The 69,483-nt window shown below is 53.7% G+C and overlaps 10 protein-coding genes across 10 annotated transcripts; 7 read left to right on the top strand and 3 right to left on the bottom strand.

Annotated features, from left to right (window-relative positions):
- Positions 1-23,385: 23,385 nt before the first annotated feature.
- On the bottom strand, positions 23,386-24,685 carry BBK36DRAFT_1171968 (hypothetical protein; the record flags this gene model as incomplete). The annotated part of the gene is made up of 3 exons (XM_024895652.1): positions 23,386-23,997; positions 24,078-24,456; positions 24,609-24,685. 3 exons carry the CDS (start codon positions 24,683-24,685, stop codon positions 23,386-23,388), a joined length of 1,068 nt encoding a protein of 355 aa, XP_024746488.1.
- A 3,191-nt stretch (positions 24,686-27,876) lies between these two features.
- BBK36DRAFT_7775 (hypothetical protein) lies at positions 27,877-29,542 on the top strand (the record flags this gene model as incomplete). The annotated part of the gene is made up of 8 exons (XM_024898550.1): positions 27,877-28,083; positions 28,182-28,218; positions 28,317-28,384; positions 28,458-28,704; positions 28,813-29,007; positions 29,081-29,143; positions 29,232-29,353; positions 29,396-29,542. 8 exons carry the CDS (start codon positions 27,877-27,879, stop codon positions 29,540-29,542), a joined length of 1,086 nt encoding a protein of 361 aa, XP_024746487.1.
- A 3,053-nt stretch (positions 29,543-32,595) lies between these two features.
- On the top strand, positions 32,596-35,697 carry BBK36DRAFT_1127695 (OPT-domain-containing protein; the record flags this gene model as incomplete). Its single annotated transcript, XM_024891541.1, has 3 exons — positions 32,596-32,706; positions 33,119-35,437; positions 35,494-35,697. The coding sequence occupies 3 exons, from the start codon at positions 32,596-32,598 to the stop codon at positions 35,695-35,697; spliced, it is 2,634 nt and encodes an 877-aa protein (XP_024746486.1).
- A 1,123-nt stretch (positions 35,698-36,820) lies between these two features.
- BBK36DRAFT_1127670 (mitochondrial ribosomal protein 10) lies at positions 36,821-37,214 on the top strand (the record flags this gene model as incomplete). Its single annotated transcript, XM_024891539.1, has 2 exons — positions 36,821-36,932; positions 37,048-37,214. 2 exons carry the CDS (start codon positions 36,821-36,823, stop codon positions 37,212-37,214), a joined length of 279 nt encoding a protein of 92 aa, XP_024746485.1.
- Positions 37,215-39,182: 1,968 nt separating this feature from the next.
- Positions 39,183-42,585, bottom strand: BBK36DRAFT_59863 (guanine-nucleotide dissociation stimulator; the record flags this gene model as incomplete). The annotated part of the gene is made up of 7 exons (XM_024898334.1): positions 39,183-39,536; positions 39,654-40,041; positions 40,126-40,867; positions 40,933-41,119; positions 41,183-41,425; positions 41,478-42,023; positions 42,100-42,585. 7 exons carry the CDS (start codon positions 42,583-42,585, stop codon positions 39,183-39,185), a joined length of 2,946 nt encoding a protein of 981 aa, XP_024746484.1.
- A 6,203-nt stretch (positions 42,586-48,788) lies between these two features.
- Positions 48,789-51,593, top strand: BBK36DRAFT_1127288 (WD40 repeat-like protein; the record flags this gene model as incomplete). The annotated part of the gene is made up of 1 exon (XM_024891481.1): positions 48,789-51,593. The coding sequence occupies one exon, from the start codon at positions 48,789-48,791 to the stop codon at positions 51,591-51,593; it is 2,805 nt and encodes a 934-aa protein (XP_024746483.1).
- Positions 51,594-52,231: 638 nt separating this feature from the next.
- Positions 52,232-52,873, bottom strand: BBK36DRAFT_1127647 (hypothetical protein; the record flags this gene model as incomplete). Its single annotated transcript, XM_024891533.1, has 1 exon — positions 52,232-52,873. The coding sequence occupies one exon, from the start codon at positions 52,871-52,873 to the stop codon at positions 52,232-52,234; it is 642 nt and encodes a 213-aa protein (XP_024746482.1).
- A 1,532-nt stretch (positions 52,874-54,405) lies between these two features.
- Positions 54,406-58,408, top strand: BBK36DRAFT_1127524 (hypothetical protein; the record flags this gene model as incomplete). The annotated part of the gene is made up of 3 exons (XM_024891517.1): positions 54,406-54,458; positions 54,708-55,045; positions 55,137-58,408. 3 exons carry the CDS (start codon positions 54,406-54,408, stop codon positions 58,406-58,408), a joined length of 3,663 nt encoding a protein of 1,220 aa, XP_024746481.1.
- Positions 58,409-59,097: 689 nt separating this feature from the next.
- Positions 59,098-60,216, top strand: BBK36DRAFT_1127131 (Clavaminate synthase-like protein; the record flags this gene model as incomplete). Its single annotated transcript, XM_024891466.1, has 1 exon — positions 59,098-60,216. The coding sequence occupies one exon, from the start codon at positions 59,098-59,100 to the stop codon at positions 60,214-60,216; it is 1,119 nt and encodes a 372-aa protein (XP_024746480.1).
- A 6,763-nt stretch (positions 60,217-66,979) lies between these two features.
- Positions 66,980-67,303, top strand: BBK36DRAFT_1127698 (hypothetical protein; the record flags this gene model as incomplete). The annotated part of the gene is made up of 1 exon (XM_024891542.1): positions 66,980-67,303. The coding sequence occupies one exon, from the start codon at positions 66,980-66,982 to the stop codon at positions 67,301-67,303; it is 324 nt and encodes a 107-aa protein (XP_024746479.1).
- Positions 67,304-69,483: the final 2,180 nt, after the last annotated feature.

Genomic DNA, 69,483 nt, shown 5'->3' with positions numbered 1-69,483 from the left:
AAGTGCAGGATACACAGGTTACAACTGCTCGGCCGATGCTGGTTGCGCTGGGCACAGCATTGCCTTGCCTTGTCTTGCGATACGGCGTGCTGTCAGCAGTGCAAGCTCTGCACTCCATACTGGTGGGCTTTTCGATGCTCAGCCTTATGGAGACCCAGCAGCGCCAGGTCTCAATTCCGCGGTTGACGACCGCCGCTTTTAATCGCCATATTCGTCAAGAGGATGGAAGGGTGGGCCAACCTTTGTCAGGTATGCCGCTTCCCCGCCAAAACAGGGCTTGACAAGCAGCGGACGTGACTTCTACATTTGGTATCCAAGCTCGATGTTATGGTGTTGCAGAGCGAAATGAAGTCACCGTCAATGACTCTCTGCCGCTGGTGTGAGGATGCAAGAGGAGGGGCGTGTCAGGTCAAAGCCTGTCTTTGGCAGTGGTGGAAGCACAAGACACGCCCTGGAGATCTGTCTCTGCTATGTAGCCATCCCTCGCTGCCCGCGAGCCCACGTTAGCGGCCTGAATTTCCGGCGAACTCGCTCCATCGCCTGCATGAGTCGGGGCACCAAGGTTCGAAAGAAAAGGGGTTGACGGATTCTTCCGCTTTCGTCTCGTACAGGTACTGTACACACAGAGCCTGTTGCTTTTCGACCATAGCAGCGGCCCACTCAACTGCGCCTTGTGAATTGGTACTCCGTACAAGTCTGAAGTTTCGAGTGTCGGAATCGGTTTCGCGACACACACACACCCACGCCCTGGTTCCGGCCAGTGCCTTGTGGTTGGTCAGAGAGTTGCGACGGTGCCGATGCGGCAGCTAAGCCTCAACAAGCCGTCTTTGTTCTACACACCTCGAAGCAGCATCGCTGGCCGTTCGACGCCCGCTGTCGTATGCCCAGGCTCCATACCATATCCACGGGCAATTTCAAACAAGACTACAGCTCACGTCAAAAGGTGAAGAAGCATAATTTGCCCTCCCGGCAGCTGGCACAGGGTAGGGGGACAAGCCTCAGTATCTGGCGACGTCCCGACCAAGCTCGGAGAACGGCCAACATCGCTACGGAAGATGAAGCAATACGACAAACGGCGATTACTGCTATTAGAGAGGAGGAAGATACATATTCGACATTGTACTTTGTAGCAGCTGCAGATCATTATTCCGCGATATTCGGCAAACCCCAAACGGGATCTGGCAAGCTTCTGCACGGTGAGTAGCCCATCTCATAGGGCACGTCTCGTCAACCGAGGTTTCCGGCTAGTGGCCCGTCTCTAGCTCACATCATCAATTCACGGCGAAAGTCTCCGAGCACCAAAAGAGCCTCCCCAACACAAGCGCTTACAGAACACGAGTAGAAACGAGACCCTCCTCTGCGATGAATGCTGCTGTTGCCGGATCTTCCAGAAGCCTGCAGTCCATCCAGCGTGGGCGGAGATGGGAAAGATTAGCGTGGTATTCGGAGAAGGTTAACCTTGCATCGAGAGAGGGTGGTCCGCAAGGCTGAAGTATCGACGTTTGATTTATTAGCATCGCTGCTATGTGAACCAGGCCAGGTGGTCCGGTACTGCCAATAACACTAGTAATGGTGATTTTCCTCGGCCATCTGTTCCAAGGTCTCGAGTCTTCGGGCGAAGGGAGACGGGAGTTTCCTTCCTGCGGTGGAAGCGTGTGGAGAGCTCTTGAGTCAAGCCGAGGCGATGCATCATATTATCTCCGAGGGCGACCTTGGAGGTGGACTCGACAGCATACTCTCTCACCCTTCTCTGAGATGCAGCTTGGCAGATGGTTTGAAAGGGGCCATTACGAACCGGCGTGTCGGGCAATCATGCACTACGCCGTCATTGAAGACGCGCAATGCACCCAAGGGCATGGTTGGCAAGGTTGGGTTCACTTAGACCATGTACGTTGAGCACAAAGTGCATACAAATCCCTGAAGCCCAAAGAATGTGGCGCGAACCATTCGTTCTGCGCTTCTCCACTTCCAGAAACGCAGTTGCGCCTCCTGTGTCACAGCCGTGGTCCGTAGGGCTGGAAGTCCGGCAAGGGGCGTGGCCCCTCGTTCTGGCAAGAATAAGGATCAACGGACAGCAACGAGCCGGCCTGAGTTGATGAGCCGGGTTGTTTCTCTTTCGTCTCAATGCAGGGACCACGGATTCGTATCTGTACTGGTAAACGAGTGAACGCCTCGTTTTGCTGCTCGCACGCCTAGTCAGTGCGTCGCTGATGGGGATCAACAACGCCCGCAGGAAGATAATCACGACGGCGGGCTAGTCTTGGAAAGCACGGCGTGTCTTACACGAGGAAGCCGAAGATATCAAGACAAAGCCATACAAGAGAGAAACAACATGAGGGTTTGGGAGGTCGCCGACCAGGATGTCGTCAAGGTCCCCGTAGCCCGGGTCCACAAAGACTCAGGAACCAAATTGCTGTCGACAAAGTTCGACGGGGCCGAAGGGGGAAAACCGGGGCTGTTGGACGACGAGCTCCATCCTCGATGTCAACGGCTGCCTCTTATTCGCTTGTTCGTATGCATGTACGGACCGAACACAAGCCAAAGGAGGGTCCCGGGCCTCCGGCGACCGAATGGAAAGCCGTTGCCACTTTGCTGCGCGCCGTCCCAACTGCCGGCACCGCGAGGAAGGTCTCACAGTTGGTTCATTCGGAAACACCTTACACGTCCTACTCCCACCACGAACCAAGATGGCGGGATGGAAGCTTGGAAGCTTATGGGAGGCATCTCGAAGACGCCGCAGCACGTTGATCTTGGGCCGATAGGGCAGGCCACGCGCGCGGCAACGTCAAGAAGGTTCTTTGTGCTCGTCATGAAAGCAGCCCGACGGCAGTCTTAGTGATGAGGTCAGCAGCGGCAAACGCACACATACATCACCAGCGTCCACGATCTGACTATGAGGCGTGAGCCAAACAACAACTCGTCTGCAGACAAACATGAGAAAAGCACCCCTAAATCTCTCTCGACGTTCAAGACAATATCAGAGCCCGATGACGAATGGCTGGCTATGTTACTCCATCGCATCTTGGACGCCCGCGGCACGCAAAGGTGTGCCTACAAACGGGAACCACATCTGCACTGCAGTGGCAATCACTTCACCCAAGCCAGCGGGAAAAGGATGACAGCATGGCCCGGTTATCTTGCAAATTTCGAGAGATGGCCTAGGCGCCATATGGTCTAGCAGGCGGCGCTAGAAGCATTCTAGACGGCGGTCTGACGAGATGCTCCCAAGGACTGGACGACTAGGCCAACACGGGCAAGCTGGGAGAAGCATGGGTACGAAGGCGAGATGGATGGGACAGGTGGGAAGAGTGGGAAGAAGGGTAACAATGCCGATATGAAGTTTGGGGTTCCCCACATACGAGGTGCTATGGATCGCTCGCGCCGCGAGAATGCTGGTAAGCTGGCCCCAAAGAGAAGGGGGGGTTGGCCCCAAAGGTCTTCCATGGGCCCGTTACTAATAAGGCTTCAGGTGGGCGGCGGAAGGGAGCGTGCAGGGATGGATGATGCACTTGGTTGAAGCAAAAAAAGAGTGGCAAGCCCCCAAGCGGTCCGGGATAAGCGGGGGCAACGGGACGGAGAGTGCATCTCCAAGCGTGCCTCTGCCCCGATCGCTTAGCCGTGGCCTGTTGCAGATATATGCAGAGTCCCAGGGCATTGGAGCGCATGTGGGTGCAAATCTTCTGGAGATGCAACGCTGGACCGTGTCTGTTCCTTTGACACGAAGATCGCCTTGCGCTCTACGATACGGACTCTGTACATACATAGATACTGTATGCGAGATGGGAACACCCCTGAAGATCTCGTCTGGCCGTCTGCTGCCCTTATGTCGGTCCTACTGCGGGCGGGCGAAACGACTTGAGACACGACGACGGCAATCGACGCCGATGTCAGATATGATGGCATAACACGTCGGTAGAGTACTCGCACACCGTCCGTCGGCCCACGGTCGTACCACTGGCGAACCACCACGACTGCATACATTTGTTGAGTGAAGGCTTTTGGGCGGCAAGTAGCTGTTACTGTATGCACACGTCCAGGCGCGGGCGCAGGGATTACCATTGCGGTAAGAATGCCACTGGTCAGATTACGGGTGCCTTTTCTTCACGACGCTTTTGAAAGAGTTTGGCTCCGGCAGCGCATCTCCCTGGCGGTGGCCCTCGCAGCAGCTTTTCTTTGGCTGGGAACTCCTAGCTGATAGCAAAAGGGGAATTCTGTTTGCCATGTGTCCGCGGGATATTAGTCAATCTCCGGGCTGAACCAAGCCTTGGAGGCCAACGAGGCCCATGGCATTGTGGGCATTGATGATGCACTACAAAGGCCGGTGGCTATGTTGGGTTTGCACTGCTTTAGTTTCAGTTCGACGACCTCAGAGGCGTGCGTGGCTTGGAGCCGTTGCGTGGCGGACTAGTGAGTTTCTGGGAGGCTGCCCTGGTTGCGTCGCAATCAAGCAATCAAAATCACCTTTGCTCCGAGATGAGCTGTACTCGTATCGGCAGGGCTGAACAAGGCATCACTGATGACACGCTGGGTAGGGAGCATTTGCCACGGCGGCAGCGCTTGACTCGCAGCAAACGGGAACGCGGACAAAGTTGCTTCGATAGCCCAACAAGCTACCATCCCTGGGCTGCATTACCACCCGCTGTGTGTGCGGCCTGCCTGGCTTGGGGATGGATTTGCGTTACGGCAGAGCAGACGGCAGTCAACGACTGGCTGGCGGAGAAAGAGGCCCAAACCAGCATGAGCAGCATGCCCCAAACGGCATAACGTGGGCGGATTGTCCCAGAGTTGCCGCCATCGCGCTGACTAGCAGAAGCCGAGCTGAAAGTTCGAAATCTCGAGATTGACGCAGAATATTGGCCGATTATGCGCGCGCACTACGGAACACACCCCGTGCGGCCCCAAACTATCGACAAGGAGGAAGGCGGTCGCCCGCAGGTGAAGCGCTCACAAGGCACGCACGCAGCGCAACAAAGGGGGAGTGAAGGAAAGGAAAAGGGCCAACGTTCAGCTGGGCGTTTTGGCAGGATGAGAGGATGGCATTGGCGCAGGAGATGCCGGTCATGTGGTCACTTGTATCGCCCATTCATGTGTCAGTTCGCTTGTCTTTTCCTCCTCTTCCTTCTCCCTGGCTGACCTTGTTGGCGGCTCGTTGTTCGATCTTGTCCCAATACAATCCCAATAGTTCAGCTGGCTCGACACTAATGACCCATTGCCGAGAGACAGGCGCGGGGCAGCAGAGCCGAGATAGGCGGACAGGAGACAATGAGGGAGAAAGTCTCGGGCCCGAGGTGAGGGACGCAGCTTGTTGATAGGTCACCTTACCAACCGCTTCCCTGGTCTCAGCCCCTCCAACGATCACAGGCCTAGCCGGATGGAGCAGGATTCTCTTGCTCGTCCTCACAATAGGCCGTGCTGTGAGGGTATGGTCGAATTGCTTCACCCGATCGAGTTAAGGCAGCCCTGCTGTAGGGCTTTGACCGCTGAAGACTTTTGGGGTCATATCTTCAGAGTGCGGAGGGCATGTACTTGGAGCTAGCTCCTCTACTACCTTCCTACGCAGACAAAGTCTCTCGTGCTAGGCAGCTTTCTGTGCCCCGGCTAACTCGAGCTGGGACAGGCAGCTTGTTCGTCGTTCCCTCCTATTGGACCTTGGGGCGTGCGTGAGGGACAGGCAAGACAGGCCCAGTTGATTGGCTGACAGTAGCCGCAGAAAGATGTCCCCCCAATTCCCCCAACGCCAGGGCCGGGGTTTGCAGGGGGGGGCGTTCTCTCCCAATCAATTGTCTTTTTTCTTCCTTTTCCGTCTGGTCCCGTCGTCTCGTCCTCCTGTCTTCTTGGCTGGCTGGGGGCCCAGCAGCCACAGGGCTGAAAGGAGCGGCCCTCACAAGGCATGTAGCTGAAGAATGTGACCGTCATTGGCATTTCGCATTTTCTTACCGGTCTGCAGATGGATTTGTTTTACGAAAGGCCTTCGATAGGCCCAGCCCTGTTCTGCTTGTTCCGCTGATTGCTTGCAGTCTCATGAAAGGGCCAAGCGGGGGTATGGGCATATTCTCAGCAGCCGACGGATCGGATATTCAATTCGATGGATGCCAGCATCCGCTCTCCTATGCTGGTTACTGTATTGCACAGACAGCCAACTACATAAGCACGAGCTTGTTGGCGGAGATCCGATCAGTGTCAGCATTTAGCTTTGCTGTGCCGTGGGCTATTGCACCACTGCGTCTGCTGCCTTGCGCTGATAACTGGCCCTTTAGAGCTTGTCGATGGCCTCGTCTCCCCCCAGCTCCTCGACTTATTCAGCAGCATGGGTTTGACATACACGCCCCTCTTTTTGGCGCGGTTTTGATCGGCCGAAGAGAGCCAAGGATGCCTTTGCGTTCGGCCGATAGCAAACCATGGCCGCCTACCTGGTATTCAACCCATGTATGGCATTCCGGGATGATGTCTGCGTTGATGACTTGATGTCACTGCTGCAGGTAGAAGCCCAGGGCATGGGGAGGGGGCCCAGGAGAGATATTGCACGGCACTGTGTTGCTTCCCTGAGCAGAAGTACGAGGAAGAAGATAGGCACGACGAAAGGGGAGAGAGGATGAAATGAAGGAGACAGAGGTGAAAGTCATCGACCGGTATGAAGAAGGACGTTAAGTCTCTCCCTTATTCCCGGTGCAAGGGGGAGTGCAGGCGGCCGCACCCTGGAACCACATACTTGACGCGATGGAAGCTGAAGGTTGTTCCTTCAATCCTTCGAGTACCCGGCACATTCTCTCCGATGCGGTGGACGAAGGATTCATCCTACTTTTCCCCGCCCGCCGTTTTATTTGCTATAAGGGGGAATTAGAAACTGGCGGATCTGCTGCTGCAGCTGTGAAGCTGGCCAGATGCGGAATACTTTGCGCCTCTGGGGGCGACGGGCGGGTTGAGCGCGTGTTATACTTAAGATGGAACACTAACCGTTGATGCAGATGGCTGGTCTGGCGCTCCACGATACCCTTCCGTGATCCTCTTGACTTGTGGTTCACAAGATGTCTCACCATTACTGACTTACTTCAATACCCTACTGCTGGCAACTACTGGAGCATGGTAAGCTTCAACGGAACGGCGTTCATCTGTAAGTCAGGGGTCCCCATCGTGCTCTCTCATCTTTCAGATGCTGCAAGCGGTAACTGTAGGACTTTGGTTTGTCTCGTCCTCGATATACGGTGTGGCTCTGATACGTGGGGGACACAAAGAAGTACGTACAGACTCGTGCGAGTACGGACGGGCGTGCAGGAGACGAAGGATTTCGGCGCCGAGAGCCAAGATGATACGGCCGGCGCTGAAGACGACAACGTGAGCCAGAAACTAATAAGTTTGTCACCGGACTGGCTGCACTGGAATGAGGTACCGTGGTGTACTTTCGTACTTGCTTGCAACTATTCCAAATTGTGGCCAAGGCATGCGCGAACTTGGTGATGAGGTCTACGAGTAGTTTGATGGTGGTCTACTGTGGAGGTGGACCTCATCCGTATTTCTCATCTCTTTGTCATCTCGAAAAGCACGGATGCTCGGCAGCCCTATCTACAGATCTTGTAGTCCTGCTGGTTGGCAATAGGCTATTGGGAAACCTCCCCTTGCGGCGAGAGGCCGCAAAAAGATGCTCGTGTTATATTATACGGGCGTTGCGGCGCGGACTTGTCCAAGTTACTCCAAAGTGCCGGAGCCCGAAAGACCGGAACAGTGGGACCAGTAACACGGAACTTGTAATATCACTCCTGATAATTACAGCGAGGTTGAATTACAAATTATTGACTCATAATCTGGCTACTTTTGGCGATGCCTATTGATCCGGATATCCACGAAGGACACTTTGTCCATGGCATGTGGACAAGGAAGGTACGTAAGAGTAGAGTAAGAGTTGGGTAAGAGGTGAGAGGCGTGTTGTGTTGTTTTACTTATTTTGGACACTTCTTGCTTACATGTATGTACATATGCTGATGCAGTGTAGCGCGCCCTGGTCGAGCTCACGACTCAGGCGGATATGAGACATAGGGAGGACTACGAAAAGAGAGGCAGGGAGACGAGAAAGACGAAGGAGAGAAACGTAACGGCTCGCCTTTGGGTGTGAATTTCCATGTATTACATACTCGCCGGATGGTGACCGAGCCAAAGAGTACATACCGAACAGGAATATGGAGTATATGCATCTTACATGGGAGAGGGGGGAAAGTCCGTGGCGGAAAAGTTCCCGATGCTACTGAAAGTGGTATTTCCGCAGACTTGTACTACAGAAAAGAATGAAGATAATGCAGGGTAGGTGAGCGAAGAATGGGGACCGGGCGGAGCTCCGTATGTAGGGCTGTTTTGTTTGTGGAGTTTGCTATCTGTTGTTGTTGTTGTTGTTGTTGTTACTACTAGTAGCAGTAATACGGTAGGGATGAAGGTTGTTTTTTCTACAAGGACCGAGTTCGTGCGTGCTTACTTTACTTTCCCATACGCTTGGACGCTGCGAGGGAATGAATTCGTACATACATTCAAGTCATCCGGACCTCGAGGCATCCGCCCCGCTGTGAGATTCCGGCCGACTGTGTTGGGGTTAGTTTTCAAATTGGGGCATATGTTTATTGGCGATCTCGATTTCTGTTACTGTTTCTGGATATTGCTTTACATGCTGTCAGTTTGACTCAGATTGTCGGGTGGGGGAAGGGGACTGGGCGAGAACGGCGTTTTGGGTGAATGATTTTGATGATATTTGTAATGTTATCTAGCAAATAGAGCATGCAAATTCAGTTGAGTTGAGTTGAGTTAAGGCATATCGTCGCGCGCGTCTGCTTCCAAATTGTGTGACTTGGCTAATTTGTGCTGCTGCTACTAGAAGCTCTAGGCGATAGGATAGCGTTGAGTCAAAAACTTACACGATAGACTCGGCGTACAAGGGCAAACACGGAGACAACCCAACTCATGAATGCTTTACTAAGGATTCGCAATCACTTACTTCACCGTACATCTGGTTATTTTGTCACTACAATAGGGTTGGAAGTATTGAACGGTAATACGGCTTGGGTACGGGCACCACCAAATCACGATCAACGCCCTTTCGCTCTTTTTGTCTCCGAGCGGCCTCGGAATGTAGTTGGTGGGGGCTAAACTGACGTTCAAGGGAAGGGTAGAGGGTAATACTGGAACAAGAGGCGATTCGGCAAGCCCTCCCGGTCTGTGCCATGTGTCCCACCTCCCGATATGGGTACTCGTACGAAAGCACCGGGGACGGAGTTCTTCGCGACATATAAACGATAGTACATGCAAGACCGCCTGTCTAGAACCATGTCCTTATTACCTACAACTACAAAGAGTCCTGGGGCTTCAACTCAACTTGGAGTTGCAGACTACTTGGGCTGTGAGTAGTCTCCACAAAGGTGCTCCGTACTATTTCCAGGAATTTATAACCAGCACGCCCTTCTCTTTCTCCTAGGCATCAACAGAAAAGCGAGGGGTTCCACAGGGCTTGAGGGGGATCCTGCGAGATTGAATTATCGTGGGCTGAAAAACAAGCCTCTCGCATCAAGCGCGGCGAAGTGGCTAAACGGTTCAAGTCCCTGAGAAACTACTGCTATTCCCGGGCATACGTGTATACAGGCCCAGTTCCTTGCAGCGGCTTGCCAAAGACGTTAGTATCTGCGATGGGGAGTGCGTTGAAAAGGAAGAGGGAGGATTAGCATAACAGAGAACAAGAGCCATCACTTGTTCCTATGATTCCGCGACTACTACACGGGTAAAGGAGATGGAGTAGTTCCTGTCTGTTTGGCCCACGCATGTATAACCGGTATGCGGCAGCGCCAAGGCAGATGGGCAAATAGGGGAGCCTCCGCGGGTACTGCCCCGGGACCGACCGTCTGGGAAGGGCAACTTCGAGCTGCGCCCCGGGCCCGTATTTGCATCGTCTTTACGGGAGGGGCATCCATAAGGCGTGGCGACGACTTGATTGTATTTCCGGGTCCACCACGGAGGTAGTCCTTGGTTGTGATGACGAGCACATACGGAAGTTGAACGAGGGAGCTTGAAGAGGGTGTATGAATTGCACATCGTAATGTTTTCTTCAGATTCGTTCCATTCTACATACCCGTACCCTTAGCTTGAGCCCGAGAGGATGGAGTCGGAGGATGATACGATGCACTACGGAACGGGAGCCGGCATCCGAACGAGTAAGCCGGGGACGTTATTCAATTTTCAATGACTCAAGGACGTTGTCCGTGGCGCCTGGGGCTGAACCGCTGGACTGGCGCCAGGCGGAGAGCTGAGGTTCTTAGTGCAGCAGGGCCAAGCTTAGGCGATTGAATATCCTGTTTCTCTATCAAGGATTGCTTGCTTTTACTATGAATGATGTTTGTCTCACTTGCATCTTGCGGAATTGCTGACGATGTGGATGCAAAGCACTACAACTAATACGACTCTGGAGGTGCAGTTTCTGCCTTGGGAGGGGCGATAAAGCGATAGGGTTGAATGAGATCGGCCAACTGATGTTGGTGACATAATGTATAGCCAGGAATTGTATCCAGGGCCATGGAACAACCCCCCTATTCCTCAGCCCTGGGCTTTGTCTTTCTGATCCCATACGTCTGCCCTGTACAGGCCAGGCTCAAGATGGGGTCCGGATATTAGTCCTAGATCCAGGCCAACAGAAAAGATTGGCACACCAAATGAAGTTGGTTGTAAACTCCACATGCCCATTGACCGTATAAGCAGTGACATATACGGGTTGCTTTAGGTACCTTGGCAACATTGGCAAATTGGAATGATTGGTGTTTTTGACTGGTTCGCCGATCAAGGGAAGATGCAAGGCGCCATTCGCCCTTTCGCCTCTTCCCAGTCCCGCGGGTCTTCGTTGTGCCCTCCTCTTGGCCGGGGCGTTACATTGGTGTTTTGCCCTGGTGTGAAGTGGCAACGGCGTTCCTGTTATTTTTAGTTTTGCTCAACTAGGCATTAGGTGCTTCGTAGTATTACTGCGAATTGTATACTATCCGACTACTTAATTATACCAAAGTGATACGAGAAGGCAATTCCATTTACCACTTGATACCAGTTACAGGGAAGCTTCGCCACGAGGCTAAGGTTGCTTCAGTTCATCGGGGCGACATGGTTCTACATGGACGGAAACCCGGAGCACAAGAATCGCCCACGAATGTACGCGTACGCAGCTGAGCAGCCAGCTATTACATCCTGAGAATAGATACTTCGTAATACCACTAGAACAGGGCTCGGCGAGCTAGCTAGATTGGGGGTCCACGGTAGGGCTGCTTGGGCTGCTTCGGATTACTCTCGACTTGCCGTGCTTGCAAGGCTTTGGGGGTGTATGCCAGCCTTACGACTACTATCCTCATCATGGGTCATCGTGGGCTCCAACCTTATGCCGGAATGGGGGGGTGTTGACGATGAGAAGCACATGGAGTTTGTGTGCCCTGCGGCTGAGAGTAGCCAGCCGGATGGTCGGTATAAGAGGGGCTGGAAGGGGGGGCGTGTAGTTGTGACAAAAGTGCTCGTAGGCAATAATTCCTTTTCTCGGGAAATGGGGGTACGCGGCAGTGGCATCGTATGATGAGTATTCTTCTTACCTGATGAAGCTTGCGAACAAGCCTCGTCAAACGCACAGCTCGCTTGGTTGATTTCATGAGAAGTAACGTCGTCCCTTGTCTTAGACGGGGAAAAACCCGACACTACGGAGTGCCACCCACTGCGGGAAATGGGGGGAAGGAATGTAAGAGAGAGCGCGCAGGGCACGGCAAGGGACCATGACGAACGAAGCGAAAAGAAAGTAATAAGCCAAAGGAAAGAAGAGAAGGGAAAAGCCAAAAAGCGAAGCCCAGAAGATGGGGCTGTAAGAAGTAGCGCCATCGTAGATCGGGATGGCTGAATCTCCAACACCTGATTCGTGAGCTTTACGAGTGGGATGCGTTGATTCGCAGGATTCCCTTCTCTGGCTTTTTCCTCCTGCGCCCACCCCTCCTCTAACTATGCTCTTGGTGGCCCTCAAGCTCTCTCTCTCTCGCACACTCTTCTTTCTCACCACCCCAGATAGCCTCGCGCTTTCGCGCTCTCGCGGCCTCGGGTCCCCTTTTTTCTCACGGGAAGAAAGTTAAGTCGGAGCTTACCCGGAATTGCATCCGCAGAGCACGCGATTTGACACTGCTTATTCCCTTTGTTGACGATGAACCGAACGATGATTGATGATTTGACAGTCTGATGGCTTCATACCGGTGACCATCTGGGGAAATCTGGAGCACGGTAGGGCCAGAGGTGCCGATGCATCCACGCTCGTCGTTGGTTCAGAAGACCCCCATGCTCGTCATCGTTCATGAGGTGAAGCGTCTCCCGCCCTGTCAGCATACATGCTGTATGTCTCAAACTTCGAATACAACAGTTCCGTGTATTCATGTACGAAGTGGTGAGAACTGCAAGGGAAGGAGAAAAATAACGTTGCCGCAAGGGGGGGGAGGGGTGAGTAGAACAGTGTACTACGCCGTAGGGCGAGGGCTTTTGTCTTTTGGGGGCTATTGACCGTTTTGCTTGGCATGTCCATGTCTCAATCTCAGCCATGTGCTTTGGCTTATCACATGGGGTGATTAGTACTCTGTTCTGGTTCCCCAGGAATACCGAGTAAGTATAAGACGACGACCGTATCGGAGAAATTCTCACGCGGTGCGGCCAAGCATGATTCCATGTGGTAATACATCCCAGGCCCAAGCCAGCGTACCTTATCCCGTCTTCGGACATTGCAATCATACTTGCTGCAGCACTCCGTGCCTTGCCTGGTACTGTAATGTGCGAGTGCCGGGTCGTACAGGCAGTGTCGATGTGATGTGTAAAGCAGAATCACAGGCACTGCCACCTCCCAAGGGCTGTTTTTCTTCTTCTTCTTGTAACTCCCGCCTGCCCATCGAAACAGCCAACCGACCGCCCAACCAACAGAATCATGCGCTAGGAGCCTTCCCGCATGGAGTGTGCGCCGGCTCGGAGACTCAACAGAGGCCGATGTCAGTTGCCTTGCAGCTCTAGTACTGGTAACGCGCGATCCTTCAGGGCAGCAATTTGCGAGGCCCGGCTGTCGTCATGGTAGGGCTTGTCACCACCACCTTCGGAAAGCCATGAACCACCATGAACTGACAGAACAGGTGCCTTCTGTTAGCTGGCGGTAAGACACGCTGTCAGCGATACGTTCGTACAAGCAAGAACAACATATGATGAAGTAATGAATATGTAATACCCCTCCCTTTTCTTGCTCTTCAACTCCCGGCTACGAAGACCACCACCAGCTGCTACAAGACAAATCTCAAACTGCAAAGACAAAAACACCAACATGGTAACTCGTACACCTTTGGGAGGAAAAAGAGAGAGCGGGGCAAGCCGCTCATCTCCACTCCCAGGGCACGCCATGTGCCGCCACCTTCCCGTCCGCCATGGAGGAACCGGTACGTGTACGGCCCTCCTGGGTACCCCGTCGAGGGCAGCGCGCCTTGCAGGTACCTGCTGATCTCTTCTGAGCTGTGTATCTGCGGAGTATCACCGCGTCATCAGTGTGGGAGACAAGAGAGTCATGAACTTGCCGTGCTTTAGGTAAGCCGGGAGGCAGATGGCTGGAGCTTGATTGGGCAAGAGTTCCCAGAATAGGGCAGTGACAATAATAGTCCGAGATGCTCTTACATACTGAACTTTATTATATCGTCTCTTTCTTCCATCACCTTGGAATAGAATCAGCAGAGCCTTTCAAACAAGCAGCAGCATCGGTACTTGCAAGTACTCGCACGCGTGCGTCCGACTGAGGCATATGCATAAAGAGTGGCGTCCCTTCAGCCCAATGAGGCCCCCATGTCTCTGCCATCGCTCCATGTACGAAAAGTACTCCTGCTGCAGCTTGTGCTGCCTGTAAGAGCATGCCGCGCCTTTGCTGTTTGGCTATCGCCACGCCTTCCCGGTTCTGGGGTCGGCCGACTGGTTCCCTCCCGTAAGCTACCGTGTACGTGCAGGTACTGCAGCCGGTACTTGAAGGTACTCTATTCGTGGAGTAACTGGCAGTAGCTGAGCCTGTAGTCATCAAGTAGTTCACTTGTAGCTAGCTGTAAGCCGCCCGGACGGTTGCGAGACGGGTACGTGGGTAGACGCCGGTCTCAGGCGGCGATAGGGTCGGTGCTTTGGGTTCGGCCGCACGCACCGCCCAGGCGCATTTTCGTTGACCCGTTGTCTGGGTGTCTCTGGGCGGCCGAGGTAACGGAACGAGGCCCTACTCGTTCTTCGGACCGTGAGCAACAGGTAAGGGGGGCGTGTGTGTCTTGTCTCCCGCGAGCGTACGAGTCAAGTTGTTGCTTTGGATACATGTTACCCAGAGGAGGAAGACAATGTGATGCTGCCAAAGGCAGCCTTGACACATTCTCCCATCTGTCATGCCTGGACGAAGGGAGAGACACACAGACAGAGAGAGTGGGTTTGGGTTGCGAGATAATGCGGGCATCGCAAAAAGTGGACATGGAACATGGCTTCGAGTCATGGGGATGATCAGACGGACGGCCAAGTCACATCAAACCCACACCAGCAATCAAGGGCCTGATGAACAAACATTACGGCTGCTTGTCGCTCAAAATTGACACTGGACAAGGCGCAAGGCGTGTTGGTCTGGGAGGGCCAGAGGACCGCATTTCCCTTGTGGAAGAGCCGATGGGATGCAGATGGATGGACGGGTCACTGCATGTTACTGCCACGACGGCAACTCCCATTGTGAACACTGTTGTGTATTAACTGTCTGTACCAACGGCTTTACCAACATCAATCCATCTGGCAGCATCGGTATCAATCAGTCTCTTTGCTCACTCGGCAGATGGGATGATGCCAAATGTGTGATCCAAAGGGGACATTGCACGGGTATCGGTACCTTTAGTGTCAATATAGCTCTGCGCGCTATTGCAGTAGCGGTACCTCTCTCTTCCAGTCCAATCACAAGGCGTGACTGACAGCCCCGCAAACGTCATCCACGCCCCTTTCCAAATGGAAGCTTTCCAGAACCATTCCAGACAATTCCCCCTTTCGGACAGTTCTTCACCTGGTGGGATATGCAGCTTGAAGCTCCCCCATGAGCAATGTCCAAGCTCAAGCATCAGTTGAGAGGTAAACTACTCGTCTGTTACCTTACGAATTTGCGTCTTCAGTCTCATTCTCGTCGCCAGAGCTGTAATAGTCGTGTTCTCGGAGGTGAGACTGCCGGTATGCAAATCGTGGAGCTTCGATGACAAGGCGAGTGAGATCTTCCATGCCCTCCTACCCCACGGCGGCCCCCTTTTGGAAGGCGATTACATGAAATCTCATCTTCGAGAGACCGGAGATATCACCGGCGGTGGATGTCGGGTGAGTAGTGATCGGGAGAGGGGGTTGCGGTAGGATGCGTTGTAAGGCAACTATGAGTTGGTTCAAACCATCTGTTCTGACCGTGATCTGCATGAATCCCACCGACAGAATAGAGTCGTCTAACACAAACCACACCCAACGGCGATCGAAACCAAAGGATGAACACAGAATCAAGAGGCTGACTGTTTAGTAATAGGAGCTTGACAGCAGAAGGTCCTGGGACTTCTGCAAGGGTGTTCATCCACCTTCCTCCTCCGTCTCTGGAACGATCGTCGATCTCGCAACACATCAGAGTTGCAATTTTCAAGGGGGGCGTGAAAGGCCATATGGCCTCATTCTCTGGCCGCACCAAGATAAGCCGAGAAATCCCAGGCTGAGTTCGGTAAATGCTCAGGAACCCCTTCTCTCCACCAGACCACCACCGGCAACTGCCCAAGCGGGCGACTTCAGAATAAGCATCAAGTCATGAGCTCGGAGAAATTCTTTCCAGATGGCCCGTGTGATACATGGAGGATTACAAGTCTTTCCCTTTGTGATGTCCTCTCTTAGCGAGGGGGATTCTGACTTGCTTGCCGTGGGGGTGATGGTATCTACCGAGAATATCACGCCGCTTAGATGATGGAATGTCAACATTATGAACGCCGAGTGCCTTTTCCTTCGGCTGTCCAACTAGTACATGCTACTACTCTGACTACAGCAATTCCCATCATGCCCACTCGCAATGGGAACAATCCCGCTCTGGGGATGCTTCCTTCTCCATCTCGCAGTAGCTTACTGATGTCAGGCAGAGCAAGATAGAGTTGCCTCCTGATTCAGATTGCGGTACTGAAGACGGGACAGAAAAAGAAGCCTTTTCACAAAGTTAAACGCACACCGGGAGCTCCGTTGTGACAAAGCCGGAGCTCTGCCGGAGGTGCCGGGCCCTGAGCGGGAGCCAAAGTTCGGTGCTGCATGGCGAGATCCGGCCTCTCACGGCGTCATCGGGAATCCCGGCCAAAATACCACAAGAAAGCGAAGGGGTCAAGTCACTCGCCCACCGGACTTTTGACGGACTTTTATTTACTCCTCTTTCCTCATGCTTTTTTTGGGCTTATCTTTTGTTTAATCCGATTTTTCCTTCTGTGGGTAAACAAGAGAGGGCTAGGCCTTCTTACATACACCTGCGCGTTGCTGGCCCACGACGTAAGCACTACAGCATCCATCGAATGACATTTGGCCAGCAGCAACTTCTGTCCCTTTTCAGGGTCTGTTGACCTGCAGGCCTTTGCGGTAACGGACGGGATGCAGGGCTGTTGACCAGCAAAGCCCGTCAGCCGGTGACAGTGGGGGTTTTGCGACTGGATTTGCATGCACGAGGATGGCAGCCTGAAGCGAAGGAATTGTAGGGAGCAAAGTGTATAGCAGTAGTCTCTTTGATGAAGGCCCTAAGTTACTCGCAAGCATTCCCGTTTCCGTTTCGTTTCGTCTTGTCTTGTGTTTTGACTTTGCAAGTCGAAGCACCGCCGGCAGTCGAGGAGACTTTTGTGAGATCTGATTCCTGAATACAATGACTCTTATCATTAAATCACGCATCTTATGCTTCTCGTGCCAATGTTCTAGAAGCAGAACAAAACGCTCTCTCGATCTCCAATTTTCTCAATTTCATAGGGCGTAGTTTTATTGCAGGTATGTGAAACTTCAACGTAGGGGTACACTCATTGATCCAATATTCAGACGCCTTGTATTGTTGTCGTTCACGCGGAGAGCATCTAGTTCATCTTCATCACATTCCATCACATCGCCAACCCCAACCAGACGAACCTTGTGCTTGCACGTCATTGAGTTTGCTTTTCCTTCTCATCTTCTACCGGCAAAGGCCAACACCACACCTCGCCATACGGCCCTTTTGCGGACCAGATCTCGCTGAGCGGGAAGCCAGCGTAATCCAGCAGCCTTCTGCAAGACACATTCTCACTGGTCCAAATACGAAACAGACAACTCATCCAAAGAGGAAACAGCAGCATGCCGCCGTCAGCGAAAACGTCTGCATGGTAACGCAACAGCTCGGCAGCCATAGGCCCAGAGGACGGCTCAGTGACAGGAAGCTTTCTTGGCTCTTTTCTTGTTCTTCCCGAGGCTCTTCTTCTGTGCGGACCCTATTTCCCGTCTCCTCTCTCTCGGCCAGCCTTACGCACCTTAAGCTTTCGGGGGATGATGACGGGGTTTGCCGCCACGTTTGCGTTGCCATGTGCCATGTGCCACGTTTTTCTATGCCCATGTGCCGTAACTCTCCCACCGGCTCTCCCACTCTCTCTCGGTATTTTGATCTGTTTTCCTTTTTGGCCTTGATTGCTTTTTCTGGAACTTGGAACGCCCTGCTAATGAATCGGCGATGCCAGGCTGTATACGGTCTTATGCGTTTGCCGTTCTAGGCAACTCTCGATCAGCACCGCGTGGAGCACGTACAGCCTCAGCCTCAACGCTATTAATAATGCCCAGCTGGGGGCCGCTGCCGTACCGTCCAGTTCCTCCGATGCCCGTCACCATGACCCGATGGGAAAGGCAAGAGAACGCCCGTCGAGGAACTGGGGCCAAGAAAAGAGACGTGACTCTTTACCCATCGTCGTCTCGGCATTGCTATGCTCAGCTTATGGTGTTGTCACCAGCTGCCGCAAGAATCTGCGCAAGCATGAAGGCCCGGTATGTCACTCGTCGAAACAAGCTGTGTTACTAAGAGACCCAGCTTGTCAACTCCCGAGAGGCATTGCCGTAAGCGGTCCGGAGTTGTGTACGACTCAGTTGTCCCAGGTCTTGGCTGACTACTGCCTCGCTCTTCGCGTTGTATGGGGTTGGAGTCGACCACCTTGGGACTTGTTCAACTGGAGTTGCTGCAATAGTCCACGTCAAGCACGGGGATAAGCCTGTAAACACAGCTGTCAGTTTCCAACTTCTGGACATGGATTGTATTACAAGTAAGCACGGGGAAGAAGTCTCCAGCATCAGTGCAGCCTGACACTCTTCTGTTTGAACCCTAGTTTTAAAACAACATCGGCGAAAGCAACAAGCATATGTGCTGTAGTCACAAAGCAATAGGCTACCAACACGGGCAAATTGTTCTGACGGAAACCCGGATTAGGAATCAATGACATCTAGATCATCTCTGCTGACAATCGGAGGGCGGCGAACACCCCCCTCCCACTTACCATCCAGTTTCCCACACTCTCCCTTCCTTTTCATCTTCCCGCATTTTAGGCATCATGCCTGACACACGGCCGACACATCATACTTACTCGCGCACCCGGGGCATGGTATGTATGTAAGCCTTTGTCCGTGGGTCGAAACGAAACCTTCTAGAAGCTCCCGAGTGACATTCCGTGATCCGCGAGGAACGACTTATACGCAAGGACCTACCGGAAGCAGTAAATGCCCATCCGGAGCGTCCGTTAGTTTGGTCTTGTTTTGTTTGTGCTTGAGCGGATCTCATCTTGTCTCGAATCTTGACAAGCAAGCACACGCCCATGGATTCTTGTTTGAAGAGGTAACCTCACGTCATCTTCGTCGTCAAGGCGTGTTAGACGACTAAGCTCCCTTATTCAGCAGGTTCGCGTTGGACAGTCCGTACTCTGCTGTGAGTTTCATATTAATGAGTTTCATAATTGCCAAACAACCCCCGCAATCTTCTTTTCTTAGTATCGGTGCCTTTTCCTGTCTGGGCTGAGAGACCCGATCACACGAAGGAACAGCACCGACAAAAGGCCACAGGGAAGATGTGATATAGGGCTGAAGTTGGCCGACGATTGTGACAGGGCAAGGCTGTGTTGGTCGTCCCCCCCTTTTCTCCAATTTGTCACCAGAATGCAGCACTAAACGGGGACAAAATACATCGACAGGTCCCCCTTCCCGTCTTCCTCGTACTGTACTTCTCCTCCCCATGTCCTCCTCTGTCCTATTTCTTATTGCCCCAGTATGTCGATATAGAAACACTAGGACCAAAGCAGCCACAGGGCAGAAAAAGGCTTTGCCTCTGCCGCTTCCTCTAGTTCACGTCTAGCTGTATCTTTAGCAACATTTAACATCACGGCCAGTCCATGCACGATGACGGGTTTTCCCTCGGCCGGTTCGGCCGAGCCACGCCAACCCGGAGGGATGGACCGATCTGGTCGAAGCCTCCGAGATGGCGTTTCTTCGTCTCGAGTCTGTGCTCTTGCTTTGTATACTGCCTGTTTCTTGACGCTGACAATTGATCTCCCGTTCCCATTCGACAGGGCAGCGTGTCAGTTATTGGAGGGGGTGGCGTATGTATTGGCAGCTGTTCTGCTCTTGTCGTCTTCCTCCTCCCTCTTCCACACTCACCCCCCTCCGTTTAGAATGCGAGATGCCGTGCTACTCGTGTGTTGAACTAGGCGACATGCGCACTTTGCATTGCATCGTTGGGGAGTAGGAATAGTACAAGAAGTAGCGAAGCAGCGACACTCGTTCATATTGAAGCTCCAACGCTCCTCTCTATGACGGGATTACTTGGCGACAAAATGGGGGTTGCTTCATGCTTCACCGAGATGGATCGATAGACGTCTGACAGGCGGGCTCTCACATAACTGAATTCATGAAAGACATCGACATTCAAAGTGTGATCCCGCAAGATGAGCAAAAGAGGAACGGTACAAGGGGGTGGGTGTGTCCAAAGCAGTGGTGTGACGCGTTGTCAGCTGTGCTGAAGAAGAATCGAGCAGGGTTTGGCCTGCTTTCCTTTGGCTTTTCCGTCCACATCCCGCCTATCTTCCCCCAAAGAAAGTAGGAGGATCTTGGTGAACCGTCTGGGAAGATGAGCAGAACCGGGGAAAGAAAAAAAAAAGCCTCGATGCCAGCCTTTTTCCCGTGGCTTGCACTGCCCTGAACAAGCAGGTCTTTGCTTTGAGCAAGCAGTTCGGTGTTTGGCAGATTGCGCGATGTGTTATGCCGGTTGAACTGCGCTCCTCTCCATCCCACGACAGGCATACTTGTACTCGAGTCTCTTCCGAGCCGGTTGGGGTCCTTTTTATTTTTTCTTCATGCATGTAAAGTAGGTAGCATCGCATATAAGCGAATATTGGGGGCCCTCGAAGTCGGAACCTACACACACAAGCCTGCCCCTTCGTGCCACTTCTTTGCGAGCCTTTCGTCTGTGCGGTAGCACATCTGCAGGAGCAAGGATGAGGCTTTACAGTACGACCTCTTGCAGTTCCCCGATGAAGTCGGAAGCGCGTGATAGTGGTTGACGGCCTTGCATCTCTCCACTTGCTCTCTTGGTTCTCTGGGGCCCCAATCCAACGCCAATGCAATGTCACGATAACGGCATCGAGAAAGAGTTCGACAAATGCCACTGGAGTGGCTTGCCGGAGAGCGGGAAGGATTGTTCTTGGCATGGGCTGGGTTTCTACTCCCGATGGGGGGCCGGCAAATTGATGCCCGATTCGCCGTAATTGGTGATATCTTTCTGCTTCTCATCTCGTTGCTGGCCACCGCTCATTACACATGCATATATCTCGACACCCTCAGACTTGTCTTCAACGGGGAGAGACGCTTCTCGTGAGGCGGTCCGATGCATGTCCATGAACTGCCTGGGCCGAGTAGTATTGAATACTACTTTGCAACTGTCGGCTTTCGGGTCTGGGAAAGCCGGGGCAACTAATTATATGCATACTGCGTGAGAGGGTGCTGTGTGTGTCCAGCGACGCAGAACTTTCGTAATGGTATCTGACTGCATTTTCCGCGTGGGGCTTGCATGAATACTGCAGTCTCTCTGTTTGCTGTAGATGTTGTTCAACTGCGCTTCTGCGAAGTGTTATTGTAAAGCCATGGAGTTTGCATCTATACTCCGGACGCTCTGTACAGCAAGGGGCACACAGCATGCCAGCTCGTGAATCATGAGCATCGCTGCTTGCGCCCTTCTCAGCAGTTATAAGGCTTGGGTTCATTCAGGACAATCAGGTGGTTTTGGATGATGATGATGATAGCAGGCGTTCACTATGCTTTGAATAGTCTGTGGTGTAATTTGAAAGCCCATGTATCTGCCATGCGACGACAGATCCTGCTTCTCCATGCTTAACCTACATGAAGCCTGTCGTGTATGTGTGCAGGTAATTGCATTGTAAGTCATGTACGTAATAAAGGTGTGTTGTGTATACATCAAGTGCCTTGATCATGAAAGACTGAATGAACAACGTTCTTCCCAATTGTGCTAAAACAGGGGCAAAGATGAAGACAACGCTTTTTTGGCCTCTTATAGCCGACATATGGCAAGATTATGGCTACTGACTCCTGATCTTTTCCAATCAAACCCCGTACTTCACTCATCTCGGCCGAACGACCTCTTAAGGTCCATGGCCGGATGCCCATGCCAGTTCAAATCGAGATCTCGATCTCGGACCGTCTTGCCAGAAGTGATTTCCGATGTATCATATATCACGATCTCTGTGAATTAGGAATTAGTCACCAAAAAGGTCATCTGAACTCCGAGCCGGACAAGTTCCATTGCTCCAAGAGTAGCCTCAACAGGTCATCGTACTCCGAGCTACTATGTATAGCCTTTCTAAAATTGGTTCACTCGGAGTTGGCATGACTCTGCCAAGAGCCTTACAATGGAATCGAATTACATGTTAGTCAGTCCAACGACATGATTGAAAATAGCTGTTGGCTTGATTCCAGGAGATCAGCTTCCGAGCCGGTAGAATGCGGCGCAAGTCAGTTCAGTATCGCGACTTACATCCGTTGAGATAAATATAGACATGACCGAGGATGTAACATGCAGAGAGGTCCGACAACATTGATCATGTATAGCAAGCTTTAGAGCGTAATTGGGGTTTTAGGATCGTGCTCGTTGTGGTCATATAGTTGCTGGCGTAGATGTGCTGTCTCGATAGCATCGAGACATCTCCCAGAACTGCTTGACCGAAGAAGTATTCAGCAGAGATCTGACCGTTCAACTCACTCAACGAAAAGCTCACTTCCACATGGAGATCTGCTTTAAGTTTTGTACCAGAAACGCAGTAAAGTGTGTTGCTTTCAACATTACACGGCCGACTTGCTAAAGCTTGTCGAAAGCATCCCAACTCTCATTCCTCCTGCTTCAACGCCGTATATTGGGCCCAGACAGTTCGCCATGGGAAATTAAAAGGGCATATAAGTGATACTCGCTCGACGCTTGATATCACCTGCGTTTGACATCGACTACAGATCTTTCATAGAGTCTCCATTTCTGAAGTTGCTGGGGCCGGTGCAAAGAGTCTTCGACTATCAAATCAGCGAAGCATTTGTTGGCCAACAAAATCGCAATTCTCGAAGTGTAGGCAGAGAGAGTTGATGAAGACTCAATGTCTTCCCACTGCCCAGATCACCAATCGACATGTCGCCGCACTATATTGCTACGGAAAGGGGTATGTTTTGCCAGGAACTGAAAGGTGTCGTGTACACCTTCACCTGGAGTACAAGTTCCGTCATTAGCATCATCTACTAGATAACAATAAAGGGCCAGCCGAGCTTGACTTGTTGTGATGTTGGCCTTTTTAGCGCACGGAATATGGTGTATTAGAAGGGTTAATTATCTTCTTTTACCATTGAGTACAACTATTCTATGAAATCTCCATTCCTGGAGTTTCTGGTCTCAATGCGAAGGGTCTTCGATTATCCATTCCTCAGAGCGACTGGCAACGAATGAAACACCTGAGCGACATGCGATCGTCAGAGTGCAAGCATGTAGAGTTGTTGAAGGCTCTAACAGTTATTCGCTATTAGGATCACCAATCAAGATGCTACCGCAATGCATTGTCATCAAGTGCATGCCTCTCGCACAAAAATCCATGTACATTACCTCCTAGAGAAGAATTTCATCATTGGCTTCACTTACCGCTCGATAACAAAGAACCAGACGGGCGTAGACTGTTATATCGAGCTTTGTAGCTTACGACAAATGGCGTAAGTGACTGTCTATGAAGTTATATAACTCTAATTGAAGCGTAAGAAGAAGGGCCCAGGCATCACATTATACTCTCTTCATCTTCACCTTCAAGCAAGAGTGCAGTTGCCCTTCAAGGGATTCTTCTGGTACTGCGCAACGGCAGCATCCTTGACAGAGTAATCAATGAGCTGTCCCGTGCCCGGAACCAAAGCAGCCGTAAAGTTGAAATCCGCAGGGGTACTGAAGCCGCCAAACTGGAGCCTGATCTGGACATCGTTCATAATGCCCGTCTGGCTGACGGTGAAGTCATTGAGCGGCGGCGAAACCTCTCCAGACAACGTGTTGACAGCAGAAGCATACTCCTGCGCGGCAACATCCTGCGAGACACCAAGCTGCTTCACGAGGGCCTGGACGGAGCACGCCTTGTTCTTGGGGTTGAGCAGGAACTTGTTGGCGGCGTACATGGAGGTCATGAAGCGGGTCAGGAGGGCGGTTTCCGATGTGCTCGCCAGGGACGACTCTCGGATGGTGAAGGCGCTCGAGGTGACGGGGGCAACGACGTCCGAGATGCGGGCGAGGATGGTGGGGGCTTGGCCTGAAGGGAGGTTTTGGCCCTCGACGGTGAAGGGATAGGTGAGGATGGTGGCGTAGACGGCGGTTCCGTTGGGGAGAACCTCGTTGACGAGAGCTGAGTATCGCTGGGGAGTTCCACCGACGGTCTGTAAGGTTACCGATTAGCTATATGCCGTTGAGGATAGTGTTGCCTCCCTTGACCATCTCCAATTCTCTTTCAACTCACCATGAAGTAGTAATCATTGTTAGCCAGCGTCAAGCCGTTAGTTGCCAGAACATCCTGCAGCAGATATGCATATCCGCTCAGCGGTGAATCGACAATAATTGGCTTCCCCCTCAGCTGGTCGATGCTGGTGATGGACGGAATTGACGCAAGCACAAGATCTGGCCCTTGATCCAACTGGCCAAGTACAGTCACCTCCTGGTTCTGGTTGAAGCGGTAGTTGAGCGCATTGTCCACCGTCGCCGTCAGGATGTCATATTCGCCGCTGAGGATGGACGCGAAGGCGGCGGTGCTGTTGGGGACCTGGTTGTAGACAACGTTGAGGCTATTTTCGGTGAAGAAGCCGAGCTGGTTAGCGACTGAGTAGGTGGCCGTGGCCAAGCTGAGGAGTGTGAGACTTGTTAGTGGACAGACGTTAAGGACGGGTGCTGGTACGGCTATAGAGATGGAGGGAGATGAGAAACATAAATGCGGGAAGACGAAGAGGAATAACAGCATCATGGGAGCTCCGCGGCGGAAAGAAACAAGACTCACAAGGCGCCATATTGAACCGTGTCGAGAGCTTGAGCGCAAGCCGCGAGGCCAGCCAGCACGAGAGAACGCGACTGCATTGTTCCACCTCAGAAGGACCCGAAGGAAAAGTGGAAGAGAAGTTGTTTCTCTGGGACCTCTTGTCCGTCTACTTTTCCATCGATCCAGGCTTCATTGCGAAGGGATGGTGCTTGGTGACGCAGATATATGTCGCGATTCCTCTCTTCCCAGTATCCACAATCTACTTGCGACGGCTCATCTTGCAGTTCGGGATAATTGAATTCGATTCCCATGTCCTTCTCGTCATACTAATCCATGTGAAGTAAAGTATTGGCAGGACAAGCATGCGGGGAATGCAGTTGATATTGCTGCTAAGGATTGACCAGCAGCTGTGAGGAGCCGCTCGAATTAAACTAGGGAACGGAGGAGCAGCAGAGGTGAAGAAAAAGCCCCCTTGCTTGCTCTGCTTTGGTTCTGTTTGCGAGAATGTCACCCTCAGTTGGGTGAATGCCGTTGGTGCCACCTTGCTTGACCCTCTGGCTGGGGTGCCTGGACGAAAGCGGACCAATTCGAGGTATTAGTGGCGGGATTCGGCATCGTGAACTTGTGCTTGCAGCTCGGAGCTGCAGGAGACAGTTTGCTGCCTCTACAGTACGGCCGATTATATGTAAGGTCATTGTCGTCTTCCATAACGCAGAACACAATCCATCAAATTAGAAGATTGTCATGTATGTCAACGAACTGGTGGATCCAGGCAGTGAAGATCCTTTTGTCAGGTAAACAGACGGGCCAGCCTTATCCCGTCGACGTGAAAATGCTGACATGATCATGACAATATCGTCAGTGAAGCATCTAAGATCCCCCCGTCTGTACTGAAAGTATTCCCCAGTCTGTCTCAACTAATAGCTTCACCGGAGCTCACCGCTTATTGTAATTGCTTCATCAAGCCGAGCATCTAGCAGCCCCAGCTCCTTGACTTCGACCATGGGAATAAATACAGTTGAGAGAAGCTGCTTTGACTAGGTATCAAGCTGCTCAACTGTGCCGAGCCGTTGTCCTCCATCCCCAGCACCCTCTGTCTTGGTGGAGAGTAGTCGGCTATAGTTGATGGCTAACAACCAATATTAACCAATTTGGCAACCTCTTCTATGCGCTGAGCGGATGTCATAATGCTGAAAAAATGTCTGAAGCTCCTCAAGAGTCGGAATACTGGTGATTCCACGTCACGGCTGGAATACCCGCTATCTAGCCAGATGCATCTTCGTAGGCCTCACCAGTCCTCTATGTATTTGAAGCCTAACGACTGAAGCCAATCGCTCAGCATGTTCCAACCGACTGAACAAACCAGCATTGAGACCAAATAGCTTAGCCACCTTTTTGCCTCGAATTGGACTTATACGCCACTCGTATTTCATGGTTCTGTTGGCTTCACAGGGACGTAAAACGCATCATGTTCCACTAACACGGATATTCGAAATGTCGTCCGGAAAGACAGATTTGAGGAGCAGCTATCGCTTGCGAGCTGATCTCGAGGCGGCAAGCTGGATATCTGCCCAGCCTGCAATGCGTAGCCTTCTCTTTGCGATGACTGTCGAGAGAGAGATAGCTGTCTCCAAACTTTCCGGCAAGGCCCGAGCCATATTACCCATGCCTGCTTTCCTGACCCTCATTCTAATGGACGCGCAATAAACGAAGGTTCAAGTCGAGATGGAATGGCATATTCGTCGCTCATCTGCCCTTGTTGCTCGTCTAACCCAGCCAGGAAGCAAAGCCCGTCCTATCCTATACCAAGAAGATAGAGCCAACAGCTCAGTGTAAACAAGCGAGGGACTATTGCAGCGAGGAGGACGTTTCCCAGCGGCAGATGGCCGATCTTTTTAAGTCTGTCCGCCAGCACCTTTGCTTGGTTATTCTATCTGTACCATGACATCCCATCCCGATTTACCCGGGCAAGAGGGCCGAAGGATTCAGTCAGGCATTTTAGGGGACCCCTACGGAGGTTACATCGTTGGCCCGCCGGCGAGAAATCCCGGTGATTATTACTCCTAGCAGACGCCTGGAGGGAACTTTTCGTTCTGTTGGTTCTGGAGATGCATATGTACTTCCGTAGCTTCTCTCGAACTGCCAGGAGGGGACAGAAAAGAACAGGCCATTCCCTTTCATTCCGTTATACTAGCTTCAACTCCCTCGCGTCCTTCGTATTGCTCGGTTAATGAAGCTTTTAAAAAAGTTCCGATTCTTCGCTTTTGCATTGAATGCTTCAAATACAATATCCAGGAAAGGGAATTACTTAAGTGCAGGACTAGGACAATCGTCCAGAGGAGGAAGCTGGGGGCCTCGGTTCGGGCCGTATCGCCAATTCCAGGCTCCTTCAAGACTACATACTAGTACGTGGCCAAGAGCAAAGCCCACAGCTGATGATAGCAGCTCGACTCCTCGCTAGGGTTCAGCGAGAACCGAGGAACTGGGGTGCATGCTTGCTTCAGCAGGTAGGCGCTCGTATACGGAAAACACTTCCGGTAACTTGGCATACTTAGCAAGTGTAAGAGGAAGAGACTACACACATAACAACCATATTCGCATATCCCACTTTCTCTTCTTCGACAAAAGCATCAACAGACATTCCAAAACACTACCCGTCGGGTTGAGTTGTATCGGGCTGCTGAGCCCAGCGACTGATCAACCCGTAGGGTGGCCTTCGGGATCTTTTGATTGTAGGGAAATCGTGTTACATTCCGCGGACAGACAGCTGCTCCGTTGTGAGAAGTAACAGTAGACTCGCGTGGCTCGCATAGTCGTATTGTAGTAACAACAGACGGAAAACAGCCGTTCGCCAATACGACTTTATGGCACGGGGCCTCGAGATTTTTCGAACTCTGAGCGGATGTAGCAGCAGCGCTTCGAAGCAGTCGCCCACAGGTATAATTGCATGTAGCGAACCAACCACCAGCCAACGACGCAGGGGACCGTGGAAGGGGATTAGTTTTGCCTTCCGGGCTCCGCCAGCCTATCAGAGAGCAAATGTAACGACGGGGAATCGAATCCCTCGTTGACAGGCCCGAGTGCCGACAGCTCGGCATCCGGAAGAGGAACGTGGATAATATTCAGAGCAGGCCATAATCACATGTATAAGCCACACGTGTCCCCCTTGTTGTCGTCGCGAGGAGACAAGGAAAAGGAGGAGAGAGAAACATGCCATGATTTGCGTCTTCGTGATACATCACCCCTCCCCCGACATTCTTCTCCCGGAGCACGCACCGTCTCGCATGCCATGATCGATATCGATATCGACGGGCTGATGTTGGGCAGGCGTGATGCCATTGATGATGGGGACCCAAATCCGCGAGGCGAGAACCTCGCCCACCTCTCCATCATCTTTGTGTGTTTGGCTGGCTTCTTTGTTGTCCTGAGGATGTTAACGAGATACTTCCACACCAAGGCGTTTGGGGCCGACGATGCCTTGATTGTGGCGTCGCTGGTATGGATGCCTTGTCCTTTGTTCACATACTGCTTGCATGTATTGTCCAGATGAAGAGACTGACTTCATGTTGCCCGTTTGGCCTTTGTGTTTGATAGACCCTTTCTGTTTGCATGACAGTTGCTTACAATGGAGGTTCGTTTCGGCAATGTCGCTGTTCCGCTTTATTGCAGTCGCAGGCCCCAAAAGGGTCACCATTGGCTCTCATGGCTAACATCAAGAAATCTCAACAGAAGCTGGGAACGGATTCGGTCTTCACAGTGGCGAGATCAACCAAGACCACAAAGTCCTCGCCTTCAAGGTACACCGTCGGCAAACCCCTCCCGAGAACGAGCAACAACTAAGAAAGAACGTCGAGACTCTGACAGCAACAGTGGTTCTTTGCCGCCCAGATCCTCTACAAGGTCGCGACCTGCCTCACCAAGACGTCCCTCGGCATGCTATACCTGCGCATCTTCCCCGGCCGCAAGTTCCGCATCGCCGTCATCAGCGTCATGGCCATCACCGTCGCCTACACGCTGGCCGCCGTGCTGCTGACAGTCTTTGCCTGCAAGCCCATCGAAAAGTCCTGGCGCAAGACCTTGCCCGGCGTCTGCGTCAACTCCATCAGCATCTGGTATTGTAAGTTTTGATTTCAACCAGAAAAGTTTTTGGTAGTTGTCCCTCTTTTGCGTTTTGTTTGTGTATTGGCCCTCGCGCTGACTGTTGGGAAAAAAAAAAAAAAAAAAGCGACGTCTGTCTTGAACATTGTGACGGACATGCTGATTATCGGGCTGCCGGTCAACGAGATCCGACGACTTCAGTTGCCGCTGGCAAGGAAACTGCTATTCTGCGCTCTGTTTAGCCTCGGGGTGTTTGTCATTGCTTGCACGGTTATTCGAATGATTACCGTGTCGCCGCAGACGACGGCTTCGGATCAGACTTGTCAGTCCCCAACGACTGTTTACAGGCCCCCCCTTAGCTATACCCCTATTTGCGCATGCTGATGAAGAGACAGACTACCAGGCCGTATCAAACAGCTGGACGTTTGTCGAGACCAATGTCGGCATTATGTGTGCTTGTACGCCCAGCCCTTGAGCCCAACCAACCACCATGAGTGCTCTCCTCTGTATACCTCTACTTCAGTGTTAATCGAAAGATGATTGTAGGCCTCCCGATCGTCTGGGTTCCCATCACGAGGCAGTTGCTTCGATTTCTCGGTCTCGGGGGAGAAGACACCGCAATCACGAGCAAGTCTGGCCAGACGTTTACCATCGGATCGCATGGCCGTGTAAGCAGCGCATGAGCGCGGATCAGCCGCCGTGATGCCGAGGGCGACAGCGTGGAGGAGCTCATGTTTGACGGCATCAAGATGACGCGGAGATTCAGCGCGCATGTGGTCCGCGAGGACCATGGCCAGAAGGAAGCTCCTGTCGGCGACCGTCCGTGGGAGCATGTCCATAATTCGATACCTTCATAATTTCATCTCTGGTCAACTCCTCGGGTTGGCTTTGAAGATGTGAGCCTCCGAGACATAATCAGTTTCGAGCAGATGTTCTCCATCAGCAGAAGTAGAACGCCCTCCACGTTTTCGATTTATCAGAAAGGCCACTTGATGGCTTCCTTGGTTCGTCGCACTGATCTGAGCCACAGAAGAGCCGCAGACTGTCGCTATGATCTTGTATCGAATGCAACTTGTGCGGCCAGGCAAGGACATAGTTTGCTGTCTCCCACCTATATGTATCCAGGTTGAATCCGAGCTGTTTCCTCGTGCACTCAACAAGGACGTAAAGTCCTTCGGTACTCCCCACCATTTTCAAAGGACAAACAGCTGGTGGTCGATAGAATTGTTCCGACTACACATATTATCACCTTCATTGTTGAGAAAGAACTGGAAACCAGGGGAACGCGTCATCAGGGAGGTGATGCCAAGGCGATAGGGTGGAGACAATCTTGAGATAAACATGGAGAAGCTGGGGAAGTATTTTGCCCATCTCTCTACTTTTCGGGTTGGCGGAGGACGCACGTCGGTCAGATAGAGCAAAGGTGTTTCTCTGAGTGAGGGTGTATGCATAATCGCCTGTAAACGTGATGAGCGATGGTACTGTACATGGCCGAGAACGAAGTTCAAGTCATAAGCCAAGCACGGTCTGTAGCATCAAATGCATGAGTTGGACGTCGCATGGACTGGCCGCTGGAATGGAGGCTGCCATGCCGAATCCCGCCCGACGACGTGACCAACCGCCAGGATGCCAGCGACCTGAATGGCCACGGTTCGGAATCGGCAGTGGAGTTGAGTGTGTCCCTCGTCTCTCGAACGAGCAGGCCGATAGTGCAATAGATATGGAGCCGTCACTACCGAGTGCTGGGACCACGGCGGCAGTTGCTCAGGGTCCTTTTATCAAGTCCTTGGCGACAGCAGCGAGAGCCGGAGGACCATCGAGTTGATTAACAGATGCAGCTTCATGCGGAGAGAGCAAATGAATGTCGAGAAACAGACCGTGTGCCGCAGCATCGCTGCCCTACCATACGGGCCAGATAAATGCATGAGCCACCACCACGGGCTGACATGACGCTTGTGGCACCTGGTACGGAGTACGAAGCACAAAGATGCCTCTCCGCCATTTTTACCTCATGGCCGCGGTCCCTAGTAGACTGTCCTGTACTCGTATCTCGTATGTATGCATCCGGACGAGTTCGTAACTCTGCATGACTCTTTCTGGCATTCGGGCAGCTCCAGCAGCTCCAGCAGCCCGCAGCTGTTTGTCGAGCAAAGCTTCAAACGCCGACGCTGCTTTTCTATTCGCCAGTAAGCCGATGACTGATGGGAAAAAGCTGACCTTGAAGCTGCTCTCGCGTGCCGTCTAAGCCGATCGCCAGCCATCCAGTGGGACCTCGACGACGAGCCACGAGCCATGGTTGCCGTGTGCCGATTAGCAGCCCCGTTAGTGTCCAAGTTTGCGAGCAGGGACTGCGGATAGACTTCGAAAAGAGCCGCTAGAAGCGTGCTGCTGTGAGGGCGAGGCGCGAGGTCGTTTGTGCTAGTATTGTCCATACTTGGTAGTCCGCAGATGAAGAAGACTGTAAGCTGATACCGCCAAACAAGTCTGCAGACAGTGTCTATCCTCAAAGTTGCGTCAGTAGCTATTCATCGTAGAGACGTGCATGTGTGTATGACAACATGAAAACTAGCAAACTAGGCATGCAGCTGAAAAAGGACGATGCAACGCTCTTGATGCCGCCGTGTTGGCCAGTGGAGAGACGGACGGCCGGCGAGCGGCGTGACGGACGAACTCGCCACTAGGGATGAGCGGACAGGAAGCCGATTTTGCCGTTGAGGAGCAGCACAAACGACGGAGACTTTGGGGCCGCACAGCAGGAAATGGGAAACGGTTGGGACAAGGGAAAAGTAGAACATGAGGCATCATGTATCGACATGTGAGAATGTCAGTAGCAAGAAGGCCTGCATCCACACCCCAAAGCCTGAGCTTGAGCTGGAGAGAGAGTCAGCGACAGTAGTAGATTCACGCAGTCGAGAAGTAGAGCTGATGGCTGGCACCTTCAGATGAGAAGATAGAAGTGGCAGCATAGGTACCTATAATAAGGCGCTGAGTTGTATTCCTGTCTGGTCGATGGCTGTCAACTTCCACGATGCCGCACCAAAAGCGATGGCCCCGGGATGTGTCTTGTATCCGCAACCTCCACGGATCTTCGATCAGAGCGGAGAGATAGGCGCCGCCTGATGCTGCGACACAAGTACCGTCTACCGCCTCCATCCAGCCATTGAGGCGCAGCAGCTCTCGAGTGTGACAGTCGCGATACTTGCATCCACTCGCATGAAAGGGCCTTTCGCAATGTATCCGAGAAGCGTTGCAATGCCAAGTGCGCCGTTCGCCAACCTGAGGTTGCAGGTTTCCAGGTTGGAGGGCTTCGGCTACCAGAAGAAAGTACCGCCCAGGTACCGCCGGTCCCAGATTGCGACCCGAAGACTTGGTCGCTCCGGAGCATCTCGTCCAAGTCTTCCCCTCTGTTCTCCAGCCATTACCGCGGCCCAAGGTACGGCCCAGGTCGCCCGGCTGGCTGCAGTACCTGCGGAGTACCTGCCACCGCCTGTAGACCCAGAGCCTCCAGCGCCCTCAGTGGACGGCAGCCGCTGGAACAGCCCCAGAAGTCCCCCAGAACCCCCCCGAAAGGGCCCCCGAGCCCGCTAAGGCAGCGCCCGCACTCCCCCCAGACGCCGCCATCCCGTCCCTGCGTCTGCGTTGGCGTCTTTTCGTCCGCCTTGCCTTGCATCTCGTCTTTTTCTTTTTTTCTTCCCTCCCTCTTGTCTCTTCCTCAGCCAGCCATCAATCTCTTCAGCCTCGGCCGGCCATTTCCCCTCCGCTGCCTCGTTGCACTGTCCGACTGGCCTCGCCGGCCTCCAACGTCGCCCCTCCTCCCTCTCTCTCTCCCTTCCCGAATCGAGAGACTGAGAGCGAAGAGCGTCGTTCCGCCTCGTCGCTCTTCCGGCTCGGGCTCCTCCCTGTCTGATCGATGGTCATGAGCGACGACGAGAAGGCCGCTGCCACTGGCGGGGTGGCCGAGATGTCGCCCAATGCCTCTCGCCCGTCCATCGTTGACGACACGATCAAGGACGTTGATTCGGTAAGGACGCCTCAGCAACGGCAATTCCGCTTGTTTCTGCTTTGCGCCGGCTATATTCATGTTGGTGGTGGTGGCGGCAGTGGTGCTTTGCTGTTGTCTCCGCGGCGTGGGCTGTATCTCAAGTCGAGACGCAGTAAAGCATCACCGCCAGGGTTTGGAGATGGAACAATGAGACGAGTGGCTACGGGTTCAACGATTGCAGTAGCACCATCGTTCGCCTCTGTTCGCTCTTGATACTTCCGCCTTGCTTCTCCCGACGTTGTTCTTCAACATCTCCCTCAACCCCCCCTCCCCCCCTCGGTATCTTTGCCTGTTTTTTGCCTGAATGGCCTCACATGAAAACTTCTGCTCCATTCAGCTTCCTCGATGAATTGCGACTCGGCGCTGACTCTTTCGTGCCCGCCCTTTTCAGGAGCCCTTTTCCTACGACGAAGACGATCGCGACTACTGCTCGCCGCAAAACACCACCGAGCACGACCTCAACGTCACCGAAGATGACCTGCTCGAGGCCCAGGAGCTCGCCTCCCGATTCACCCTCCAGGAAGTCCGCGACATCATGACTAGAGTCTACCGCGTCCACGAAAAGGATCACAACTTCCCGTCCATCATCATCCACAAGATCAAGGCCTTTCTTGAAAACGAGTCCGTCTTCTCGAACCCCGAGAAGCACCAGCACTTGATCCAGGAAATGAAGCTAGAAGCCGCCCTCGTCACCAGCAACAGCCCGTACGCCGAGGTGCGCGCCGTCGTCAGCAACAAGGACGATCCCACAACGCCCTGCTCAACCATCCGCAGCTGGGCCATTGGCCTGGCCTTTAGCTGCCTGCTGGCCTTTATCAACCAATTGTTCGACATTCGCCAACCTGCCATCCGCGTCATGGCCAACGTCGCCCAGCTGCTGTCCTACCCCGTGGGCAAGGCCTGCGAGAACTGGCTGCCGGACATCGGCTTCACCTTTTTTGGCACATACCACTCCCTCAACCCCGGGCCCTTCTCGAAAAAGGAACACATGCTCATCACTATCATGGCGAACGTGGCATACAACACACCCTACACGAACAACATCATCTGGGTCCAGTATCTGCCCCAGTATTTTAACCAGCCCTATGCGTCCCATGTGGCCTACCAGCTTCTCATTGCCCTGGCCACCAACTTTATCGGATACGGCATGGCGGGCATCTGTCGCCGCTTCCTGGTCTATCCGTCGTACTGCGTGTGGCCGGCCTCTCTGGTGACTATTGCCCTCAACAAGGCCTTCCACAACGAGGCCAATGCCCCGGTTGAGGGCCCCTTTGGCAAGAAGTGGAAGATTTCTCGTATCAAGTTCTTCTACATCATGTTTGGCGCCATGTTCGTCTGGTTCTGGTTCCCCAACTACATCTTCACTGCCTTGTCCAGGTTCAACTGGTTAACCTGGATCGCCCCCCACAATCGCGACCTCAACGTCATCACGGGCATCAACCATGGCCTGGGCGTCAACCCATTCCCGACCTTTGACTGGAACGTCTTGCTGTGGGACTCGGCCGACCCCCTCATGGTTCCTTTTTACAGCACGCTGAACCGATTCTTTGGCGTCTTCGTCTCCTTCTGGGTGGTGCTGGCCTTCTGGTACAGCAACGTATACGACACCGGCTATCTTCCCATTAACAGCAACCGGGTATTCGACCACTTTGGCAAGCTGTACAACATTAGCCGCGCCGTCGACGACCGGGGGCTGTTCAACGGCACAGAGTACAAGACATACTCGCCGCCCTTTCTGAGTGCCGGCAACATTGTCATTTACATGTTCTTCTTCGCGATTTACACCTCGACGCTGACCTATGCCGTTCTCTACCACCGCCACGAGATCCTCATGGGCTTCAAGTCCCTCTTTGCCAGCTTCCGCAAGAAGACCAGCCCGATCAAGGACGAAAAGATCCTCGACGTCCACAACCGGCTGATGAAGGCATACCCTGAGGTGCCAGAGTGGTGGTACTTGATCTGTCTCTTAGTTGCCATTGCATTAGGTATCGCTGGCATAGCCGGGTGGGATACGAATACGTCTCCCGGCGTTGTGTTTTACGGCCTGGCGCTCTGCATCGTCTTTGTCATTCCCGTGGGCATCATTAAGGCCATGACGGGCATCGAGGTCACCCTCAACGTGCTGGCCGAGTTCATTGGCGGATCCTGGGTCGACGGCAACGCGCTGGCCATGAACTACTTCAAGTCGTTTGGCTATGTCACCTGCGCACACGCCGTGTGGTTCTGCAACGATCTCAAGCTCGCCCACTACGTCAAGATCCCCCCTCGCCACACCTTCATCGCGCAGATCATTGCCACCTTTATCAGCACCGTCATCTGCACCGGCGTTCTCAACTTCCAGATGAAGGGCATTGACGGCGTCTGCACGCCCGATGCCCAGTTCAAGCTCACCTGCCCCGGCGTCAACACGTTCTTCACTGCCTCTGTCCTTTGGGGAACGGTTGGTCCGCAGAAGATCTTTGGCCACTCCGGACAGTACACGGAGATTTTGGTCGGATTTCCGCTGGGCATTCTTGTGGTTGTCTTCTTCTGGGGGCTGAACAGGAAGTTTCCCCAGTGGACCTGGACGCGACAGATCCACCCCGTGGCCATCATGTACGGCGGAATTGTGTGGGCGCCGTATAACATGTCGTACGTGTGGCCGTCTGTGCCGATTGCATGGATCTCCTGGGTCTACCTCAAGACTCGGTTTGTGTCCTTTTGGTCCAAGGTAAGCAGCTCTCTGTCAACTCCACACAACGGGTTCCGGTTACTAACGGAAGGCAGTACAACTTTGTTCTCTCAGCGGCCTGGTCGTGCGGCATCGCCATCTCGGGCATCATCATCTTCTTTGCCCTGCAATACACCGACGTTGAGTTCCACTGGTGGGGGAACATGGCGTCTGACATGGGCTGCGAGGGCCAGGCGTGCACACTGAAGCATCTTGCGCCGGGCGAGTACTTTGGGCCACGGATTGGCACATTCGACTGATTAAAATGGTGCGATTGTGTATTTGGTTTGCTTTGGTTTTTCTCACTCATCTTCGTACGAGTGCATAGCTGTTTGACACTCGGCGTCGGAGTTATCAGTGGAGTTTGGGAGAAGCATCACATGGCGGGAACTGTTACAAAGCATGTTGGTCTGGTCAACATTTTCATATCTTTTGTTTTCACATGCTTCAATTTCTTGCTTATTTCTGGTTATGCCATGTTGGAAGGATACGGGATGAGTTATACCCCTATGTTGAACTGATGGGAACGAGACGACTGAAACGACGCTTCTGCGAGAAGATGCCCGGGCGAAATAGAAATGTGTATCAATGCGCGCCTACAGCGCGAGACATGGGCTATGATGGAGTTTGGGTACAGTGTAGGTTGGACGACGGATCGATGCTAGAAATACAGTTTCAATCACTTGCGATGTTGCATCAGTGAGATGTGTTTGGTAGAGATGCGCTCTCTATGTCGTCTTGAAGCCATAAAGCTCATCTATTGGGGCAATGGAGTGTCGAAGAGGACGCTTGAGTACACGACTGGAGGCTCATCTAGAAGGTATCAAGCATCGATGAGGGAGTGCAGAGCTATGATCTTGACTGTTCTTCCATGGACAGGCAGATTGGAGCGAAATCAAGAGACGCCCAGCTGGAAAGGAGCCATCGCGATGCTCCCTGTAGGTTAATACCTAGTAGGCGGGCACCGAGTTCAAGACTGGGCCACAGAGAAGTGACAGTGACAAGGCCGCAAATCATTCCTCGCCGACAGATATGTACCCTAGCATAATCAATGTACCTGATTGAGCAGGACGCAAGAACAATTGACTTTTAAGAACTAAATCATCAGAAAAAGCAGGAAAAAAGGGCAAATCACGGCTTTATACAAGAACAGATCCAAACCCGTACCGAACATTACTTCAACGTCCAAAGAGTATCACGTGCCCACTCCCGTGACACCCCACCTCCCCAAACTTGAAGCTTCAACACCTGCTCACGATCGACATCTCCAAAAAAGTCGCCAAACCACCCAACGCCAAAAGCCCATCAGCAACACCTCGCCCAATTCCTCTCAGGATTCCTCTTTTTGTCTTTTAGGGAAAAAAGCAACTCAAACTGCCCAACATGTCCGGGGGCGCCAAGGCAATCCGTCTCCCCCCGCTCAAAACGCTGCGCGTCCACAATCCCAAGCGACAGCCCGAAAACCCTTGCATCGCCATCATGTCCAGCGTCCTCGGTATGTTCCCCATTTGGTCCTCCTGATCTCCCTCCCAAGAGATTATGAAAAGGAAATAGAACAGAAAACAGAAAAGAGCAAGTTTGCTAATCTACGTGTACGTGGGTGTGATTAGCATGCTGGGCCTCAGCAGGATACAACGCCGCCGGATGCGCCGCCATCGAGAACCAGCTGCGCAAGTGCATGGATGGCCCGCCGCCTCCGCCTGCGCCCGCGAACACGATTAACTACCACTTGTCGCGGATGCAGAAGTACGTCACCAGTCCGAAGAAGCAGAGGTAAAAAAGACGCAGAAAACCGAATCATGGTACCTGGAACGAGCAAAGAAAGGCTTTTGGGTTGGGGGAGGAAAGGGTTTCTGCTGCAAGAGCAAGAGACCTTTTGTATGAGAAAGAGATGGCGGAACCCGGGGATTCAGCCGTCGGTATACGTGCGCTTGAACCGAAGCTTTGACCTGGAAGCACGATCTGGAGGAGAGCGAGTAGAAACGGGACCGAAGTTTTCGAATGAGGATGGAAGAGCAGCGCTTTCTCTCGAACAATGGGCGGGAAAGGTGTCGCCGGAAAACATGGTGCGCACGGAATATCGCAGCACAGCACGCCAGCGGACAAAAAAAAATCTGGACGATGCGAAGCGAAGCATGACGACGCCGGAAAGTTGGGAGGGGAAAAAAGCAAGCAAGCAGGGCCAAAAGGAGAGGGAGTCTGTTTTCACAAAAGGCGTTGAGGCAATTGGGAAAAGAAACGCTTGGCGATATCAAGAGTACAAAGTTAAGAATGTACAATCTCACGGACTTTCTGGACAAAGAGGAGTGTCTATATACAACATACAATGTACAAACGGGGGTGTGTTTGATCTAAAAGAGCAAGGTGGGAAGAGGGCGGGGGGACTATAGGGGGGATGGAGTGTTGTCGTGTATGAATAGTAGATGTAATCAAAGACCTTTTGAGAATGATCAACATCTTCCCACAAACTGTTTATCGTGTAGGGAGGAAAGGCAGTCTAACTGGTGCCTTAACTCAAGTACAAGTTACGATATATCCCATGTCCGGACTGAAGTATAATACTTGACGAGCTCACACAGCATCGCCTCACAGAATACATTCACATGGCAAAGCAGCGAAGGAACAAGCAACACATCCCATCAACCATCTCTGTTTGCACTGTCCTCCCCTCAGTCTATCCAATACTACCTAGTCACCAAAAAAACACATCCAACGGGAAAAAGACGCCCCCATCATCTCAACTGGAAAAGCAGGACAAAAAAGCAAGAATAAAAAAAAAACTCAAGAAACTTTGATACTAACCAACAAGAAGGTCCAAAACGAAAGCGCGCATGAAACAAGGGCAAACAAAAAAGAATAAGTCACCCGCCCAACAAGGAAAGGAAAGGGGTAAAGAAGAAGGGATAGGAGAGGTGGAGAGGAGAAAGAAAGCCGGCAGATGAAAAAGCGAATGGCCTTTCTCTTGTTCTTCTTAGAGTCCTCCCGTCTTTGTTCCACTAGCGCCTTATAATCCCAAGATAAACAGAAAATGATGGTAAAAAACAGGGAATATCGATACTTCTGTTATTCTCAACTCAACATGGTGTATTCCCAGATAATAGTAAGAGTAAAGAGAAGAAAACAGAGAAATGGTAAGGAAAGGTAGAGGGAGCGTATCGGTGAAACACCGTCCAGTATAGCTTGTTCTCGCTAACTCTGTTCTGATGCATCTTGTAACAAATGCCGGCGGTGTTGTAAAGGAGGTTGCAACTTCCATGAAATAAGCCAATCTTTGCATGTTTTTGCTTCAGTTTGCCTCTTCTCTTCTTCAAAAGCTCAAGCCTAGCGGTTGCGGTTTGCAAAACGGAGGAATAAAAAGGGGCCATCGGCAACGGGGAGAATAGTGCGAAGGAATGACCAAAGTGGGAAGTGTCAGGATAATAAATTCAATAAGTAAAACTGGTCATGATCGCACATGTCGTGTGGTGTCGTGTCTATATGATGAGGTATCTTTTGTTGGGGGCCTTGAACCGTCGTCAATATGATGGCAACTCGTGCCTCTCTAAGGTAAAAAGAAATGAAAAAAGAAACAGAAAATAGGACTGGGCTATGCAATGGCTTTATACACCAAAACCACGCGAATGCTCTTTGGCAGCCTGTGGATAAAGTATGTTTCCGGTCCCGGCAGTTGCTCCGTCAATAGGTAGATAATAAAAGGGGGGGCGCACGTTGTTCCAGAGGGAAATGCTTGAAGCGCGATCTCGGCTCAAGGCGCCATTTCGCCGACGCAGAAGAGCTCTATCTCTCCTACGCCAGGGTTGAACGCGTTCTTCATGCCGTCTCGGAACTCCATAAAAGCAATCTGAATGTCGTCGTCGCTCTCGATGGTGACAAAGTCCTCGTCCTCGTCCTGGTAGCGTAGCTTCAACTGGCCCTGCGCAATGCTGCTGCTCGTGAACCTCGCTAGCTTGGCATCGATCCGATCAACGAGGGACTGGTACGTAATGTTGAAGGCTACAACAAGCGTGACGTAGTTTCCAGTGTCGCAAGTGACACGGACCTTGAGCTGCGTCGGCATGGCCACGTCGGGGCTCGTGAGCGAACTGCTCTGAGTTGGGTTCTGTGGCATGCCCGGCATGTTCGGTATTCCTGCGCCCATAGTCGAAGGCATCATGCCCTGCGGAATCATGCCATGATGGGCAAGCATGCCTTGAGAGAGGGCGGCGGAGGGCGATACGGTCCTTGAGCCCGCCGTTCCGTTGGCGCCAATCGCGGGTCCTGGCGTGTTCTGTCGAGGATAGATGGGTTGGGTAGGGAATTGGGCCATGGTACCGCCCATACTGCCCGAGTGAGAGTGCTTGTGCACCCGTATGCCTTGAGCGCCGGGGCTCTGCGTATTCGTCCGTCCTGGCGCATCGTTTCGAGGGGAGCCGGTCTGAGATCTCGGGATGGAGCTGTCGTGGGCGGGATGGTGGAGATGTGCGGGAATGCCGGGGACGGCGGGAATGTTGCTCTGGCTGGGCTGGCGACGCTGGCCCTGGGCATTCACATCGGGTGTGCTGTACGAGCGGCTCCTTTGCGATCCGTTGGCGGCAGCGGCGGCGGCGGCAGCAGCAGCAGCGTTGCTGTCCTTGAGGCTGAGATTATTGAAGTTGTTCAGAGCATTGAGGGCGTTGAGGTTGTTGTTGTTATTGTTGCCCTGGGTCGACATGGGAGGAAGAGAGGGCCCACGAGGATTTCGCCCATTCGGATAGGCGTTGGGGGGTGTACCGTCCCGAGACGGGGCACGGGGCATCGCCGGTGCGGTGTAGCGATTGTTCTCGTCCCATCCGGGCTGGGGCGTCCCTGCCTTGGGGAACGGGTAGCTGGTCGGCGGGAACATGCCGCTGGTCGTGCTGGTTCGAGAAGATGCAGGCGAGTCACCAATGGGGGAGAAGTAGCTGTCTCCTCCGCGGATTCCCGGCGAGGGAATGGACATGCTGCTTGCGGTCTGTAGACTAAGCGGAGCTACCGGGGGCGGTGGTGGCATCGGCATCGGGAATCGCGGCGGAGGGGCCCTCGCGATGCTGGCCAGAGTCGCGGACGTCTCTGCCGTTACCGAGCGCTGCCTCAACTCTCTCAGGTTGGTGCTCGAAGCAGTACGGGGGATCGCTCCTCCGAACGAAGACGCCGGCATCGGGAACTGGGCGGGAGCGGTCGCGGGTCCAATGTCGTCATCATCATCGTCTTCCTGCTGCAGATAAGGGTTCTCAAGCCCGCCGGCATTGTCTCGCGTCCAAGCAAAGTCGGTTGGGTCGTCTGCTGGGCTTGAGGCCAGCCGGGGCGCATTCTCCTTACGCTGCGTCTCCAGGCCGTTGGCCCACTTCTTCATCATCTCCTCAGTGAGGAACTTGATGGTGAAATTCTCAACCCCCGGGTCGCCCTTCCACCAGATCTGAACGCTATGGGAGCCTGAAGCCGGGAAGGGAGTAAATGTCAGCGAGTGCCGTAGCAAAGAGGCGAGGGTAGTCACGAACCAGGCTTTGACAATGACACGACGTCGGTGACGTTGGTCATGAAGATTCTGCCCTTGAGTTGCAACTTAGCATTCTTATTCTTCGTCTTTGGGCCTTGCTGTCGGGCCTTGTCCTTCTTGTCCTTGCTCTTGTTTGGCGATATTTCCTTGCAGCACAGCAAGATGCATTCGAAGAGGTAGATCTCATACTGTAGGCTGCGTTAGCTCTCTGCCAATACAATCAAGGGATGAGGAACCGCGGCTGTACGTACGTCCTTCTCTTGCTCACTCTTGCCAGTGATGACGCCGTAAATACCGTGCAATAGCAGCTTTCCAAACGATTCGATCTTGTGCGATTTCCAGTCGTCGACTCGGACAATGAGTTCTTCCAGCGCATCATCGAGAAGGTCGCGGTTAACGGCCTCGTTTGCTTTCTGAAGAACGCGCTCGGCAGCCTCGCAGCCGGCGAGAAGATCCTCCTTTGTCTCCTGCTCTTCCGTCTTCTTGGCAAGATCCTGGACATACAGTTAGCATAGGAAAGCGGCGCAGATGATCCAAGTCACGTACCTTGAGCAGCAGCGGATACTTGACCAGTCGCTGCATGGGCTTCAGCAGGAAACCGTCCAGTGTGTTGAAGTCAGCGGCGACAGGGTGGTCGGACTGCTGGATCTGGTCAAAAACTTCTTTGGCGACCTGCGCCGCTTTTCGCTGGTTGGCAATGAAGGGCTGGTAAATGCTGAAGAACTCCTCGTGCGTGACAAACGGCTGGCCCCATCGCTGGGTGGCGGCAGGCATAGAGTTGGTGGTCTCGACTCGGATCAGGAAGCGGCGCTGAAAGTCCAGGATGGAATTGATGTTGAGGAAGATCTGGTGGACGACGTCGCCGGGAATCACGCCCTTCTGCTCCAGGGCCTTTTTCAGGTCGTGCAGGTTCTCCAAGTCCTGAACATATTTGCGTTCGGTGTCGACAAGCTCCTTGACGACGTGGTCTCGATAGGTCATCTTTGGGCCGTCGCCGGCCTCGACGGGCCCGCCATCGGGATACGGCTGCAGCTGAAGGAGATGCCCGCGCTGTTCCGCGAGGTCCAGGACGTAGTTAACGACTTGAGTAACCTGAAAGACAAGAAGACGTCAGCACAAAGTATAAAAAAAAAAAAGAAGTGCAAAAGCACCAGCAGCGCGTGTTTACCTTGACGAAACCGCTCGTGTCGTTGCCCATCAGATCCGTAATCACGAAGCTGTCGGAGGGCGGCACCTGGAGCTCCTTCATGCAGGCCTGGACAAACTTGAAAATGGCAATCTTGGACTTTTTGGAGTCGGAGGCATTGGCATCGTCGACGCTCAGCGGCTCGGCCGGCTGGAGCGAGTTGTAGATGAGCAGGAGAGGATAGCCGGAGCGGAAGAGGTTCCAGAGGGGGTCAACTGGATCGGTCGGGTCGAGGTTCTCGAGGAAGGGCTCGAAGCCCGGCACCTGGGCCAGGCGCTGCTTGAGAGAGATGCATATCTGGTAGAGGGATCGCGAGGCGTCGGCCTTCTGGTTGATGATGTTGCTCGTGGCCACAACCGGGCCATTGGCGACGACAGTCATGTCGCTGTTGAGGGTGGTGAGCGACGTTGAAGATCCAGCATAGGTTGATCCAGACAGCTGGCTAGTGCGCGGCGCACTGCTGCTCATACTTTGTTGCGGTGGCAGAGTGCCCACGCCGTTGGGATGAGACTGGAAGACCGGGGCCGTGTTGGTTCTGAGCAGGGGTGCATGGGCCATGACCTCTCTACTCCATCCGGGCCTGCAGCTGGCAGTGGTCGAGGGCGAGGGCGAGGGCGGAAGGTCGAGGTCAGGGACGACGAGCGTGAGAAAGTCGGGGACGGGGTTCGAAGGTGAGAGACAGCCAGACAAGAGGAGACAAACAGGGGGGGTGTCCCAGGCCGAAGGCGGGGGTTTAGCGAACGAGTTTCTTGCGGAAGACTGTCCGTGGGCTGCGGATCCTGAGCGAGCACGGATTCACGTCATTTAACGCGAAGGGGCCTTGTCTCGACGGATTGCTGCTGTTGCTGCTGCTGCTGCTGCTGTTGTTGCTGTTGTTGCCTGCAGCTGTCTTGCGACCTCTCGGTCCTGCGTCCAGCGGGTGCCAGGGGAGCGAGTCTCTTGTAGCGGCAGCTGGTCTGGTGGCGGGCGAGACGTGGGGAGGAGAGCCTCACGAGCCGTAGTTCAGGTTGGCCGGCTACGGGGAGGCTGCGTTTCGAGTCTTGACGAGGCTGTCGAGAGAGGTAGGTGGTTTTGGAATTGCGATTTGCCGGCGACGATCGAACGACGTGTGCGTGTGAGCGTGATTGTGTGCGTGTGTGTGTTGTCGTATCAGTCGAGTCGGGGGTGCGTGATTCGGCTCGCAGTCTATACGCTCTATCTCTTCTCTAGGCCTGCGGCGTCTAACGAACGGGTCGTCTACTCTCTCTTCTCTTCTCTTCTTCTTTTCTCTACTCTATTCGCAGCGGCTCGTTGCAGGCGAAGCGATTCAGTGTCGCGCACGGCGCCAGTCTCCAGTTGTCGAGACGGCTTTGAAATGCGGGTGGGGGTTGGACAGTGTCAGGATGCAGAAGCAGACGGGTATTATCGAAGAGGCGCCACCCCTGGCTGTGGCTCTGGAGGGCGGCGATGGTCGTTTGTTAGCAGCAGTCTTGCGATCTGCCGGTCGGATATTATGCAGTCGGTGTGCGGGGATGCTGTCCAGTGTGCACGAGGAGCACGCCGAGGCTGCAGAGGCAGCAGGATCAGGAGGCGAAAGGGGGCGGGTGTGAACTGAGCTGCAAGAGAACAAAAAGAGAGGCTGTCGAGGACGACTCGACGGGACGGAGCAGGCCAGACGCTGTTATGGAGTACCTCGATGCGCGGCTGGGGGCGGTACCGGCAGCTGCGCGGTGTGGTGTGCAGATACTCAGCACCAGGTACCAATCAGCAGCGGGCATCGGTCTAGTTGATCTACAGGCGCTGAGGGGGGCTGCCAAATGGGGACGATTGGGGCGCTCAGGGCGGTTTAGCGCTGCTGGGCTTGAAATCAGGGGGTTCAACCGGGGGGGCTGCAGAAGGGGGGATGGATGGATGGGGGGGAGGGGGCGCTTGGGACCCTTTTTTTTTCTCTTTTTTTTTCTTCGCTTCTTCTGTCTGCCGTTCTTGTTCCCTTTCTGCGGCGGTCCGAGAAATCGCCATCGTCTTCCCCCTCCTCTGCTCCAGTAGTATGTACAGTATGATCAGTATCGGTTGAGGTTCCGTTTCTCTGCCCGAACCCTCCAGCGATGCGGATGGTTGGAACCCCCCAGAACCGGCTGCCAGTGTCTTTGACCAGACGGCCAGCATTTTCGCCACCATGGCAGCGGCAAAAGTCGTCGCATGGATGTACCTCTACTCGGCAGGACCCAGCAGGCTTCTGGCAGGCTGCAGCTGGCGCCCATGAGCCCAAGTACCGCTACTCAATGGCGGCATGCACAACCGAAGGCTCTTGCTTCTGTGCCCCCCCCAGTCGCTGCATGTTTCACAATAGCCAGAATTGGCGCTACCCCCGGAATGGCTAGACGCAACTGGAGCCACGAGAGGAGGGAAATTGACCATCATGCCTCTTTTCATGTTGCTCTTGTCATGCCACAAAGGAACAAGCATGGGACGGGCACAAGCTGGGGAGAAAGCCGTTCGTTTGGTTTGATGATGGCGATACAAAAGCCGCTGCCGATGTGCACCAGCGGAAGCACTCGTCCGTTGACTAGAGTGGCCGGGGGCGTTGGTATGACGAACTACCTTACCTTGGTGTTGATACTGAGCGCTACTGGTTCGTGCTGGACGACTAACATTGAATACCACAACACCACCAACAGATGATGGTGCTCAGCAGCGTTAACAGAATAGGTTGCGCCAAACGACACTGAAGCAGTGAAGCGTGTTTTGCTGCCTTCTCACATGCTCTCACATGCTTCTTGCCGCTGTTTCAGTCGCACAAGCCGGCGGCTGCTGGACCAACAAGACCAGGCGAGGTCGCATCCCGTCTGCCCCGAGTCTCAGCACCGCCCACGCGGCCATCCCCCATTGTCACCTACACGAGGCAAGATCCGTGCATCTGGCTGCGATCAAACGGACTCTTGCTGGTGTTTCTTACTTGATAGGTATGAAGCGGCCCCTTTGGGATCGGTGGTGCTTCCTACCGCTTCAGCCTGGCCATTTCCATAGCTGGGCTGGGTACATACTTGGACGAAGGGCCTCTCTGCCTGGCGCCATTTGATTGATGCTCGCCAGTGTTCACGGGATGCACTATTATCTCATGATGGGTGCGGGTAGACGCGGTGGCTGGCGGCCGGCTTTTGGGCGTTGCAATCAATTTGCTGCAACAATGCCGACTGATTCCCCCGTCGCCATATGCAGCGTCTTCATCATGCTCCGTAGGTTCTCTACCCTTGCTGCCATGTGTGCCAAAGTACATGCTCCATACGTCAGTACGATACATGGACCTACCTTATCCGGGAAACGAACATTTGAGACCTGAAGCGTCTTTGTCATGCGTTGAGCAGCTATCGGCGGTCTAGGCACCGGGGCAGCAAGGCGTCCATTGCTCGCTGCTCGAGGCTTGCGGTGCTCATAACTACCTTACCTTATTAGTATTCGGCGCCACGGACGCCGGAATCTGGGGATCGTGAAAGGTTTAAACGATGGCAGCGCTATATAAGGGCGAGCATGGCAGCCTTGAGGATTGCACATGGCAAACACAGGGCACAAAGTCTGATTCAAAGCCGTTTGTCGCTTCAAGCATAAACACGCAGTTTCTCTGTCTCTCTCTATCGTCAGAAACGCCGACTCGATTTAACGTCTTCCATAAGAAACTTGAAGGTGAGAGAAGCCAAGGTAGAAAAGGAGGCATACCGTCTGCAATACGGACCGGCAACTCAAAAAACACACACGCAAAATTCTGCTCGGAGAAATAGACCCTGGCAATTTCATATCGAAGCTCGTCACTTTTCACATTTCAAGCTGCTGCAGGGACGTGGAACTGTAGTCCATGTACTCCGTACTTGGCAAGCCATGGCTCTACACACCCGCTTAAAAGGAACAACACAAGTCGGTTACCCTGGCGAGTTGAGAGCGGACGGACTGACTGGACCTGTTGAAAGCCGAACATGCTGCTACTCCGTCCCAGCAAGTACGCGTACATCATCCGTACTGCAAGTCTGTCGATACGGCTGACTCTGGACGAACTCGGCCAAATCTGACTTACTACTACAATGCTTGAACGCCTACTCCAGACCCAGCATCATCAGCCTCCTTTCAGCTCACGACCGTCGACACATGGTAGTACGCTGGTTAACCGCTGGCATCAGGCTGCACCTAGCGCCTCGTTTGAAGCCCAGGGATTCTGCTCCGTACATGGAATCTGGTCACATGCGTGATGCTTTTTGTGGACTCGCAAACAAATATTACGTCGACGGTGGCACTATCGTGGGCTCTGTTTTCTTTTGGCGACGGCGGTGAAGGACCAGACGACTTGCTCACCGTCACAAACAAGTCAAACAGCCACCCCAACTTCGACCAAAATTGATTGCCATGAGCCAGCTGAAAGATGCCGACTGACGTCAATGGACATGTCCTGTGTCCCAAGTCGTGGCCAATGGCCTCAAGACGGACGCTAGATTCAACAGAAAAAGGAAGAAGAATAGATAGTCAGAGGCACCCCGGTGAAGAGCTGAATCCAGGGGTGCGGTTTACTACCACCTTGGGTGCAACACCACCACCATCCGTACTGTAGGGCTGAGCTGCATCGGCCACTCATGTAGCTAAGCTTTTAGAACCGTGGCCGTCAATGCGACCCGGCGACGAGAGGCGCATGTCCGGAGCGTTTCTCCCAGCGAGACGGTGGTTGAGCTGAGTCCTGGTCAATACGTTATAGCCAATCAGACGGAGCGCGTCTACGAAGTAGTAGCTGTCCAACCGTTCCAATGTCTGGATATGTATGATGCTGCCGAACATTTGTGTTGGTGGTGGCTTGGCCTTCAATACCAGACCGACGAGATGCAGTTGGTTGACTGGAATTTGCGAGCTGAATGAGTCACGTGCCTCTCATATACGCAAGCTTTCCAAGATAGAGCTACCAATACGTCTATATAATTGCTGAGAGAGATCTGATTGTTGCGAGTCCGACTACATCAGCCGTCTCAAGAACAAATGCTGTATGCAAGGCCGAGCGAGGATCTCGTGTTTATCGGTTGGGTATGGAGCAACTTTGATTAGGCGCATAGCTGATGAGCCGTGGAGAACCTGAAGACTCGGCAGCTCATTCGTCAGAAGGATAACTCAAGTGCCGAAACGTTGTTGGTAATCAAATGTTTCGAATCGAAGATACTGGCGCCCGCAATGTACTGCTAGACTGCACCTTGGAAGCACTGATATGTGATATCGCGAGTGTGGCAAAGAGATGGAGGTGCTCCCGCTCGATTACGTGAATCACTTGCAGCTCGGAGATCGGAGGAGTTATTATGCCCATTGCCGGACATGGAGATCCTTTCAAGTCATCAGTTGAACTCGTCTGCTCTTAACAAGGTCCTCCAGCACGTCGGATGTAAGTATGTACATGTACCTTCAATGCGAGACCCCCTCGCCCGTGAACAGCACCGAGCCTTTGGATCCGTCTTACCTGCAATCAGCACACGCATCAGCGCTAGAACCGCCCGTGATCACCGAGACAAGGGCTCATTGTTCGAGAGCATTCTCCTAGCCTCATGTCGATAAGCCTCTCAAGCATCGTCCCTTATCGAAACGGTTAATGCCTTTCCTACTGCGAGCGCTGCCTCGCCTGCGACATCAGGGGCTGCCGCTTCCAGGTTCAGGTTCCAGGTTGTTATCCTTCTACCTTAGTGCCCGCCTCTCAGCTGGAGCACTACTACCTTAAAGCGGCGGATCAGCCGGTCGCCGCCATCACGGTTCCGCGCCAGTCTGTCGCCGCAGTTACCTCGCCAGTACCGGCTGTCCTCTGCCGTCCAGCGGGCAGCTCCCAGTACCCTGCTGGTAGCCCCAGCCCGCTGCGGCGCTGCTGACCGGAATCATTGAAGCCCAGGACCCCCCGCCCCAAAGCGGCGCCACGGCACTTGCACAACTGGGCACATAGCGCTGGGCTGGGCTGGGCTGGGATATGGATCCGGCCTCTACTGTAACCTCCCACTGAACCAACAGCACCCAGTGGAGGACAGCCCTGGAGGCCCATCCCCGCCGCCGGGAGCCTCTGCTTCCCGTGCAACCTGGACGCTGGGCTGGATCCTCCCATCCATGCAACTGCATCCAGGCTGCAGCGCGACGATTCGCCTCGACCGACCCGTTTGCCTTTCGTCACCGTCGTCCTGTCCTGGCTGCCACTGGACGGCCACATCGCCACTGCTCACCAATCCGCGCCCCATCTGGCCTCGCCATTGGCACCCAAACCCCCGGCATCGATATGGGAGTTTGCGCGGCCGTCTGGCTCTCAGCGCTTCGCAATCCGTCAGCCGTATCGAGCGACAACCAAGGCACCCGGCCGTGATAGCTTCACTTTACCCGTGGGCGAGGCTGAGCCCCGACTCTACACATGTCGCGAGACAACCTGCCATCCGCCATGGGCCCCTTCTCGCCTGCCCACCAGCCTGACGAGGGCTACTCCGAGGATCCTCTGGGCACCACTGGGCTGGCCGACCAGCTGTCTGCGCTGGCGTCGCTCAAGTCCCCCCTCGAGCTGCCGCAGTGGCTTGCTGCAAACGCCTCCATGCTCCCAGTTTCCGTCAAGTCCAGTGAGTGCTCCTGAATTCTAGGCTACATGTGCCCTGCGCTGCTTGCTATGAGCTTAACCCCCCTGACTCGCCGTTGCTGCAGAGCTCGCCATGACGTTGCTGGACCAGCTTCCCACCTCAGCCATCGTCGAGATCGTCGAGCGCCTGAGCCCGCGACTGTACATCGACTTCATCCGACACCTCCCCGCCGAAATCTGCCTCAAGATCCTGGGCTACCTCGACCCCGTCTCTCTCGTCAGCGTGCTGCAGACCTGTCGAGCATGGTACGACCTCGCCGTGGACCGAAAACTATGGGAACGACTATACTACCTCGAAGGCTGGAAGGCCGTGCAGAGCGAGATCGATGCGTGGGAGGTTAGGGTCAACACAGGCGTGAGCAACTCGATAGGGCATCTGCATAGAATGCAGACGTCGGACCATCACCCAAACAAGATCCGGGCCATTCTCAACAACGACGACGACGACGGAGATATGGAGATGATAGATCAGGACAGGCTTCCCAGCATCGTCGACAGCAGCGCCGGGTCCAGCATCTTCGGGACCCCCAACGCGATGCAGTCGCCGAGACAGATGCTGCCTTCTCTGGGGGACATGCACTTGGACAGCTTCACATCCGCCAAAGGCAAGGCTGTGGATTGGAGCCATGGGCCGTCGTCCTCGTCGTCGGAAAGTCGAGCCAAGCGCAAGGAGCCCGGCGGCACCCCCGAGATGTCGCTGCCATCCATCGAAGCGGGCGACACCACGGCGTCCATGATCAAGTCGACGCTCTGGACGTGGGACATCAACAGCTCGCGATATCGCATCAACTGGAAGTACCTCTACAACATGAGGCGACGGCTCGAGTCGAACTGGGAGCTGGGCAAGTACAAGACGTTTGTCCTGCCGCATCCCAGCTATCCTGAGGAGGGCCACCAGGAATGCGTCTACACGCTGCAGTTCGACGCAAACTACCTCGTCAGCGGCAGCCGGGACCGCACCATGAGGGTCTGGAACATGCACACGCGTCGGTTGGTCCGCCCGCCGCTGACCGGCCACACGGGCTCCGTCCTGTGCCTCCAGTTCGACGCAGACCCGGCCGAGGACATTTTGGTCTCGGGCAGCAGCGACTCCAACGTCTTCATCTGGAAGTTCTCCACGGGAGAGCTGGTGCAGCGCATCACAAACGCCCACCGCGAGTCCGTCCTCAACGTCAGGTTCGACAAGCGCGTCCTCGTCACGTCTTCCAAGGATAAGACCATCAAGATCTTCAACCGTCGGCCGCTGCGATATGGCGACGTGGGCTACGGCCCCGTGGATGCAGCCGTCAACCCCGTCGGCCTGAGCGTCAAGCCCTACGGTTACGAACCCGACCTCTCCCAGGAGCTGCCCGTCAAGCCCCCCTACACCGTCATCGGCAAGCTGGAGGGACACGGCGCTGCCGTCAACGCGATCCAGATCCGGGGCAACACCATTGTGTCCGTCTCTGGCGATCGCCACATCAAGGTATGGAACTGGCCGGACCAGGTCTGCACACAGACCATCCCTGCGCACGAGAAGGGCATCGCCTGCGTCGAGTTTGACGAGCGTCGAATTGTCAGTGGTAGTAGTGACTACGAAGTTTGCATTTTCGACGCGCCAACCGGCCTCAAGGTGGCCTCACTCCGAGGGCACGCCCATCTCGTGCGAACGGTGCAGGCTGGCTTCGGCGACTTGCCGTACAGCAAGGAGGAGGACGCAGCAGAGGCCAAGCGAGTGGACGCCGAGTACTTTAGGGCCGTCGAGGCGGGCGAGATCGACCACGAGGGCGACCGAAGGATTCGTCGCTCAAGGAGAGTGAATGCCGGAAGCTCTCGGCCGGCCGATGTCCAGGCCACGGGCGCCAAGGTCCCGCCAGGCGGCGGCGGTGGGCGCAAGTACGGGCGCATCGTGTCCGGCTCGTACGACCAGAGCATCATCATCTGGCGCCGCGACAAGGAGGGCGTGTGGAAGCCGGCCCATCACCTGCGTCAGGAAGAGGCGGCCGAGGCGGCACACAGACAAACTGCCCTGACCAACGGCCAGCGACAGGGCACCCAGCTTGCCTCGGCGGCCCTTGCCGTGTCGGCTGTGCATCCCGGGGCGCCGCAGGGCATGCATTCGTCGCCGATCAGAGACCCCAGCGGCGAGAACAGCCAGATGGCGCGCATCTACAAGGCCATGATCGACTCGGTTGTGCCCGTTGGCGTTGCTGCCCTGAGACAGGCGTTGGCGAACCACCCGTCAATGCTCATCTACCACAGCTACCTACAAGCCGCGATCGAGCGGGAGCCGTCCCCCTTTGTCCGAGCACATCTGAGGCAGGTGGTGGCGGATGGCCTGATTGCGATCCAGAACAATCAGTCGGCCAGACAGCGCCTCATTGCTCGCGGAAATTCTCACATCCAAGGCCCCGTCGCCGCAGCCCCTCACCTGCTCTCTGGATACGCGGGTGGTGCGATGGGAGGTCCCTCTTCTGCAGTGGCAGTCGACGGCAGTGGCAGCGATCAGCGACACATGGCTTATCCCTCAGTACTGGCGCCACAGGCTCAGGCCTCTGTTCCTCTTCACGCCCCGTTGCCCCAGCCATCGCAACTCTCCATCTCACCCGGTCAAGGACCCCCTCCCCAACTCCCCCCAATTCAATCAGAGCTTCTTGCCGGACAAACCCCTCCCGCCCAGCAAGGGGCGACGGCTGAGATGGCAGACGCAACGCCAGCCCCAGAGCAGCATCCGCGCATAGTGGCGGCCGAGAATCCCCCAGCCCGCGTCTTCAAGCTTCAGTTCGATGCCCGCAAGATCATCTGCTGCAGCCAGGCACCAGTCATCGTGGGATGGGACTTTTGCAACGGTGATCCGGAGCTGGAGGAGGTGGCCCGATTCTTTGCGGCCATTGATTGAGAGGGAGACGTGAGGAATCAAGGGGGACATTGAGAGACTACACTAACAAACCTGACGGCTATACACGTTCGATGCCCCAAAGGCAATGTGCTGGGTGGAGGAGTTTAGGATGCGGCGCAACGAGATTTTGGTATGAATATGGAATTTCTACTTGACTCCCCAAAAAATCAGAAAAGCATCAGAAAAGAAACAGGCGATGGCATCACTGCAGTCAGCATTCCCGGCAATTCAACAGTTCTCCCGGCGTTTGTACCACGTTGTAATTAGTCGAGTGAGTCGACACCTTTGTAACGGACAGGGCTTGGGTCTTGGTAGATGATATTGTAGATTTCGTTGTTCATTATTCAGACAAGCAAACAAGCGCAAAAAAATACGAATGCACATGATAAAAAAATCTGGGGCTGCTTTGCCTTGTGTATGTCGCTCAAAGGGTTAAAGTCAATTCTAACGATGTTGGTTGGTGGGCTGGAGGCATATACATGTAGAACTTGCGCCCGCGATCTCCCGCCTTGAAAAGCAGAGACGAATAGTAGAACCGTGCCGATTGTTACTCCAACAGAACGAATAGAAACAGTCGTACATAGTATGCCCATGCAAGATAAAAGAAGGGAGACAAGATCGTCCCAACATTTCAAGGTCTAACCCGCAGCCTGCTTGACCTTCTCTTCCGTCTGCGGCGGCTCGTCAACAAACTCGGGCACGACCTCGTCCTGCAGGAACCCCGGCACAGCACCGCTCCCGTACTCCTGCTCCAGCTCGGCCTCCATGCCCAACGCCTCAAGCTCGGCATCCAGCTCGGCCTCGTCGACCTCATCCGGAATGTCGTAGCCGCGCGCCAGGCTCTCCTGGATCTCGTTGCCGACGTCGAGCAGGTCGGCCATGTCGTCCTGCAGGCGCTCAATCTTGTCAATGTCGATCTTGCCGTACTGCTTGCGCAGCTCCTTGTTGGTGGTCTTCATGGCGTCGACCTGGGTCATGACGTTCTTGAGGTTGTCCTGCATGGTCTGGGCCTGCTCCATGTTCCAGACCTGGGCCTCGAGCTTGTCCTTTTCGGCCTCGTAGGCCTTGCGGCGCTGGAGGACCTTGAGGGCCTTTTGCTTGATGGCCTGCTTGCCGGGGCCGTCGCGCATCTTGGAGAGCTTCTCCTGGTAGGCGGAGAGCTCGCCGTTGAGGGCCTTGAGCTTGGTGTCGATGGAGGCGATGCGGGTGTCGATGTTGGTGATTGCGCCGGTGAGGGTTGGTTTGGGGCCCGAGGGCTTGGAGCCGAAGAGGCGGTTCATTTTGTTTTTTTTTTTTACGTTGTGTGTTTCCTCCTCTTTTTGGTGTTGTTGTTATTGTCGGTCGTTTATCGGTGAGGAGGGGGGGGATGCGTCGGGGGAGGGCGACGAGATGGCGAGGCTGACGATGCGGATGCTGCTGATAGGCGACGCGGAGGGGATGACGTTGGACAGTGACGAGGCTTGGGGGAGTTTGTAGGCTGTCGTCGGTGGACGGATTAGAGGGGCTACAGAGGGGCGCATTTCTGCAAGGCTGAGCTCGGGCCAGGATGGACTTGATGAGTCAGCGGGACTTGTAGATGATGGACCTGGATGGCCTTACATATAAGGTGAAGAGAGTCCAGGAATCAAGAGATACACACAAGGGATCAAGGCAAGACTATGCTACGTAGTACTACTACTAGTCTCATGACTGTGGGCACTTATTCTGCGTCTTGAAAATCTGTGCACAAGTGTTTGCAAGGCGGTTGTTTCACTGCATGTCTCAATAACCTTTAAAGGCCACTCCCTGGAAATTTGGAGCTCGAAGCGGGATCTACACCCTACAAGCATCACAAAGGTTAAATGAGTACAAATCGCCACATGTATAGCAACCTACTGATCAGCAAATAATAGTATGGGACGAGAAGTTACGCTACTTCAGTACATAAAGGCAGGGCAGTACCTTATAAACATGCCATATTTTACCTGCTACTGCAATATTAGCTATATATTTACTTTCTTATAGCTGTATTACAGCTAAGGTATGCCGTCTTTCCTCTCTCTGGCTTCCTGAACTATGTCTCCTTTTCCTTCTTTAAGTCACTGGGCATATTGATTTTGCAGAGGGAGTACATTCGCTGATCATTGCTGAAAAATCCTGCGTATCTTGCGATGTGCAGAGCTAACCTTTGTGATGCTTGTGGGGTGTACAGCTAGTCGCCCATCTGATGCAAAAATAGCAGCACCGCTCATCCATCTACTACTACCTACTGACGACTTAATGTGCAATATACTGTAGGGACAGAGTATAATAGTAGTAGGTCAATCCCATTGAAGGGCTTTCTGTTTATTGTCTTCTCAGCCATTGTTGTTACTATCTGGCGGTGTCAAACTCACTTCCTCTTCACTTTACGCGTCACGCTTCTCTGCTCCAAAATGCCCCTCCAATTGCATTCACTGCCCCATTAGGACTAACCCACTCCCCGCGCTTACCTGTTCGGGCCCAATGTAAACAAAGCCGAGCTTCCGTATCCCAAAATTCGGCAGACAAGCTCGAGCCGCGCTTCACGCACGCACTTGAAGGCACGCGACTCCAGTTCTGCATCGTCAACCGAACGCGTCCGCGTGGGGTGTCGGTCAATTCACCCGAGCGTTCGATTTAATTGATTTTCCATTCTTGTAGTATTTCCTTCCCCATGTCCCGCTAGCCGCAGCCACAAGGACCTCCCAAACTCCCACCTTGCACCTTTCCAGCATTCCGCCCTCTCAAACCACGAATTCCTCCCCAGCTTCCTTTTCGCATCGTGGCACGAGAGAACCAGCCGTTTTGCGCAATGGACGGCACGACAAGCGCCCTACGGGGAAGCGGGCACAGGCCCGTCTCAAGGTAAGACTCAGCCTCGACCTGCGCTGCGGTATCGCGACTGGCGGTGCTTGACATCTCCTGGCATCTGATCGTGGGCTAATGGTCGCGCAGCAGCAACCCTCTCCCAGCGTCGTTTGTGACGTTTTTCCCAGTGGCCCAGGAGGCCGAGACAACAACGTATGTGGACTCTTGCGGTCTCTTTTCGAGCGACGATTTCCCCTCCTCTTACCTCGAGGACAATGATTGCTGACGTGATTTCTGGAGGGACAGTTCGTGGGCAGACATGCTGGTCCCCCAGAAGTCCGCGACGATTCCGCGCGCCTGGTGCCGTGTCCCTGTCGCCGCCGGCCCTGCAACTCTTCGCAAGGGCGCCACCATCATGAAGCGTGTTGGACGGTCCGCGGACATGCGTGTGGTAAGGCAGCAGCAGGCGATGGCGGCCCAGGGCGCTGCGCAGGCCGAGGTCGTCGAAGAAGTTCAGGAGGCGCAGCGGGCGAGCCGGCGTCGCCTCAACTCGTTCATGCAACCGGCAGAGAACGCCATGTTGGAGCTGGTCGGAGAGCCTCTCTCGAGAGCAGAGATGGCGAGCGCTATCATGCGCGCCAAGGGTATGTTTTTTGTTTGTCTCTTTGTTGTCCGATCTTACACATCCACTGTCAAAGCGCTGCTTGAGCTGGACTTGGCTAACTGTCACTGCAGTGGACGTCGCAAATTGCTTCCTGCACGAAGAGTACGCCGACTTGTCAGATCAGAGAAGCCTCGCCAAGAAGAGCACATATTCCAAGAGGGTCGTCCCCCTGAAGCGACGTTTCGTCGATTATTCTTCCATCAACTTCGAATACGCCAGCGGTGGAAATGGCGGCGCCATCTACAGCGAGCTTCACCCCATACTTTCCAAGGCTGTCCAGACAGGCGTCAAGGAAATCGACGTCAACATGGCATCCATCACAGAGGCCGGAGTCCACCTGCGATCCATTCGTCGCAACCCTCGAATTCCCCTCGCCGCCAGCGGCATCCCCGATCTGTCAGACATTGCCGACGCCAACGAGCCAAGCATCCTCACCTTGGAACCCGGCGAATCCATGGTATCAGATGCCAAGTCTCCCACGAAGCGCCAGCCTACCCAGTCTCCTAGCCCTCCCAAGAACAAGAGCTTCCGCAAGAGACTCAGCGACACGATTGTTCGGCTGTTGCCCGTTTCTTCCTCTCGCGCCGAGCCCTCTCCCTCTCCCATCAAGCCGCCTTCTCCCCCGCCGCCCAGGAAAGACGGTTCTCCCCGCCAGAGGACGCCCTCTATTACCATTCCCAAGAGCCCCAGCGCGGCCAGATCCTCTTCGCCTGTGTCGGCAAACTCTACCCCTGGCATCATTCGCTGGACTAAGTCTCCCAAGGAGTCACCTTTCTCCCGCTGGCGACCGAAGCGCAAGTCAGAGCCAATCCCTACTCTCGCGGCACCCTCTTCTCCTTCTCGCGACGAGCCCGACTCTTCTTTCTCCGACATTACTATGGGCGACAGCTCTATCTTGGAAGGATCTCCTGCACACCTGTCTCGTCCCAAGGCCCCTACTCCTTCTAAGTGGAGTGGTCTGAGGCCTTCGACTCCTAGCCGAGCGTCCCCTCCCGCCGCTGTTACTGCGTCTAGTAATGACAGAGCCTCTTTGGAATTGGTCAAGTCGCTGCCAGAATGGATGCAGCATAGCCAGTCACCCTCCACGGTCCGACAATACGATCCTGCCCACATTGATTTCAGACCCTCCTCTCCCTCCTTTAGCGGTTCTGTGCCGTGGGTTAACAGCCCGGCCGACGCAATCGAGAATGGGCGCACCAGTATTGTCAGGCGACGCAAGAGTGAGCCACTGTTCAGAAACATGCTCAAATCTCAGAATGCGCGCCGAAAGTCATTTTCACCTCAGAAGTCGCTCAGAGGCCAAGAAACGAGTGGAATCCTGCCCACTGTCAAAGAGCCCGCCTCCCGCAGTCGAGACTTCCCCTCCCAGATTTCCGGGCATTCTCAAGCTTCTGTATACTTCAGTGCTTCGTCTGCTCAGTGTAACCCTCTCGACCCCGAACATGCCGAAGACATGGACCTCAGCGACCTCTCCCGTCAGTACAAGAGGAAGATGCGAGAGACCTGCACACGGCTGGCTGCTCCCCAGAGCGAAGATAACATCTTTGTCGAGGATATGCACCGCCCTGACAGCATCTTTGGCGTTCCGACCATTGAGACTCCCACCGCTGGCGCAGTCGAGCAGCTTTCCAGCTTGGCACAGAACGCATGCCACGGCAACGCCGGCGTCATGGTTGTCGAGTCTGATGGGCGCCTCTGGGTTCGGTTTAAGCTGCCGCCCAGATATACCCACTTGTTTCCCAAGAACCAGTTGGACGGGCCGTCATCATCTGAGAAGTCTCCGTCGGCACCCGATGCTCCTGTTTTCCGCTTCGTCAAAGAGTTCCCGCGTGATGAGGAATCTGATGTCCAAGCCAACGACGAAACACTTATTGTGTCCGACTTCAACGTGTCCTCTGCTCAGCCAATCTCGTCGCCGCCGCTACCTGACAACGACGAGAACGTGGATCCTCGTGCCCAAGCCAACGACGAGACTCTTATTGTTTCCGACTTCGACGCTTCCTCCGTCAGGCCAACTTCATCGTCGCCGTCTCGTGAAGACTCCTCTGCCCGCGCCAATGACGAGACCCTGATCGTCTCCGATTTCGACGTCTCTTCCGCCGGGCCCTCCGATGGCAGCACCACCGTTCCTGGCTACACGGAGCCGACTCCGGCAAAGGCTGCCAAGTCTGTCCCTGGTTCGGACAGTTCCTCCTCTCTCTCCGAGCTGGAGCGAACGCCCGACTTGGACAAGGCCGCCGAGTCAAGCATCGCCAGCATGGTCGCTGCCGTCCACTCCGCCGCCGCACCTACTCTCAGCTCCTCGTTCACGCCTGTGAACCAGACCAGTGCTCACGCGAGTTCGATAGACAGCTCGAACCGTGGCACCGAGTCCGAGGCCAAGGTCCGCAACCACGACTCTCCGGAGCGTGATTACCTGCGGGACTTTATCAGACGTTCGCGGCCCCGAGCCCGACGTCAGTCCACTGAGAGCGGCTCCCCTATCGCACCGGCGCAGCGTCTTCCTCTTGGAGCTAGAAGCCCTAACATGGAGACTCAGCAAAAAGAGAAGCGCAAGTTCGACAGCAGCGAAGGAGAAGAGAACGAGTTCCAGAGCACTGCTGAGCCTCCCACCAAGAGAGTTCGCAGCGCTCCTCGATCCTCTCCGCGAAAGTCGACTGTTCCGGCCAACAGCCAGTCCGACGATGAGGATCCTCTCGCGAAGGACACGGCCGCGGCACAAGCGAAGACGGTCGAGAACGCGGACGCGCCGGCAAACGCCGTCGAGCCTCAAGAGGCTCCAGCCGCTGCCGCCGCCGTATCTCGCCGATCGACCCGCTTGAGGAACAGGCCAAGCGCGATCCCCAAGTCCTCGATCCCGGCCCCCGTCAAGGTGGGCCGTGGACGTCCCCCTACAGGCGCAACGCTGGGTTCGGTGCGCACCGAGCAGCAGGACTTGGTCCACCAAACCCGCGCCAATACTCGCCGCAACAAGGGGAACGCGGAGTACCCTGCCCAGTTTCTGGCCAGGCGATCCGAAGAGGACGAGGGAGGGGACGGAGAGCTGGCGGCTGGCCAGCAGGATGAAGCCGAGGCTTCCACAGCACGGCGCGGTAAGAGCGTCGTCTGGAAGGAGCCTCTGGCGGACTTCCAGGAGGAGGAGAAGCCCAAGAGGGGGCGGGGAGCGGCGGTTGCGGCGAGAGCCCAGCCGGCCAGCAACCGGGTGTCAAAGCCCGGGCCCAAACCCTCGGCGGCGAACCAGAGGCAGCGGTCGACGAGACTGGCTGCGGGCCTGGGCATGGCCGGGAACGGGACGCCGGCCCCGAAGCGCGCGACCCGCGCGTCGACACGGAGTCGGAAGTGATGGTTGAGCCGTACGGTTCCCAGTGGTTGAGCCGCAAGGCTCCCGCTGGTTGAGCTGTACGGATCCCATCGCTTCTGACAAAGTGGAGACGGGGTCTGACATGGAAGTTTGTTTTCTGTTTTCTTATCTTAATTGCATCGCGAGGGCGTTGAGGGAAAGATACCCAGGACGCGTTGTTTGCTTTTTGAGGGGGTTGGTCGGCCGAAGGGCCATTGGTCTTGTTTTGTGTGTGTTGTGCCCTCGGCTTTCATGTCGGTTTTGGAGTTTCGGAACGGGGAAAAGGCATGGATCATGGGCAGCAGGATAATCCGCTGCGTGTTTAGAATCTTGAAATTGATCGATACGGTTTGCTTCTTACTGGACTTTGGACATTGTGATGTGATACGACATGTCGGATGCTTTTGGTACTACGGGACTGCAAGTCTGCAGGGTACCTAGACATGGCGGGCTATCGGACGCTCTGCATAAAGACAGGCTAGCATGTGTCATCCCCCGCTTCTCCATTGCTGGGCGGATGAGGATGGCTTCTATGAAATCTGACGACTGACGACAGACTGACTCTTACATGAAGGCAATGTAAGCAGTGTCATTTGGTTGGTTTTTCTCAACATAGACGCTCCAAGACAGGAGACGACAGGAATCAGCAAAGTACAAGAGACATAGCACGAAGAGACCAGAGCATCTCAGCCATGGCTACAGAAACAGTGGAAACGACACAGCTCCGTCTCGCCTCGCCGAACGGCATCGTCACACGAACCATTCTCAAGACGCCCCTCCGCGACGCTCTCCCGTCCGAGATCCCCGTCATCGACATCTCTCCTACCTTTAGCGATTCCCTCCAAGACCGAAAGGCCGTAGCGCAGCAGGTCCGTGCCGCGGCACAGAACATGGGCTTTTTCTACATCAAGAACCATGGTATCCCCGCGGACGTGACGAGGGATGCGTACGAGGCTTCCTTGGCCTTTTTCCGACAGGATACGGATAATAAAATGAGGGCTGATTCGAGGAAAGCCAAGTGGGAGAATGGGTACAGAGCACCGGCTACTCAGCGACTGAATCCGTACGAAGGGGTTGATGTGCGAGAGAGCTTCTCGTATCGGTATGACCCTCGGTACGACGATACCGTTGGAGAGAAGGGGCTGGAAGAAATACCGGAGGAGGTGAAGCGGTATTTACGGTGCGAGGAGTATCCGTGGGACAAGACGAGGAACTTGCCGCAGCTGAAGGAGAGCTTGACGAGGCATATCCGGGAGTGTCTGCGCTTGGCAAGGGCGCTGACGAGGTGTTTTGCGTTGGGGCTGGGGCTTGAGGAGGGGTGTTTTGATGGGAAGGTTAAGTATCCTGATGCGTCGTATGGGCTGAACTATTATCCTCCCCTTGAGCGGCCTACGGAGGAGGAGGAGGAGGAGGATGCTACAGAGGGGAGGGTGTCGATTGGATCGCATACGGATTTCCAGTTATTCACGATCCTATGGCAGGATTCACAGGGCGGGCTGGAGGTGCTCAACAAGCAAGGGCAGTGGCTGCGCGCGCGGCCGATCGAGGGCACGTTGGTGGTGAACCTGGGGGACTGCATGCAGCGGATTACGAACGATGCGTACGTGAGCACTGTGCATCGGGCGAGGAACCGTAGTGGGAGGGAGAGGGTGAGCATTCCGTTTTTCTGGGGGTTTGGGCTGCATGAGACGTGTAGTGTTGTTGTTGTGGGCGAGGGGGAGGAAAGGAGGTATGAGGATGTGAGGTGTGAGGAGTGGGTTGCGAGGAGGATAAGGGATATGAAGAGGGTTGGGGAGATGGTTGATGAATGAAGGTGTGATATCACTGTGTTGGATGGGTATGATGGTGTTGTTGATGAGGGAGGAGGACTGCCTGTCTGGGTAGGTGGTGATGGATGGCGACCTGGAGATGGCTTGGAGATCGACCATGGGAATTGAGAACGTGAGGGCAGAATGCCATGGGACTGAATTAGAAATGAGGTACCATCAGAGAGGAACATGACGTTTGATCCGTGGAAATGGGAATGGCATGTTGCATGTGTCTGATTACACTAATACTGGCCTCTCGATCGGGAGATGTGCAAACCCAGCAGGTTTGCGTCATTCAACCACGCATCGATTTCATAATACGCTCCGGGACCGGGATGAAGAAGCTATAGATAGCTAAAGCATCGCCACGAATGTCTATGTACACTGGTCTCTCATTTACGAGAGATGTGTTGGCGGCGGTGTTATTTGGGGGCGATACTGTACTTGTAAGGCTGGGATAGAATTTGGGATGCCAAAGTTGGAATATCCAGGTTGGGCTGAGGCGGGAATGACGTCATGACGTCAATGATTTACGCGGCCCCTGCAGGCGAAGATGGACGGATAAGGAACGACACGACGTTGTGGATTCGTCATGACTTTTAATTTGCGACAAGATGGCAAAAGACGGGGGGGTTGGCACTCGGGATTTGGATCCGAGAATTGCTGAAGAATAACTGGTTTGCTCTGTGAATGGAATGAGAAGAAACAGGACTACGAGTGCTCCGTGGAAGAGCGGACGTGGGAAAGGTAAGGGGGTTGGAGAGACGCCCCGGTGTGTCGATTTGTTTACCTGACACTCGCAATGTCTTGGACCTTGCAGGAAAGATAGAGAGGTAGAGACGAGATGCCTGAGGTTGATGATGTCATTGTTGTGAATGCCTGTTTTTCGGCTGGTTGACTTGGTGAGTTGTGTGGGGAGTTGCTTCAGCTTGGGAGCATGAGGATTAGTTTTGAGAGTTACCGTTTTAAACTGAGCTCTGGATGGGGGACATTCGGCTGCTCGAATACTATTCATATGGATTTGATAGGGATCTCGATTCTGTCATGTTCGGGTTTTAGGGTAGATGCAGTGTCTTGTGCGCTGGGTAGAAGCGGCATGTGAGGATGGCACAGAAGGACAAGACATCCCGTGACTCTGGGGTTTTGTTTCGCCCTGGCGATCTGGATGGGATATGGGCGATCTGAGGAGTTGAACTGCCGTTGCGCTTGGCTGCGGTTATTCTGATATTGAAGATGGGAGGTGTTTGGATTGTGCTTGAGGGAGATGATGGAGGCGCGTGGACGGCATACTGCGGTTTTGGAATTGTTCGCATGATGGGACTGTGCGAAGAGATGCTGCTTACTATCTAGGTACTATCTGGTACAATAGGATTTGAGACAAATGATGTGTAAGTTGGCGTTGCACAGTAAGCAGCACTTGATTGATTAAGGCGGGCGAGCGGGATTCCGGTGATCCTCGGCAGAGCAAAAGCCGATGGTGGACGCGGGTTCTCTATGGCTTGTCACAAGGGCAGCTTCGTTGCATCTGACCCTTTTTGGTTTGATATACAACTTATACTATACAGTGGTATGTATGTAGGATTGCTTGCGCGTCCGACGAGGTGGTTGTTGTGATGGTGATGGTGATGAGCCTTGTGTTGCCGCACTCGGGGCTGATGGGGGAGGCAGGACATGTGAGGTTCGTGCCAAGGGAGGGGATGACTTTGCACGTATTGAACACAGTTTGACAGTTCTAGGCACCGGGATATCAAAGAACGCTCGAGGCAGGCTTAAAGAAAGACACGATAGAAGATGATTTAACGGGAGAATGCGGGGAGACATGGCACCAACTCCCAATTTCCCCGCCCATCGACGAAGCTTTCTCCATCATTCAACGGACGGACCATCATGAAGGAGAACTACTACTACTGACTATCGAGTGCTACTCGAGTCATTTGCCGTCCAGCCGGAAGCCGGTCAAAGCACATGCAGTTGGCGATTTCTTGCCTCTCGGATGAAATCTGGGGAAAAGAGTGGGCGGCTAACAAGGCAAAAACAAGAGGGATTTGCGGGTTTATTGCGCCGAGAGAGGATCCGGCCGGGACGGACCCAACGGCGAATTATTTGCAGGCTATTTTGTTACTTTTTGACTATCATTGGATTTATTGATTTTGATACAGTGCCGACGGGATGTTTCTTTTCCGGAGATATTGGATAGTATCGGTAGTCACTGAAGTAGATGCTGTGGCAGGTAATCCTGCCTGGGCAGCCTGCTTGACTGTGTTCCATCGCCCATCCATCCCAGACTGGCGGTGTCGCTATCAATTTTTACCATCGTGTCTCTGCCCAGGTGCCGATTGCGCCTCGTGCACGGCGATCGCCACGGAGGGATTTCATGAGATTTGGGTCAGGAAGCTGACACTTTGTGCGACATTTGCGAGAAAGAAGGGGGTCGTGTCTGATAAGGTAAGGTAGTACATGTAAGTGATACAGGCTGCCATGGATCAAGTACCAATGTAGGGTGTCAAAAGGCTTGCATATGCCAACAAAGTAGGGCTGATGATGAGCCATCGGGAGACAAGTGTGAGTCAGGCAGAGAGCAAATCGCTCCGAGATGTTATGCTACTGCAGTGCGATGGTTGGTGGTTGTCCAGCTTTCTACAGTGCTGTGCCGTTTTGCTTGTGACATGCCGAGATGCTCCGTTGCAGCAGCACAGCTTGACGTTGATCTGGGGTTGGAAGCGATATAACTCCATGGTTACATCTCGACGGACTATTCTTCTGTGCCCCGTCTTGCTCCGCATTCTCTCCATCGATTGCTTGCGGTTTTGGGATTCGTCGTTGCGTCTTGTGGTTTGATGCTCACTCCCGCCTCCCTCCGTCTTGGCAGATGCTCGATTCGACAGGCGCGGCACACGAGGTCTTAGGCAGATGATGCGGGTGATTTCGCGTCGGTGAGGGACTCCTGTCCATCAGATGGCATCCAGCTGGTCCGGCCCGTCTATTAGGCAAAAGCGGGACGAAAGTTAATATGATTGTAGTTGTGTCTTTTGACGCCCATCACATCTTACGAGCTCGGCCGTAATCTTTTTATGATATTTCACATGCCCTATTACATGCCTGTTGCAACGCGGGGTATGCCGGGTCTACATGTAAGTGAAGATGACTGGCACAGCTTGAACCCTTAGAATGTTGGTGGCTTTTTCGGGCTGGCTTCGCCTGCAAGTCGATCGGCCGTGCATGCAGTGAGAAACCCAAGCGGGAAGTGACTGCTCGCTGCGGAAGGGTGTTGGTGTGAGGGAGTTGAGAGAGGTGATTGGACTGTTTCGGAGAGACAAAGAGGCAGATATGGGCTTACGGAGGGCAGACGGTGAAGAGCCTTGTTTCATTGGGGGATTCGCTTTAAGCGACAGACGGGCTGTGCAGATGGCAACATCTTTCTTTGGCTCAATCAAAGAGCAGGCAGGCAAGTTCAGTTTCATTGACCGTTTCTCTTTGTTACTTTGACGCTGTGCTTGGATGCTTGCCCGATGCGGCGGGTATCTCACTACTTATCCGATATCTTGAATGAAGAGACGACCTGCCCAAGCGGGAAACGCAGACGAGGCGAGCCTGGGCAACAAAGGCAAATGAGATGCTCGTTTTCATTTCTTTTTCTTTGTATTACGAAGTCGGCCCGCTGAACACTTGCTTTTGCCGGGGATGCAAAACTGCGCGTCCGTGCGAGTTGAAGCCTGGAGTCAGATGCAAGGGCAGGTTTGCTGGGAACGGATGGGCCATGCGCCCTCCGGCTCTTGTTTTGCCGCGGTGTTGAGATGATGCGCCTAATAGTAGTAGCCCGCGGGTAGAGATGGGGTAATGCGGGATAGTAGTAGTAACATGAACAACTTGTCCGTGCGTTTGTCTCGCCGGATTGGTAGGAGGAATGAGTGCCTGATGTGCGCTTTATACCTGACGGTGATGGACGAGTCACATTCATGATGTTCGCTTTTTTGCCATGCGGGGGGATTGGAGATGCTTGCTTTTCTGGCGTGATGTTGATGTCGATCTGGAGGGGTTGGAGTTGTTGGGCCAAGGGAGAGTGCAAATGTTGTATCTGTGTCTCACAGTGATGCTGTGGCTTATCGAGGTTTGCCTGTACTCGTATGCCCTTCTTTTACCCATCTTACTCAGGTTCAGTGAAACAAAAACATGTCAGCTGAAAGATGAATCAAATCCAAAGGAGTGAAGATGGACAGCGAAAAAGAGTTTGATATCTCGGATGCGACAAAACCTGAAGGCATCACGGCACTGTCTTTCTCCAAAAACGATCAGCAACCAGACAACTTTTTTTAAGGTTGTTTTGTGCCGGCGTGCATTAGCGGAAGAAGAGAAAAAAAATAAGCCCTTCAAAACGGGATGCCCAATTCGGAAGCACCGTTTTCCCCATTGCTCCCTTTTTGCACACATGTGCCACATGCAGCTTCAGTTGGGCAGACAGAAGTACTACTACCCCCTCGTAGGGCAACTGAATCGTGGTGGAGGGTGGCGGCGTCGTGTCGTCGATTCGGGCGAGATGCCACTGCTGGAGGCCGATTGGGCGGGTGACAGGCCGGGGGGACTTTACGAGGGCAAGCCTCTTTTTGTTTTCCGTTGCTGTTGGTTTGTTTTGTTTGAATCTTCTGTGTGGTCCGCCATTGCTCTATCTGGGCTAATACTATGACTCAAAATGCAGTACTCGTAATAAAGAGAGAAACTGGGAAAGAGATTTCGCAGGTTACAGTGTGCTGTGATGCTCGACTGTGTGGCTCAGACCCAGTGATGGGCAGAGGAGCATCTCTTGAGCCACCCCCAACTTTCAAGTTTTGTGTGTTGAAGGAAGGCAAGGAAGGATAAGAACCTTGGAAATAGAGAGAGAAAGAGGCGGAGGGACAGGGGAGGAAATGTCCATCAATCAGGCGATCCCTGGAGAAATGGCGACAGATAGGACCAAGATAGTAGTACCAAGATAGTAAGAGACCGCCATTTGTGAGGCAGAAGCAAAAAAGACTCCGGATTACTACCGCCACTCGGTGAGGGTTGGGGGGGAAGAGAGAGAGATACCGCCGTTTTGCGCATCCCTGCATGTCGTGGACGCGAAATGAGGGCGGAATCAAGCTTTGGTTGAAATTGGCGGTGCAGGCATCAGCGTTCCCCGGCGACTAATAGCCCCTGGTCCACGAACTTGGCCCATGTCTATATTATTTGATGGCTTTCGTGATTTACGGGGTAATAATAAGTGACGACGGACTTGAATCCATACTGTGGCTGTAACACGCAGGCGATAATGGGTTACACGTTTCTGCCTCACGCTGTTGAGCATGCTATTACTGGCAAGCCATCTAATCTATTATTGTCATGTAATGCAGTAGGATTGGGTATGTATGGATTAATTACTGGGCAACATTTTTTTCGATACAATACAACCGTAAGACATACGTGTCCCCGCAGCGAGGCTGAGAATTCCCAACGGCCCGCAGCTGAAAAAGAGGGCGAACCAGCGCATCAGCTGCAACTGCAAGCTGTAATACAACTGCAAGCCAAAATGCCGTTTGAACTGGCGTGCCGCGTGGCAGCGACCAAGATGGGCGACATGGGAACTGCTTCCACACGCAAAAAGACGTCGAAGGTTCTGGGAAACTCCGTGGTTTGAGAGATATTCTGAAAGAAATGGACGGAGCTTTCCGGAGCATATTCAGGTTGCATCTGTTTCTTTCTATAGAGCTCTGGTCGGAGCTGCGAGAGAAGGAGCGTGAAACGACTGCGAAAGAGGAGGAAGAAACAAAGACAAAACGCCACCGTCTGAAAAGGCGGAGAGCAGCTCCGTTTTGCTGGTCCCCCCTTGCTGGTCGCACTCCTCACTTGGGTTCGTGTCGCACCCCCCTCCCCCCTCCCTTCACTCTCCTTTTTCCCTTTTGCGTTTCTTTGGGTGTCGAGATGCTGTCAAAGAAGATTGTGACCTGGGCATTCTTTAATCAGGTGCCTTTGTTGAGATATGTAACGTATCGAACGTGAACAAGAATAGCGTAAAGATTTCTTTGAAAGACATTCCCTCCCGGGCGTCGCGGTGTCTTCCGTCTGTGCATATCAACTCCCGTATGGGGTATCAGAGAGGCGAAAAAGAAGTTGCGAGTACTTGCCAAGTGGGAAGCTCTCACGCAAAGCCGTGGGTCATCCTGACATGCCCGGGACATCATCAGAATGGCTCCTTTGACCCCCTATCCGGCTGGTCCCGGTCCACGCACGCCCCCCTTTTTCGGTCCACCTCTCCCCCCCCAAGTTTGATTTTTTTCCACGCCCCTCCGAGGCAGCCCAGGGAGGGAGGCGAGGCTCTTCGGTGGGACGCATGCTAGTGTGGCCTTGGCCGCTCTGACTCGAGCGCCCCGGGGCCGAGGAGCGGGCATCCACGAGGGCGATTATAATGCGCCCTCACTCCCCCGGATTCGGGCTTGGATTCTTTTGGATCTTATAATTTTTTTCCTTCTCCATATTCGCAGCCCTATATCGCCATTCAACATACTCTATTGTAACGAAACAACACGAGCAGGATCAGGATCCTCATCACGAACAACGACAACGACATAATTCCCTGTACAAGCACATATACCCATACCTCCTGCTCGTACTACCGCATCACCACAAAACACACAAACACTCAGCACGTCGACGCGAAGCAAGCGACACAACATAAACCACAACACAATCCTGGTCCTCTCAACGACCATCTTCTCTCCAACACAAACAGACTGCGCTGGTCGCTTCAAACACAATGTCTCCCAAGCAGTCATCATCATCAACAACAGAAGCCTACTACCTGCTCCCCAACCTGCAGGCCATGGACCCGACAGCGCGCGAGCTCGACCTCGAGGCCGAGGCGTGGATCCAGCCCATCATCATCGAGGACGAGGATCTCATGTTTGGCGGCAAGCCGCTGAGCGCTTGGTACGAGGAGGACCGCTCGCGACTGAGCAGCAGCAGCAGCAACAGCAGCGACGATGGCAACCAGAGTTTCGAGGAGGAGGAGCGGCGCGGGCGAGAGCGCACGAGGAGGCATTACGACGGCAAGGCGCTGAAGAAGGCGCACCGGAAGTGAAGGAACAATATGAATAAGACATCTCTGGTATATGCGACAGGGGATGAAGTGCCTGCTTGATGCAGGGCTGTCTTCCCCGGCTGCTTCCTCTGCCACGTCTTCCTCTCCTCTTTTGCTTGATGCAATCTATACCCGCAATCCTCTTCCTCATCTTCATCAACCTCATCATCTACGCCAACATCTACGCCCACAATCAACTCTACCCCTCTTCTACTTCTCTCGCTTATGCCACCAACGCCGACCTCCCTCTTCCATCGTTACCATACCCAGCTACAACGAAACAACGCTTTAGACCAATCAACAAACCACGGGAAAGATAGAAAGGAATCATCATCGGCTATTCATCATCGTTCGGCTGCAACATCATACGGGTTACACTGGCGTTACAGCTTTCATCATCATCATCATCATCACATATTCATTCACTGGTTGCATCGGGGACTCAGCGCGGGCTTTGAACTGTTCTTCATCCCTATCACACAAACACTCTGGCATCACCGGAAACAGGGCGACCAACTCGCTGTTGGTTGACTACTTATACCCCTTGGGTTTTGGGGGCTGGATCAACGGGATTTATTCCATTATTGTAGAACAATAATCGTTTGTTTTATCATCACTTATGAAGGAGGGATTATAATGTGGTTTTTGCTATCGAGCAGCTGAGGATGAAGTCATGACGGGATGGGAGATACCATGGTCTTGACACAAACTGAATGGCAGGAATACCATAACAATAAAACATTTACAATGACTTTTGATTCATGAAGTTACCATGACAGGTGTTTGCAAGTAGATGCGAGGACGACCTGCCAGGATGCTCCAGCTATGACACGGACATTACACTCGACACAAGCACATTACCGAGATGCTCTATTACAGGACCATTACAACATGCCGAGAACAGCACCGCAAGAGATGGAAATTTCCGCAGCGATGGAGGTTTCCGCAGTAATGGAAGGTTCCGCAAGTGACATGTCCAGTGACAGATTGGTGTGCGCCCGAGGCGAAACGATCTGCGAAAGGACGTGAATCTTCTAGACCGAAAAGAATTGCGCTGCCTGGCCTGGCCTGGCCTGGGCAACTTGAACAGAAAAAAGACGCGATCTGAGCCGCTGTGGCGTGCGGACGAACTTTGCGCCACGGGCTCAGAACGATATCGGTGGTGGGAGAAGGTGGGAGAATAGGAAGAGTTTTTTTTGGCGACCGGTCGGTCGGCAATTGTGTTTTTTGTGTTTCTATTGGGCGTTTTTGTATTATCCGGTCTGTCGGGTCATTGATTGACTCATTGATGGGTGGTTGAATCATGGAAGCTGTGATTAGATGCATGGAAGGTATGATTGATGCATGGAAGATTTGAATTGATTGGGGAATATTCAGCTGCGTGCGAAATGATGATGTATTTGATGCGTCTTTCTTGCCCTTACTTTCGATTTACACGTGTTTGATGAGGACAAGCTGGTACGATTTCGTGCATCGGGATGTGATTAATCAATCAATCTGGTCTGCTTTAACCTTTTAGTTCAGCTCTTCAGCTGGTCTTGACTGTTGAATTCCTTTGCCCCCTTTTCAGCTATTCCTGGTTGTGAGGTAAGGTAAGCTGTCAGAACGGTATGCCATGTGCAACACCCAGCCACAACGGAACTAAACTTCCAATTACGACACCGGAAGGCAAATACTAAGGAGCAAAAACGACGAGATTATTCCAGTGTTTTCCGGGGAATGCTCTCGGCTGCGGACCATTCTCCGGGGTCGAGGGAACGTATGGCAGAGAAGAATAGGTAGACCGGAGAGAAAGGTTTTTTGTGGCTTCTCCGGTCTGCTACCGATCCTCATAAAACGTCCGGGCAAGGGAAATCGGCTGGGGAGAGGAATTGAACAGAACGGGAAACGGGTGTAGAGAAGGCTTGATGGGTAGAGGGTAAAAATGGCGAAGAGGTGTGAGTGGGCTGTACAGTATGTGGGCAAATTCGTTGAAAGAAGGTGTGGACGGGTTTTGTAATACCCTTTTGCTTTGGCTCTTCCAGTGTGGCTTGACAGTTTTACGAGCAACAGTGTTGGGCGGATAAGGGTTTGTCCTTTGCTGATTGTTCGGAAAAGCCCGTATTCATTGATGTTGTTGGTGTTGCGTCGTTATTGTGTCTAATAATAGGGGACTTTGAGAGCGAACCATCCCGTTAGGC

The sequence above is a fragment of the Trichoderma citrinoviride genome (genome assembly GCF_003025115.1).
Source record: "Trichoderma citrinoviride strain TUCIM 6016 unplaced genomic scaffold BBK36scaffold_14, whole genome shotgun sequence".
NCBI classification, from domain to species: Eukaryota; Fungi; Ascomycota; class Sordariomycetes; order Hypocreales; family Hypocreaceae; genus Trichoderma; species Trichoderma citrinoviride.
The sequence above is the reverse complement of the archived record's forward strand: the minus strand, read 5'-3'. Positions and strand labels throughout refer to the sequence as shown.